The sequence below is a fragment of the Chiloscyllium plagiosum genome, unplaced genomic scaffold (assembly GCF_037043375.1).
Source record: "Chiloscyllium plagiosum isolate Xiang-an unplaced genomic scaffold, Cpla_swu_hap1 HiC_scaffold_14, whole genome shotgun sequence".
NCBI lineage: Eukaryota > Metazoa > Chordata > Chondrichthyes > Orectolobiformes > Hemiscylliidae > Chiloscyllium > Chiloscyllium plagiosum.
In genome coordinates this window covers 61,472,945-61,545,033 of record NW_028270152.1, presented here as the reverse complement: position 1 = coordinate 61,545,033, position 72,089 = coordinate 61,472,945, and the positions used below count along the sequence as shown (strand labels likewise).

Below are 72,089 nucleotides of genomic sequence, written 5' to 3'. Positions count from 1 at the left end.
GAATACAGTATTACAGCCGCACAGAAGGTGCACAAAGAGAGAGAGATCAGAATGAACATTGGGGAGGTCCATTCAAAAATCTGATAACAGCAGGGAAGAAGATGTTCTTGAATCTATTTGTACATGTATTCAAATCTTTATATCTCCTGCCCAACGAAAGAAGAAAGTATAACCAGAGTGGGAGGGGTCTTTGATTATGTTGTTTGCTTTCCCGAGGCAGCAGGAAGTATAGATTAGATTAGATTACAGTGTGGAAACAGGCCCTTCGGCCCAACAAGTCCACATCGACCTGCCGAAGCGCAACCCACCCATACCCCTACATTTATCCCTTACCTAACACTACGGGCAATTTAGCATGGCCAATTCATCTGACCTGCACATCTTTGGACTGTGGGAGGAAACCGGAGCAAACCCATGCAGACATGGTGAGAATGTGCAAACTCCACACAGTCAGTCACCTGAGTCGGGAATTGAACCCGGGTCTCTGGTGCTGTAAGGCAACAGTGCTAACCATTGTGCCACCGTGCGATGGAGACTATGGATAGAAGGCAGAATGATTAATGGACTGGGCTGTGCTCACAACTCTATGTAGTTTCTTGCTGTCTTGGGAAGAGCAGTTACCATACCACACTGTGATGCATCCATATAGGATGCTTTCAATGGTGCATTTATAAAATTTGATAAGAGTCCTTGTGGATATGCCGAACTTGCTTGGTCTTCTATGGAAGTTGAGAGGTTGGTTGTTGTGCTTGTATCACGTTGAAGTGGGTGGACCAGGACAGATTGTTGGTGATCATCACTCCCAGGACAGACTGCAGCTTCTGAAGGAATCAAAGAAAACTTACATTCTACTGATGTTCTAGCATATTACATTCCATGTCTATTCATTATAAAGCTTAATTACATTGCCCACAAGATTGGGAGCAATCTTTACTCAAATACAAACTGACAGAACATGAAAACAGTATTGACGGAGACAGAAGTAGGTAAATATTGAGAAAAAAAGCAGTAGCAGTTACATGGGGATTAGGCTATTATATGGAACTGAAAATCCAGGTCAAGATGGGCCACAATTCTTTAATAACATTATCGAGCTCAAAAGAAACCTCAAATAATGCCTCCATAGTTCAGATTACGGCTGATGAGATACTGTGATGGTATTGTCTATGTTTCAGGCAAGGCACACATAATGGCAGATGCACTTTCCAGAGCAGCGGTGGATTGAGTGGAAAAAGAACATCTTGGCATTTTTTTTTATTCATGGAATGCAGGCATCATTTCCAAGGCCAGCACTTACTGCTAATCTGTAATAGCTCAGATGACAGTAAGAGCCAGCCACATTGCTGTGAGCCTGGACTCACGTACAGGAGACCACGTAAGATCTCCTTTCTTAAAAGACATTAATGAACTAGATCTTTAAATGCCAATTGATTATGTTTTTGTGGTCATCATTATGTGAGTTTTTTTATTCCAGATTTAAGTTGAATTCAAATTTTAGCATCTGCCAAATGGGGATTTGAGCCAGTGTCTCTAGACCATTTCTTAAGATTTCTGGATTGCTGGCCCACTGTCATTACCCATGGGAGACCTGCTCCTGAGAGAAATTGCATCATATTCTATGGAATCACTCTTTTAAATCTTTTCTGTATTGTCCCTAATGCTTTGACCCCCATCCTCACAAACTGTCCACAATACTCCAGCTGATGTCAAACTTGTAGAAGATAAACATTATCTGCTTGCTCTTGTACTCTATGTTCCAATTTTTTAAGAAAAGCTTAAGATGTGTTATGTTATTGTTCTCTCCATGCAAATTGCCACTTTCAATGGCCTGTGCACAAATACTCTAAATTCTGTCTGCTTTCGAATTTTACTCCTTAAATGTCTGTACATGTTCTTCCTACCAAAATGCATCACCTCAAACCTCTCTCTGCAACAAACCTCTGTAACCTATGTGGGCAGCACAGTGGCAGTGGGTGGCATGGTGGCACAGTGATTAGCACTGCTGCCTCACAGCGCCAGAGATCTGGGTTCAATTCCTGCCTCAGGTGACTGACTGTGGAGTTTGCACATTCCCCCCCATGTCTGCATTGGTTTCCTCCCACAGTCCAAAAATGTGCTGGTTAGGTGAATTGGCCATGCTAAATTGCCTATAGTGTTAGGTGTAGGGAAATGGGTCTGGGTGGGTTGGTGTGGACTTGTTGGGCTGAAGGGCCTGTTTCCACACTGTAAGTAATCTATTTACTCACTCCACCAACTTGTACAAGGCCTTTTGAATTTATACATAATTATTCTCACTGCTTTTGACTTTATATCATCTAAAATTTCTGAATTTTCCCCGACCCACCAAGATCTAGATCATTAACATACATCAGAAAAAGCAAAGATCCCAATCCCAGGAGTACTCCGCCACAAACTTTCCTCCAGCCTGCTGTTTATTTCCTATTCAGCCAATTTAGCAACCATGTTGCTTCTGTCTCTTTTATTCATACATTAGGTGTAGATCAACAACACAACAATTACTGTGGCGGCCAGGTATTTAAAACCATAATGCATGATTATATCTTGTCACACCAAGCATCTTCCATAAACAGCTGAGTGACTGCAGAAACAATAAATTTGTTGCAATTTTGAGCTAGGTCACTGAAAGGGCTAGCAATGGATTTGTTTAATTTGAGAGGAACAACTCTAGTCCTAGTCGACTAATAGTCAATATGGATTGAAGTGGAAAGATTTCATTCAATCATAGCAGACTCAGTAAAATTATTATTTTAATACATTTTTGTCCTGAATAATTAATATCAGACAATGGATCTTAATTATTGAATGAGGATTTCAGGCAACCTTAATGCAGGAAGTTCACTTCGGGGACAGGAATTAATCATATTGAGTGTAGAGGGTGTACTGTTTCCTTTTGTAGTCCTGCTCCTTCACCGATCAATAACTTATAAATTTAATTAGGTTGGTGATATGGCTAATTAGTCTGTGTCAGTTTCAGTGTTAAGAACAAGTACACCAGGTTTCTCTAATGGCCGACAAATTGCTGGTTCATTAACAAAAATCAACTTACTCAAACAAGGGTGCAAAAATTATTGGCAGTTTGGTCTATTCAAATGTATAATTTTAAAAAAACTAACGGGCCACATAAATGCACACACATCTGAGAAGAAGCATAATAAAGTGAAAACTATGCCTTCAGTGTAATTTGGCGAAGTACAGTAAAGTCCCCCATTGTCCATCATGGAGAGGCAGAACATGGAGCCTTTTTCTCCCTGGAACATCAGAGGCGGAGAGGTGACCTTATAGAGGTTTACAAAGTCGTGAGGGGCACGGGTAGGGTGAATCGCTAAAGGTAGGGGAGTCCAAAACTAGAAATTTTAGGTTTAAAGTAAGAGGGGAAATATTTAAAAGGCAACATTTTTCACACAGAGGGTGGCACATTTATGGAATAAACTGCTAGAGAAAGTGGTGGAGATGGGTAAAATTACAACATCTGACCTTTTCAAGTTCTCCAAACTATGTGGATCCATTTGAGTTCCCTGCTCCATACGGATGCAATATTATTGCTGTTGTACCTAGTGACTTTTCGTCAGCAAAATGAGACAACATAATCTTTTCAAAAGGAATAATATGTACATTACATTTCTTCATAGCGTAAGTGACAGGTTCTCTTCTCCATCCTCAGGAGAGGCTAAAGGTGAAAGGACAGGCAAGGATGTCAAGTCACTGGCACATGGGAATCTATGCGAGTAATTTGCTCTGCACACTTACAGACACATCATAGAATGACGTGTACTCACCAGTGGAATTGTTAATTGGGAAGGAGGTTAAAAACACAACTCTAGCCAAACATAATATCTCAAAAGGACAAGAAGGTAAAACAACTGGACGAAAGCCACAGCAAAAGCTGGCAGAGGTGGTACAACTCTATACAACGGGTGAAATTCTGCAAACCTTAAAACCAGGGCAGAAAGCCTCGTTGAGGAACAGGAAGTCAGAAGCTACAGTTGTCAGAGAAAGAGAAGACCTGAAGAAATATTCAGGAGGAGCAGGAAACGTTGATCTTCTAACCCACAAGTGAAACTGAGTATGTTTACCACAGGATGTGACTCAGCCATGGCTGCACTGCATCAGATGGTGTACATTGAGTAGTCCACAATGCTATACGTTAGTCCACAAGTAGTCCACAATGCTATACATTGTGTTGACCTTAAATGAATCAATTTGGGAAATCCAGTGAGAGTTCCAAAAACTGTGAGATTCATATTTTGAGCTATTAGTGTTGGTGATAACAGTGGAAATGGTAATAATGGCCTTAATAATCAAGTTATTGACTACATCAACTACATAAGTAAGTAAAGGTGAAATACTGGAGTTGTGCAGATCACGTAGAGAAAAGCTTGGGGGTTGTTGTAGCCCTGAAACACTGTGAGCAGTGAGCCCGGTTACAATGTGTAGGCTATGAGCCTTGGAACAATACGAGCAGTGAGCCCTGGTACAGTGTGTGCACTACGAATCCTGGAACACCGCGAGCAGTGAGCCCTGTAACAGTGTGTGGGCTACGTGTCCTGGAACACTGACAGCTGTGAGCCCTGGTACAGTGCGTGGGCTACGATACCTGGAACACTGTGAGCAATGAGCCCTGGTACAGTGTGTGAGCTACGAGCCTTGGAACAACGTGAGCAGTGAGCCCTGGTATAGTGTGTGGACTACGAGCTCTGGAACACTGCAAGCAGTGAGCTCTGATACAGTGTGTGAGCTATGACCCGTGGAACACTGCGAGCAGTGAGCCATGGTACAGTGTGTGAGCTACGAGCCCTGGATCACTGAGAGCACTGAGCCCTGCTGCAGTGTGTGAGCTATGAGCCCTGGTACACTGCAAGCAATGAGACCAGGAACAGTGTGTGGGCTACGAGCCCTGGAACACTGTGAGCAGTGAGCCCTGGTACAGTGTGTGAGGCACAAGTCCTGGAACACTGAGAGCAGTGAGCCGTGGTACAGTGTGTGAGGCATAAGTCCTGGAACATCGTGAGCAGTGAGCACTGATACAGTATGTGAGCTACGAGCTCTGGAACACGGCGAACAGTGAGTCCTGGTACAGTGTGTGAGCTACGAGCCCTTGTACAGTGTGTGGGCTACAAGCCCTGGAACACCACAAGCAGTGAGCCCTGGTACAGTGTGTGAGGCACGAGCCCTGGAACACTGCAAGCAGTGAGTCCTGGTACAGTGTGTGAGGCACCAGCCCTGGAACACTGCGAGCAATGAGCCCTGTAACAGTGTGTGGACTACGAGCCCTGGAACATTGTGAGCAGTGAGCTCCAGTGCAGTGTGTGGGCTACAAGCCTTGAAACACTGTGCTGAAAATGTGTTGCTGGAAAAGCGCAGCAGGTCAGGCAGCATCCAGGGAACAGGAGAATCGACGTTGCGGGCATAAGCCCTTCTTCAGGAATGAAACACTGTGAGCAATGAGTCCTGGTACAGTGTGTGGGCTACAAGCCTTGGAACATTGCGAGCAGTGAGCCCTGGTACAGTGTGTGAGCTACGAGCCCTGGAACACTGAGAGCAGTGAGCCCTGGTACAGTTTGTGAGCTAGGAGCCCTCGAACACTGTGAGCAGTGAGCCCTGGTACAGTGTATGAGCTAGAAGTCCTGGAACACCACGAGCAGTGAGCCCTGGTACAGTATGGGAGCTATGAGCCCTGGAACACTGTGAGCAGTGAGCCCTGCTACAGTGTCTGAGCTACGAGCTTTGGAACACTGCGAACAGTGAGCCCTGGTACAGTGTGTGAGCTACGATCCCTGGAACACTGACAGCAGTGAGCCCTGGTACAGTGTGTGAGCTACAAGCCCTGGTACATTGAGAGCACTGAGCTCAGCTGCAGTGTGTGAGCTATGAGCCCTGGTACACTGCAAGCAATGAGACCTGGAACAGTGTGTGGGCTACGAGCCCTGGAACACTGTGTGGGCTACGAGCCCTGGACCACTGTGAGCAGTGAGCCCTGATACAGTGTATGAGCTACGAGCCCTGGAACACCGCGAGCAATGAGCCGTGGTACAGTGTATGGACTACGAGCTCTGGAACACTGCAAGCAGTGAGTCCTGGTACGGTGTGTGAGCTATGACCCCTGGAACACTGCAAGCAGTGAGCCATGGTACATTGTGTGAGCTACAAGCCCTGGTACACTGAGAGCACTGAGCTCTGCTGCAGTGTGCGAGCTACGAGCCCTGGTACACTGCAAGCAATGAGATCTGGAACAGTGTGTGGGCTACGAGCCCTGGAACACTGCGAGCTGTGAGCCCTCTTTCAGTGTGTGAGGCACAAGTCCTGGAACACTGAGAGCAGTGAGCCGTGGTACAGTGTGTGAGGCATAGGTCCTGGAACATCGTGAGCAGTGAGCACTGATACAGTGTGTGAGCTACGAGCCCTGGAACACTGCGAGCAGTGAGCCCTGGTACAGTGTGTGAGCTACGAGCCCTGGAACACCGCGAGCAGTGATCCCTGGTACAGTGTGTGAGCTACGAGCCCTGGAACACCGCGAGCAGTGAGCCCTGGTACACTGTGTGGACTACGAGTCCTGGATCTCTCCGAGCAGTGATCCCTGGTACACTGTGTGAGGCATATGTCCTGGAACACTGCAAACAGTGAGCCCTGGAACAGTGTGTGAGGCATAAGTCCTGGAACATCGTGAGCAGTGAGCACTGATACAGTGTGTGAGCTACGAGCCCTGGAACACCGCGAGCAGTGAGCTCTGGTAAAGTGTGTGAGGCATGAGCCCTGGAACACTGTGAGCAGTGAGCCCTGGTACAGTGTGAGAGCTACGAGCCCTGGTACACTGCGAGCAATGAGCCCTGTAACAGTGTGTGGACTACGAGCCCTGGAACACTGCCAGCGGTGAGCTCCGGTGCAGTGTGTGGGCTACAAGCCTTGGAACACTGTGAGCAATGAACCCTGGTACAGTGTGTGGGCTACAAGCCTTGGAACATTGCGAGCAGTGAGCCCTGGTACAGTGTATGAGCTACAAGCCTTGGAACATTGCGAGCAGTGAGCCCTGGTACACTGCGAGCAATGAGCCCTGTAACAGTGTGTGGACTACGAGCCCTGGAACACTGCAAGCAGTGAGCCCTGGTACAGTGTGTGAGGCACGAGCCCTGGTACACTGCGAGCAATGAGCTCTGTAACAGTGTGTGGACTACGAGCCCTGGAACACTGCAAGCAGTGAGCCCTGGTACAGTGTGTGAGGCACGAGCCCTGGAACACTGCGAGCAGTGATCCCTGGTACAGTGTGTGAGCTACGAGCCCTGGTACACTGCGAACAATGAGCCCTGTAACAGTGTGTGGACTATGAGCCCTGGAACACTGCGAGCACTGAGCTCCGGTGCAGTGTGTGGGCTACGAGCCTTGGAACACTGTGAGCAATGAGCCCTAGTACAGTGTGTGGACTACAAGCCCTGGAACACCGTGTGCAATGAGTCCTGGTACAGTGTGTGGGCTACAAGCCTTGGAACATTGCGAGCCGTGAGCCCTGGTACAGTGTGTGAGCTACGAGCCCTGGATCACTGAGAGCAGTGAGCCCTGGTACAGTGTATGAGCTAGGAGCCCTGGAACACAGGGAGCAGTGAGCCCTGGTACAGTGTATGAGCTAGAAGTCCTGGAACACCACGAGCAGTGAGACCTGGTACAGTATGTGAGCTACGAGCCCTGGAACACAGTGAGCAGTGAGCCCTGCTACAGTGTATGAGCTAGTAGCCCTGGAACACAGGGAGCAGTGAGCCCTGGTACAGTGTATGAGCTAGAAGTCCTGGAACACCACGAGCAGTGAGCCCTGCTACAGTGTGTGAGCTACGAGCTTTGGAACACCGTGAGCAGTGAGCCCTGCTACAGTGTGTGAGCTACGAGCTTTGGAACACCGTGAGCAGTGAGCCCTGCTACAGTATGTGAGCTACGGGCTTTGGAACACCGTGAGCAGTGAGCCCTGCTACAGTGTGTGAGCTACGAGCCCTGGAACACCACGAGCAGTGAGCCCTGGTACAGTGTGTGAGGCATGAGCCCTGGTACACTGCGAGCAATGGGCCCTGTAACAGTGTGTGGACTACGAGCCCTGGAACACTGTGAGCAGTGAGCTCCAGTGCAGTGTGTGGGCTACAATCCTTGAAACACTGTGCTGAAAAATGTGTTGCTGGAAAAGCGCAGCAGGTCAGGCAGCATCCAGGGAACAGGAGAATCGACATTGCGGGCATAAGCCCTTCTTCAGGAATGAAACACTGTGAGCAATGAGCCCTGGTACAGTGTGTGGACTACAAGCCCTGGAACACCGCGTGCAATGAGTCCTGGTACAGTGTGTGGGCTACAAGCCTTGGAACATTGCGAGCAGTGAGCCCTGGTACAGTGTGTGAGCTACGAGTCCTGGAACACTGAGAGCAGTGAGCCCTGGTACAGTTTGTGAGCTAGGAGCCCTCGAACACTGTGAGCAGTGAAACCTGGTACAGTGTATGAGCTGCGAGGCCTGGTACACAGGGAGCAGTGAGCCCTGGTACAGTGTATGAGCTAGAAGTCCTGGAACACCACGAGCAGTGAGCCCTGGTACAGTATGTGAGCTATGAGCCCTGGAACACCGTGAGCAGTGAGCCCTGCTACAGTGTGTGAGCTACGAGTTTTGGAACACCGCGAGCAGTGAGCCCTGGTACAGTGTGTGAGCTACGAGCCCTGGAACACTGACAGCAGTGAGATCTGGTACAGTGTGTGAGCTACAAGCCCTGGTACACTGAGAGCACTGAGCTCAGCTGCAGTGTGTGAGCTATGAGCCCTGGTACACTGCAAGCAATGAGACCTGGAACAATGTGTGGGCTACGAGCCCTGGAACACTGTGTGGGCTACGAGCCCTGGAACACTGAGCAGTGAGCCCTGGTACAGTGTATGAGCTACGAGCCCTGGAACACTGTGAGCAGTGAGCCCTGGTACAGTGTGTGAGGCACAAGTCCTGGAACACTGAGAGCAGTGAGCCGTGGTACAGTGTGTGAGGCATAAGTCCTGGAACATCGTGAGCAGTGAGCACTGATACAGTATGTGAGCTACGAGCCCTGGAACACTGCGAGCAATGAGCCGTGGTACAGTGTATGGACTACGAGCTCTGGAACACTGCAAGCAGTGAGTCCTGGTACGGTGTGTGAGCTATGACCCCTGGAACACTGCAAGCAGTGAGCCATGGTACAGTGTGTGAGCTACAAGCCCTGGTACACTGAGAGCACTGAGCTCTGCTGCAGTGTGCGAGCTACGAGCCCTGGTACACTGCAAGCAATGAGACCTGGAACAGTGTGTGGGCTACGAGCCCTGGAACACTGCGAGCTGTGAGCCCTCTTTCAGTGTGTGAGGCACAAGTCCTGGAACACTGCGAGCAGTGAGCACTGGTACAGTGTTGACGAACGAGCCCTGGAACACTGAGAGCAGTGAGCCGTGGTACAGTGTGTGAGGCATAGGTCCTGGAACATCGTGAGCAGTGAGCACTGATACAGTGTGTGAGCTACGAGCCCTGGAACACTGCGAGCATTGAGCCCTGGTACAGTGTGTGAGCTACGAGCCCTGGAACACCGCGAGCAGTGAGCCCTGGTACACTGTGTGGACTACGAGCCCTGGATCTCTCCGAGCAGTGAGCCCTGGTAAAGTGTGTGAGGCACGAGCCCTGGAACACTGCAAGCAGTGAGCCCAGGAACAGTGTGTGAGGCATATGTCCTGGAACATCGTGAGCAGTGAGCACTGATACAGTGTGTGAGCTACGAGCCCTGGAACACTGTGAGCAGTGAGCCCTGGTAAAGTGTGTGAAGCACGAGCCCTGGAACACTGTGAGCAGTGATCCCTGGTACAGTGTGTGAGGCACCAGCCCTGGAACACTGCGAGCAGTGAGCTCCGGTGCAGTGTGTGGGCTACAAGCCTTGGAACACTGTGAGCAATGAGCCCTAGTACAGTGTGTGGGCTACAAGCCTTGGAACACTGTGAGCAATGAGCCCTGGTACAGTGTGTGGGCTACAAGCCTTGGAACATTGCGAGCAGTGAGCCCTGGTACACTGCGAGCAATAAGCCCTGTAACAGTGTGTGGACTACGAGCCCTGGAACACTGCAAGCAGTGAGCCCTGGTACAGTGTGTGAGGCACGAGCCCTGGAACACTGTGAGCAGTGATCCCTGGTACAGTGTGTGAGCTACGAGCCCTGGTACACTGCGAGCAATGAGCCCTGTAACAGTGTGTGGACTACGAGCCCTGGAACACCGCGTGCAATGAGTCCTGGTACAGTGTGTGGGCTACAAGCCTTGGAAAATTGCGAGCAGTGAGCCCTGGTACAGTGTGTGAGCTACGAGCCCTGGATCACTGAGAGCAGTGGGCCCTGGTACAGTGCATGAGTTAGGAGCCCTGGAACACAGGGAGCAGTGAGCCCTGGTACAGTGTATGAGCTAGAAGTCCTGGAACACCACAAGCAGTGAACCCTGGTACAGTATGTGAGCTACGAGCCCTGGAACACCGTAAGCAGTGAGCCCTGCTACAGTGTGTGAGCTACGAGTTTTGGAACACCGTGAGCAGTGAGCCCTGCTACAGAGTGTGAGCTACGAGCTTTGGAACACCGTGAGCAGTGAGCCCTGCTATAGTGTGTGAGCTACAAGCACTGGAACACCACTAGCAGTGAGCCCTGCTACAGTGTGTGGGCTACGAGCCCTGGAACACTGTGAGCAGTGAGCCCTGATACAGTGTATGAGCTACGAGCCTTGGAACACTGCGAGCAATGAGCCCTGGTACAGTGTGTGGACTACGAGCTCTGGAACACTGCAAGCAGTGAGCCCTGGTACGGTGTGTGAGCTATGACCCCTGGAACACTGCAAGCAGTGAGCCATGTTACAGTGTGTGAGCTACAAGCCCTGTTACACTGGGAGCACTGAGCGCTGCTGCAGTGTGTGAGCTACGAGCCCTGGTACACTGCAAGCAATGAGTCCTGGAACAGTGTGTGGGCTACGAGCCCTGGAACACTGTGAGCAGTGAGCCCTGGTACAGTGTATGAGCTACGAGCCCAGGAACACTGCGAGCTGTGAGCCCTCGTACAGTGTGTGAGGCACAAGTCCTGGAACACTGCAAGCAGTGAGCACTGGTACAGTGTTGACGAACGAGCCCTGGAACATCGCGAGCAGTGAGCCCTGGTACAGTGTGTGAGCTACGAGCCCTGGAACACCGCGAGCTGTGAGCCCTGGTACACTGTGTGGGCTACGAGCCCTGGATCTCTCCGAGCGGTGAGCCCTGGTACACTGTGTGAGGCACGAGCCCTGGAACACTGCAAGCAGTGAGCCCTGGTACAGTGTGTAAGGCATTAGTCCAGGAACATCGTGAGCAGTGAGCACTGGTACAGTGTGTAAGCTACGAGCCCTGGAACACTGCGAGCAGTGAGCCCTGGTACAGTGTGTGGGCTACGAGCCCTGGAATACTGCGAGCAGTGAGCCCTGGTACACTGTGTGAGGCACGAGCCCTGGAACACTGCAAGCAGTGAGCCCTGGTACACTGTGTGAGTTACAAGCCCTGGAATACTGCGAGCAGTGAGCCCTGGTACAGTGTGTTAGCTATAAGCCCTGGAACACCACCAGCAGTGAGCTCTGGTACAGTGTGTGAGCTACAAGCCCTGGTACACTGCGAGCAGTGAGCCCTGGTACAGTATATGAGCTACGAGCCTTGGAACACCGCGAGCAGTGAGCCCTGGTAAAGTGTGTGAGCTATGAGCCCTGGAACACCACGAGCAGTGAGCCCTGGTACAGTGGGTGAGGCACAAGTCCTGGAACACCGCAAGCAGTGTGCCCTGGAACACTTTGTGGGCTATAAGCCCTGGAAAATTGCGTGAGCTACGTGCCCTGATACACTGAGAGCAGTGAGCCCTGGTACAGTGTGTGAGCTACGAGCCCTGGAACACTGAGAGCAGTGAGCCCTGGTACTGTAGGTGAGCTACGAGCCCTGGATCACCGAGAGCAGTGAGCCCTGATACAGTGAGCGAACTACCAGCCCTGGAACACCGTCAGCAGTGAGCCCTTGTACAGTGTGTGAGCTACGAACCCTGGTACACTGAGAACAGTGAGCCCTGGTACAGTATATGAGCTACGAACCCTGGTACAGTGTGTGAGCTCCAAGCTCTGGTACACTGAGAGCAGTGTGTCCTGGTACAGTGTGTGAGCTACGAGCCTTGGATCACTGAGAGCAGTGAGCCCTGGTACAGTGTGTGAGCTACGAGCCCTGGTACACTGAGAGCAGTGTGTCCTGGTACAGTGTGTGAGCTACGAGCCCTGGATCACTGAGAGCAGTGAGCCCTGGTACAGTGTGTGAGCTACGAGCCCTGGTACACTGAGAGCAGTGATCCCTGGTACGGTGTGTGAGCTACGAGCCCTGGATCACTGAGAGCAGTGTGTCCTGGTACAGTGTGTGAGCTACGAGCCCTGGATCACTGAGAGCAGTGTGTCCTGGTACAGTGTGTGAGCTACGAGCCCTGGATCACTGAGAGCAGTGAGCCCTGGTACACTGTGTGAGCTACAAGCCCTGGTACACTGAGAGCAGTGAGCCCTGGTACAGTGTGTGAGCTACGAGCCCTGGTACACTGAGAGCAGTGAGCCCTGGTACAGTGTGTGAGCTACGAGCCCTGGTACACTGAGAGCAGTGAGCCCTGGTACAGTGTGTGAGCTACAAGCCCTGGTACACTGAGAGCAGTGAACCCTGGTACACTGTGTGAGCTACGAGCCCTGGTACACTGAGAGCAGTGAGCCCTGGTACACTGTGTGAGCTACAAGCCCTGGTACACTGAGAGCAGTGAGCCCTGCTTCAGTGTATGGGCTGCGTGCCTCCAGAGCAGCTTGCTGGCAGTGAGTCCCAGGTGGAAATAGACGTAGGGGAGGCCGTTTTGGCACTTGCCTTGGCGTAGCTGAGTGCTGCTGCAGAGCGACCTGGAGTTTGGTGCAGAGTGCTGACTGGGGTCTGGCACAGCTAATCAGACCATGTTCAGAGGCCCTCCACTGAGCTGCTACACTGTACTGTCTATTTGAAATTTCCTACCTTACTGTTATGTCAACTCTTTTAATGTTGTCCTATTTTTAATTTATTTTCAAATTTTAAGGTAATACTTTTCTTTCTCTGTTGTATCCAAGAGACATGTCAACATAAGAATGCAGACATTATAAAAGCTTCTCACTGTACTCCTGCAGTGGAGTACACATGACAATAAAAAACAATATTGATTGATGTTCATTGGATATTGATGGATCTAAAATGTGTTGTGCCATGGGTGACACTCAGCATTATTGGCTTGGCAAACTTTGTGTTGATTGTTCTTTTCCCACCACAGACATGGAGCAATGATAATGACTACAACCTCTTCCCTTTGTTCCTGGCTCCTTGCTGGATTCAACAGCTCATTGAATCCCAGTTGGAACAAGTGAATGGACCGGTCTCACAAAAGCTCGTTGTCACTGCAAACCTCTCCTGTGCCAGGATTGATATTTGGGTAGATGTAGTGGTAGTCATGCAGACACCTTCTCATCAGATTTAAAAAAAAACTAACAATGTCCATCATCATACCCTGCCTTTTCCTGCCCTGCTCATTGGTCAGCATCCGAGAGGCCCTGTAACCTCTTGCTCCATTAGCCGGGAGGTAAAGGCGATCCTTATGGAAGGGATCTGTACTTGCTGCATTGTGGTGGTTGGCCTTGCTGAGCCTTTCACAGTCTGTAGTTGCAGAGTGCTGTAAAATTAATAAGAGGAGTTGAATTTCTACATAGTTAGCAAATTCTTTTTTTGTCTCCTGGCTTAATAAAATGTCAGCAGTCTTTTGTTGATTGCATATGGGAACACACTGACCTGAATGTTGTCTAGTTTGTGAATGAGCTTGGAGATGTATGGTCTTTGAAGTGGTGACAGCAGTCTATCCAGCACGTGGCTTTCTCAAAGTCTCTCTATTGGTTTTGACCCTTGGGAAGGGTGAAAACTTGCTCAATCACTCTGCATCCCTGTTATCAGCAGTCATGAAACTCTTTTAGTGATTTTTTTTTTAACTGGCGTGTTGCTGTGAGCATTTCCTGAATGTTTTCCGTCTGGCTGATTGCTTCTTTAGTTTATTGCCTTTCAACCTGTCAACCAGGAGCCGTACAAAGCAGTTTGCATACCACTGCCACCAGTTTGAAACATTAGTGTTGTATCTGGACTTCCAAAATAGAAAAGAAGTTGCAACCATATCAGTGAAATCAAATAATCTTCAAGTATTTACATCGTGTACAAGGAAGGCTTGGGCAAGACATCTCTAGATTTCAGTTCAAGAATTCTGGCATGATTTTATATCAACGATAATTCAATGTATCCAATAGCATATAACCCATTAACCCTTCACTACAAATAGCATAGACTATCTTATAATGCTCTGTTGAAGCATCACGAGATCATTCATATGTAAAAGGTGTAACATAAGTTTAAATTATTTTCATCACAAATACTATCTATTCATCTCAGGTGAAGTCAGTTATAGAAATAGTGAGAACTATCATCAGATAATTCCAGTACATGTAAAGCTGTGATGAAGTGATGAACCAAAGACAACTCAGTACAAGAGTAAATGGAGATAAATTAAACTCAAGAGAACTTCTTCTGTTTTTAATCATATTTTGATAGCAAGCTCCAGTAAAATATGAAGTTCAAACTATCAGGCCTCTGTAACTAAATCAAGACTTCAAACCGGTAAATTCAGTAATCTTTATGGGTGAGTTTATTGAAGGGTGGCTCAGTGCTCAGTGGTTAGCACTGCTGCCTCAGCGCCAGAGACCTGGTTTGATTCCAGCCTTGGGTGACTGTTTGTGTGGAGTTTGCACATTCTTCCCGTGTCTGCATGGGTTTCCTTTAGGTGCTCTGGTTTCCTCCCACAATCCAAAGATGTGCAGGTCAGGTGAATTAGTCATGCTAAATTGTCCATAGTGTTCAGGGATGTGTAGATTAGGTGCAGTAGTCAGGGGTAAATATAGGGTAGGGGAATGGGTCTGCATGGGTTTCTCTTTGGAGGGTCAGTGTGGACTTGTCAGGCCGAAGGGCCTGTTTTCACACTGTAGGGAATACTATAAACTGATAAGCATAATGTAATCTAGAAGGAAGAGAGGCTCTTTGACCAGTAGAACTTCTTTTGCTGGAAATATAACACATTCATAAACTCTACCCATCCTATTTATGATTCTGAAGGAAAGTTTGCAAAATGCTTCTGTTCCTCTCATCACAAACAAATGATAAAATTTAACATCCTAATTTATTGATCTTAACCAGTTGCTTAATTTGGTGCAGCATTTAATTAATCTCACTCACTCACACCACTCAACTATTTTCTCTTGTAATTGTAACATAATTTTTGTCAAAGGTTAATTTACCAAAGCCTATTTCACCTATCACCTTGTTTGAAACAAATGATTTCGAATCTGTGTCATGCTTGAAATCTTCCGATTTTTGTACTGAAATCCTTTAACAGTCCAATACTTCTATGTTCAAGAATCAAAACTAAATGTATTTGCACTACCATTCATCTCAGCTGGTGAAGGGATCAAATACTTTGGTCCACTTGCCCATTTAGCTGGAGGAGAAATTGAGTGCAGACAGGCTAGTCAGATTTAATCAAGATCATAGCTGAAATGCGCGCAAATAAAATTCTTCATGTGGCTTTGGAACCCAGAGCTTCTATAACTTTGTAAGTGTGTCCTTCAGTATTTAATCCAGATTTTTATACACAAGAATAAAATCAGAAAATTCAAAGTGTGCATTTAACAAATTACTCCAGTCAATCTAGAATCGATCTATAATTTATTCTGTCATGTACTCGTTACTTGTTCATTAAATTATTTAACTTACGAAACAGAGGTTCACTATTTGCCTTGTTCTGCCTTTACTGGGACTTGAAAGTTTCAACTGATTTATTTCCACCCCTGACCCCCCCCCCCCATCATTACTTTTTGTAATTTTGCAAGTTCCTCGTATTCAAGTACCTATCCAACTGCTTTATAAATAATTTAGGACTTAGCTTCCGCCTGCTTATCAGATCGACTTTCCAGAACTTGGTTGCTCTTGAGTTAGCAAATCTTTAGCCAATGGTTTCTATTACTGACTGTGTGTGTGTGTGTGTGTGTGTGTGTGTGTGTTACATTTTACTTTATAAAAACCTCTCATCATCTTGAAAACCTTTTCATTCATCCCTTATTCTTCTCTGATCCAAGGAAGACAGTGCTTAATTTTCCAAAATCTTGTCATAACTATGTCCCTCATTCTCAACAACACATTAATAAGCCTCCTTAATACCCTTTCTAAGCTGTGAACATCTTTTCTGAAATGTGTGCCCATAATTAGTACATTGAACATAGAAAAGTGCAGCACAGAACAGGCCCTTCGGCCCACAATATTGTGCCAAGGATAAATCCATGTGCATGTCCACCAGTCGCTTAATTGTCCCTAATGACTCTGCTTCCACCACCACCACTGGCAATACATTCTATGCATTCACAACTCTCTGCGTAAAGAACCTACTTCTGATGTCTCCTCTCTACCTTTCTCCTAGCACCTTAAAATTATGACCCCTCGTAGCAGTCAATCCTGCCCTGGGGAAAAATCTCTGGCTATTGACTCTATCCATGCCTCTCATCACCTTGTACACCTCGTGTCACCACTCTTCCTCCTTCTCTCAAGAGAGAAAAGTCCGAGCTTAGTCAACCTCTCTTCGTAAGACATGTCCTCCAGTCCAGGCAGCATCCTGATAAACCTTCTTTGCACTCTCCAAAGCCTCCGCATCTTTCCTATAATAGGGTGACCAGAACTGGACACAATATTCCAAATGTGGTCTCACCAGGGACTTGTAGAGCTGCAGAAAAACCTTGCGGTTCTTAAACTCGATCCCCCTATTAATGAAAACTAAAACACCATATGCTTTCTTTACAACCCTATCCACTTGGGTAGCCACTTTGAGGCATCTATGCACTTGAACACCGTGAGATCCCGCTGTTTCTCCACATTGCCAAGAATCCTATCTTTAATCCTATATTCAGATTTCAAGGTCAACCTTCCAACATGCATTACTTCGCATTTATCCAGATTGAACATCATTTGCCATTTCTCAGCCCAGCTCTGCATCCTGTCAATGTCATGCTGCAGCCTGAAATAGCCCTCGATACTATCAGCAGCAAATAGGTCCACCAATGGCATAGCAACCTTCTTTCTCGCTTCCCAGAGCAACCGAAGATAAATCTGGTCTGGCCCTGGGGACTTATCAATCTTAATGTTTGCCAAATTTTCCAGCACATCAACTTCCTCAATCTTGATCTGTTCAAGCCTGTTTCCTGGCTCCTCAAAGTTCTCATTCACAACAAGGTCCCTTTCCTTAGTGAAAACCAAAGCAAGAAACTCATTTAGAACTTCTCCTATCTGCTCAGACTTCACACTCAGGTTCGCTGCGCTATGCCTGATTGGTCTTACCTTCTTCCCTGATCATTCTCTTATGCCTCACCTATGCGTAAAATACCTTTGGGTTCTCCCTAATCCTTCCCCTCAAGCCTTTTTCATGCCTCCTCCTGGCTCTCCTCAGTCTATTTTTGAGCTCCTTTCTAGTAAGCCTATAATCCTCTCAAGCTGTGCTAGATCCTTGCTTCCTCCACTTTACGTAGGCTGCTTTCATCCTTTTGACGAGAAGCTCCTCTGTTCTCATCATCTAATGCTCCTTAATTTTACCCCTCCTTGCCTGTCTCAGAGGAACACATTTATGCATCACTCTCAACAGCTGCTCCTTAAAACAGTCTCCACATGTCTGTTGTGCCTTTTCTGTGGAACAATGCTCCCAATCTGTACTTCCCAACTCCTGTCTGATTGTGTCATAATTTCCTTTTCCCCAATTAAATATCTTGCCATGGTAACTGCTTCTTTCCCTCTACATGGCTATGGTAAATGTGAGGCAGGTGTGGTCACTGTCACCAAAATGTTCTCCCATCGCGAGATCTGACATCTGTCCTGGCTCATCGCTGAGTACCAAATCCAACATGGCCTCTCTCCTCATTGGCCTATCCACATACTGATGAAGGAAATTATCCTGAACACACTTGACAAAAACAGCTCCATCCAAACCATTTGCGCTAAGGAGGTTCCAGTCAATATTGGGAAAGTTGAAGTCACCCATAACAACAACCCTGCTGCATCTGCTTTTTTTCCAAAATCTGCCGGCCTATGAGTTCTTCAATCTCCCTATTGTTATTAGCGGGTCTGTAGAAAACCCCTAATGAGGTGGCTGCTCCCTTGCTGCTCCTAATTTCCACCCATACTGACTCCATAGACAAATCTTCATTTCTGTAGCTGTGACACATTCTCTGATTAGCAATGCTGCACCCCCTCCTCTTTTCCCTGCCTCCCTATTCTTTTCAAATGTTCTAAACCCTGGAACATCTAATCTAGCAACCATTCCTGCCCCTGTGAAACCCACATCTCCATTATGGCCACAACATCATAGTCCCAAGTACTGATCCATGCACTAAGTTCATCACTCTTATTTCTGACACTCCTTATGTTAAAGCAGACACACTTTCACCGATCCCTTTGTTTCATCACACGAAAAGCCTTCCAATTGTCCACAAAGCTCCAACTGAGGTCAAACCAGGGAGTTTATCCCGGATGACCTCTTTACTTTTATGTTATATTCTTCTAGTTGTAAACCCAAGTAACTCAAATCTCTTCTTTGTTAACCATCTCATCAATTTGTATACCATTTTTTATCTCTTATTGATGAAGGTGGTTGCCTGATCTCTGCCCCACAGAGCCCTAATTGAGATAAGGAATTCCTTCAGTGCAAAATGTAAGGAAGAAATAACTTGTTGTCCATTATTAATTGGTGCAAACTACACATTACTGCATCAATCTTGCTATCAATTAGTAAGATATTATTTCCTAAATATTAAATGTTGTGAAACTCACTTTTCATAGCAGGAATATAGTTTAATATTTTTGAACTAAATGGTATTCGTTCCTTTCATGCACCCTGACTGAACCTGAATTGGAGTTACTTTTCTATGTATACTCAAAAATTGGATCTGCTAAAGTCTTTTAGTATCGAAACAATGAAGCTGACTTGGCATCTTCTCCAGCAGCACTGAAGCTTCCATCAGATTCTGCTAAAACATATTTCCCATTGGGTCCTCTTATGATCATTTGGTCTGAAGTGATTAATTCAATAGTAAAATTAACAGGCTCATCTCCTGTGGCAGTGATGGCATCTTCTTTGTTTAACTCCCAGTACTTGTCAAGTGACGCTACTTTGAACTGATAGAAGCCATCAGCAGTTGAAGTTATTTTGCTTGCTTCAAACATCGGCCTGTTGCAAACCAAACTCTGCTTCCCCGGCAAAATGCCAACAAAACCAAATTCACTCTGGAGTATTAGCTGAGATCGGTTTGTAAGTTTTAAGACAAATTCTTCCTGTCTCCCACTTGAAATTGGCCCCACTAAGAGCTGGCCACCTGCATTCACAGTCACATATCTTCCATCTGATGCCTTTAAAGCTGCCTTTTCACAGTTATATATGATTTGAAACCAACAGTGAAAGTCTAGTTGCTTAGAGACTTCAATGAAGCCTTTAGCACCTACTGCAAGGTAGTGTTTTGAAATATTTTGGAAGCAGACTTTCTTTGTTGTGGAATCCATCATAATTTGGAAGTTTCCAGCATCCTTTATGTCACTAACATTCGAGTAGACGGCTGGGCCAGGTTTACAGGAGATGTACCTCTCATTAGCCAAGGACATAATACTGATCTGCCCAGGGGAAGGGTCTATGGTAAAAAGTTCATCCGTACTAGGATTCGAAGTTTTAATTGTTTTTACATTGTAGTCCTTCGCAGATAAGAATTTACCATGCATATCCTTTAGACTGATCATCCCATTCTGGATCTCTAGGCGATATAATGTCTTATTTGTTATTTCAGGCTCAGTCTTCCCATTGCAAGCAATATAGCTACCAGTTGCTGTCCTTATTGCGTACTTTTTCTCTTTGATGTCAAAATAAAGTGTCATTACACAGTCAGCACCCCAGGGCTGGTTCTTGTCACAGAACATTTTTCCATTTTGCTCATTCAGTCGAAGGTAACGTTTTCTGCCAGGGTTGAACATGTTGACGCTAGGGTGGATGACCAGGTGGGGCACCCACTTCTCACTGTCTGAAATAGCCTGGGCAAAGCAAGTGATGTTGTCCTGGTTTCCTCCTAAATACCGTTTGGAGCGCTCTGATTGGAAGGAGACTCTTCCGTCCGGATGAAGCATCATGAGGAAGTCACAATTTGGAGTGGGAACCTCCTGATCGCAGGTGATCCTGCCATCTTTGTCTGCAGCAATGTACCTGTTAAAAAAACTCTTGATATGGACCAGGGGAGAGTCTTGCTTGGCAAACTCGATGGTCCATATTTGGCTCTTCGTCAGTGAGGAACCTGTTGCATTCACTTTGTAGTTGAACATCTCTCCAGTCAGGTATTTTTGGGCTGAGTTAATTAGACCAAAAAGAAGCACTTTATTTGCCATTTCCCACTGCTTATCTTGATTTTGAATATGCACTGCATTTGCTCAGTAACTTGTTTTTATATGTGCACTGACATCATTGTCCAATCCCTAGCAATGCTTATGACATAGCACTGAAAGGTTCAGTGACAGTTACCATGTTAAGAGGCTGTCTTAAATATTTTCACTCTTAGCCCAATATAACAACAAAATTCATGAATTACTTCTCTACTTTCAAAAGTTTTACATACTACAGACAGTGCAAAAGAAAAATGTAATTAAAATAAATCCATTTTTACAAGGATTCGTTTGATGTCTGTGTAATTTTAATTCCACAAATGCGGTCAATGCTTCTTATTGTAGTGGTTCTGTTCGCCGACCTGGGAATTTGTGTTGCAGATGTTTCGTCCCCTGTCTAGGTGACATCCTCAGTGCTTGGGAGCCTCCTGTGAAGCGCTTCTGTGATGATTCCTCTGGCATTTATAGTGATTTGTATCTGCTGCTTCCGATTGTCAGTTCCAGCTGTCCGCTGCAGTGGCCGGTATATTGGGTCCAGGTCAATGTGCTTGTTGATTGAATCAGTAGATGAATGCCATGCCTCTAGGAATTCCCTGGCTGTTCTCTGTTTGGCTTGTCCGATAATATATGATAATGCTTCTTATCAAGAGAAAAATTTTACCACTGGAAGTAAAGATTTCTATAAGCCAGAGCTTCTAGGAAATTCAAAATATGTTCTTCAATCTTCATATGGAAGTGACTGGATTAGACCTCCATACCACAGTATGTACAGACACTGAAGACAGTCTACAGTTGGAAGCCATTTGGATTTTGCAGTTCAAGCAAAATAACATTAGACTAAAATCTTATGTAAATCAGTATGATCAAAACATTATAAAGAACCATTAGAACCTCAAGTGTCACTTGACTGTGGTATATTGTTATGATTACATCTTCATGTGACTATGGTGCTTCAGTAGTTTAGTACTGCTGCCCCACAGTACCAGGTACTGTCTGTGTGGAGTTTGCACAATGTCTGCGTGGGTTTCCTCCGGGTGCTCTGGTTTCCTCTCATAGTCCAAAGGTGTGCAGATGAGGTAGATTGGCCATGTTAAATAGCGCACAGTGCTTAGCTATGTGGGTTAGCCATCGGAAATGCAGGGTCACAGGAATAAGGTGGAGGTTGGGAGTGGTGGGATGTTTGTCAGAGGGGCAGTGTGGACTCGATGGGCTAAATGGCTTGCTTCCATACTGTAGGAATTCTGTGATGACCACAACCTTTCCTTGGTAGCTTAATCCTACTAAGAGTTTCTACCTACCTGGCATTATCACACTAATGAAAAAAAATTGAGGACTGCAGATGCTGGGGATCAGAATCGAGAGTGCGGTGCTGGTCAGGCAGCAGGAGAATCAATGTTTCGAGCATAAGCCTTTTATCAGGAATCACACTAACCCAACATAGCTTTTGGAGGTCATCGCAATGAGAATACAGATATTTAAGGGATACAGGCAGTGGATTAGAAATGCACTGAGAGCTGGAACTGGCATATCAATTATTGAGCCTTATGTAGAAGAAGTTGACAAACTGTAAATCTGCTGGGTGTAGCATGGGAGCTCATCAGAAAAGAGAACTATCATTTCTCAGTGCCTTTTGAGTGAGTCCTGGAAGAGATGCAGAGTGGTTAAATGGCTAAGAGGAGACCATAAAGGATTGTGAAGCTTCAGAGAGCAAAGATTGACAGAAGTAATTGAATGGGAGGGAAAGGTGTTGTGGGGACCGTCAAATGTGTTTGGTGGTGCAGTGCTGTAGTATTGTGCTAGAGCTGAATGCAGAGGAGTGCACAATAGCACTTCAACATTTAGTGACATTTCCTTTAATGGCTGCTGATTAGGTCACAAAATTACTCTATTGCTGACAGTATTCTGGGCATCCCACATTTACAATTGAAACGTGAAATAGAGACCTCTTGCTGATTTATTCAAATATCGGCACTTCATCTGCCTTCACTGATATGGTGGTGTCATCTATCCTGTCAAAAAGGACTGTTGGCACCTAACTGTCCTCAATAAATATTTAGATGCCTATTTTGCACCTTAGAAATAAATGTGTTCCATCAATTGCTTAGATCAGCTTATTGCTGCAGGACTTCAACCAGAAACTTAAAGAACTGGGCTTCAGCAAAACATCTTTTGATGCAAAGCAGAACGTTTATACCTTAGAGGTATATGCAGGCCCTCATTTCATGGATGCAGAGATTTTGGATGTGCTCTTACAGGGAGGAGATGCTGTTTCACACTAGTAGCCCAAAGAGAGCATCTGCAAAGAAACTGAAAGTGTCAAGAGCAGTAAATGCTATTTCCATTATCCAGTGCATGGTTAATCAATGTTGAAAAGTTAAACCACTTTAAGGGAGCCATGAATATGCTACTCTAAGCATGTGTATTCTTGCTGCCTATTGTCTTAAAATACTTTAAAAATTTAAGATCATTTTCGTAATCTATAGTGTCCTTTAATGATATCCGGTCATACAATTACTATCTGAAAAACTTCATGTGGAATGTAACTTCTTGTTGCATTCATCTGCCAGGGCTCCTATTACAGTTTTCTTGAGAGGCCTGGATTATATAGCATTTTTTGATTACAGGATGCTTCTTGTGTCTATATTTTTATATCAACGTGTTCAGCAATGGTATTTGACACCTGTGGAGCAAGTGGAAATTGAATCCAGGCCCAAAGGTAGGAATGCCCACTGCTCTACAAGGGCATTTCTATCTAGATCAAGACTATCCATACTTGTTGCAATAGATTGGTGACAAGTATCATATCCCAAAGATCTACTCTCTTGCAACCTTCCACATAGTAACCCCCTATTAAAAACTTTAGAGATGCAAGGAAGAAAGCGGGGAAGACATGTTTGTCAAATATCCTAATTTCTTTCTTCTAATATATTAGTATCTGTCAAGAAACTATGCCATTAAAAAAACTCATGCTTTTCAGACTTAAGAAGAGTTCTTCTCCCTCTCAACCCGATCAGTGGAGGATCTAGAATCCTGTATCTCCATTTTGACCTGCTAATCCTTCATGATCAATCACTTTTTCCTCATTCAGGCACTTGCACAGTGACAACATCCAGGCATCACCAGAGAGACAGGGTGCCAGATGAGCACATAAGGTTAGGAGCAGCTAGGAAATGCAACATTACAAAATGTCCTTACATTGTTGAAGAATTGAGAGATACTGTTTTTAAGATAAGAATGCATTCAGAACATCAAACTTATATGCAGGCAATTGAGGGTGTGGGTAGGTGATAATGGTGGTGGGGATCCCTGAGGTATATATAATTGAATTTGAGAATTTCAAACCCCACATTGTCAATGCTTCAGTTCCAAACTGAAGTATTCTCTTCGTTTCGTACAACATTGATACGTTATGAGTTTGACATTCATGCCTCTGGCAAGGCAAACATTGCTTATCCCTAATTATGCTTCAAAAATCAAGGAGACTGATCCCTTAGTGCTGTTAGGTCGGGAATTTCAGAACTGTGAGCCAGTGAAAACCAAGGAGTTGTGATATATTACTTGGAAGCCTGATGCTCCATAGCACCTACAACTGCTGTCCTTCAATGTGGGAAAGGTCATGAATTTTATCCACAGCTTCCCTGTGAGATGCTGTCATGGTTTACATGGCTGGCTCCACTCACCTATTGTACTCTATGCTACTTTCTCCCCACCCCCAACCTCCTCTAGCTTATCTCTCCACGCTTCAGGCTCTCTGCCTTTATTCCTGATGAAGGACTTTTGCCCAAAACGTTGATTTACTGTTCCTGGGATGCTGCCTGAACTGCTGTGGTCTTCCAGCACCACTAATCCAGAATCTGGTTTCCAGCGTCTGCAGTCATTGTTTTTACCTAGTTGATTTTAAACCTACTGCGAATCCTCTTGCAAGGATGCCTGCCTTGAAGAAGTTTTCCTCCTCTCTCTACAAGAATCTCAGGGAGTCCCTCTCCCACTGCAACTCCCAGGTCATTTCCTCTGCCCTGAAGCTCTTCAACCATGTCCTGAAACAAACTCGCTACCACAGCCACATTTGCTTCCTCAGTGCCTGCCTCTGTAACCAATTCATCCCATACGGACTCCGGACTGCCTTTAAACCAGCAGAGTTCGGACCCGAACAGGACAAACAGTACAGACTACAGATTCAAAAACACCAGCAACAGTTCTCCTGCAAGATCCTCCGCTCCACGCTTGCAGCAATGCGCCAGCACCTAACCTCTCTACAGTCAGCCCTGCCTCAGCTGAGGGCCACACTCTCTCAGAATTGCAAAGGACCCACTCTGTACTACATCCTCAGGAGAATTCATACTCCAACAAACAGTATTTCAACTCCATCTCAAACATCAAAAACTGTAATTACAACAAACTTTTATCTACCCACCTCCATAACCAGTGCTCCTCAAACATTCCAGAAGATTCCCCCGGCCTCTGGAACTTCTCAGACGCCATTAGCCATGCGGCAGGTGCAGCTGCCACCCCCACGCTGATTGGTGATGTCACTTCTGCCCCCATCATGGCCACACCCACAACCACTTCCACCCCTCACAATTCCTCATGCATCACACGTGACATCACTTCCGCCCCCACATCATCGTTGATGTCACACACTCAGTGACTTCCGCCACCCCTACTGCCGTGTCTGTCACCACTTCCGCCCCCACCAACGCCACTCACTTGCAGTCTGCTGACATGCCCCCCACAGATCCCACTGTCACCATTCCCGGCCCCCAGAACCCTGAGGGGAACACCACCCCTGCTCATGACTCCACCCCCATTCCCCCCACCATCACACACACTCCAGTTACTGGCTCCACCCCCACTTCCAGCTCCAAACCCACACCAGATCCCAGCTCCCAGCCCTGCCGAGTTTTCAGCATCCCTCCAGACCTTCCCCTCACTGAGGACGAATGATGAGGCCTCAGCAAAGGACTCACCTTCATCCCCACCTGTCCACGCATCAATAAATTTAATACACGCTGTGACGTCGAACACTTCTTCCGCCGCCTCCGCCTCCGAGCTTACTTTCACAATTAGGACTCCCGCCCACCTTCCAAGGACCCCTTCACCCACCTCCAACACACTGCACCCACCTGGACACCCCGCGCTGGCCTATTAACTGCTCTTGACCTCTTCATTTCCAACTGCCGTCGGGACATTAACCGTCTCAACCTGTCTACCCCCCTCCCCCACTCCAACCTCTCACCCTCACAACACGCAGCCCTCCAATCCCTCTGTTCCAATCCTAACCTCACCATCAAGCCAGCAGATAAAGGGGGTGCAGTGGTAGTCTGGTGCACTAAACCTCTACACCGCTGAAGCCAAATGCCAACTCGAGGACACCTCTTCCTACTGCCCCCTCGACCATGACCCCACCCTCCATCACCAAACCATCATCTCCCAGACCATACAGAACCTCAACACCTCAGGAGATCTCCCACCCAAAGCTTCCAACCTCATAGTCCGGGAACCCCACACTGCCCGGTTCTACCTCCTTCCCAAGATCCACAAGCCTGACCACCCTGGCCGACCCATTGTCTCAGCATGCTCCTGCCCCACTGAACTCATCTCTACCTACCTCGACACTGTCCTATCCCCCCAGTCCAGGAACTCCCCACATACGTTCGAGACACCACCCACGCCCTCCACCTCCTCCAAGACTTCCGTTTCCCCGGCCCCCAATGCCTCATCTTCACCATGGATATCCAGTCCCTCTTCACTTCCATCCGCCATGACCAAGGCCTCCAAGCCCTCCGTTTTTTCCTCTCCTGATGTCCCTAACAGTACCCTTCCACCGACACTCTCATTTGTTTGTACTAGTTAAACACTGAACAATGAAATCATATTTATCTCCAAAAGAAAGTAAAACTCTAAGTAGCTTTCAAATTAAAAATGTAAATAGACACAGTTAAATATAATGGCAATGGTAAAAGATATTGTACCTCAAAGCAGATTTAAAAGCACAAAGTATTCAGACAGTGAATAAAACTGGAGTTCATGAAAGAGGCAATTAATGTGATAAGAGTCGAGCCACGATCACAGAACAAAGAACAAAGAAAGTTTACAGCCCAGTAACAGGCCCTTCGGCCCTTCAAGCCTGAGCCAATCCAAATCTACTATCTAAATCTGCCGCCCAATTCCTAAGCATCTGTATCCCTCTGCTCCCCTCCTTCTCATGCATTAGTCCAGACGCATCTTAAATGAGTAAATCTTTTGTTTTCTACAGTACGGAAACAGGCCCTTTGGCCCAACAAGTCCACACTGACCCTCTGAAGAGTAACCCACCCCCCTAACTAATGCACCTAATGTGGGCAGTTTAGCATGGCCAATTCACCTGACCTGCACATCGTTTGGATTGTTGGAGGAAACCGGAGCAAACCCACGCAGATACGGGGAGAATGTGCAAACTCCACACAGACAGTCGCCCAAGGCTGGAATTGAACCTTGGTCCCTGGCGCTGTGTGGCAGCAGTGCTAACCACTGAGCCACCGTGTCACCCTTTAAGCTCAGAGGTGACCAAGTGATCACATTTCTTTATTTTATAGGACTGATGGCCAATCATGTTTTAAAATGATAGCATGTTAGAAAAGAAACCCATTTCATAATATTGTTAGAGCATTTGACATTTATTGAACATCAAGTACTCTTCATTTAAGATTGAGTAAAATGTAATAGAAGAATACAGTTTCCAGGAGAATCAGCCAATAAATTTATCAATGCCCTTTGCATATTGTCAGAATTTTGTGATTATGGCAATTTATACCAGAGCTAATTTGATACACAATTATCATTTAAAAATCTGATACATTTCTCGCAGGTATGTTATAATCAGAAGAGGTTCTCACACATTAGAAAGAGCTATGCAGATAACCGTAGAAGCTAAAACCCAATCACAGCTCTATGGAAATTAAACGCCAAACTACCGTATGAAGATCACCAAAATTTGTCAATTTTTTAAAGATACAAAACATCAAAACACCATATTATACACCAACATTAAACATCTTGAAGTTCTTTGATGCTTGATCTCATTCTCTGCTATGGAAATCTCTGCTGGTAATTCAATTATTTTGATTTTAATACTGGAGTTCGTGTTGCCATATTATTGGAAAAGAAAACTCCCCTTGGTTTAAAAGAATGTAAGTACAAGTTTTGGGCAAACTGCACACTCAAAATCAAAGGAGTGCTGAGGGTCGTCTTAAAATACAGAGACTAACACTATGAGGAACTCGGTTAAATCATCGTAAACCAACAAACTCATTTATAGGCAGAAAAAGCTCACATTGCTATTAACATTCTGTGGAATCTTGAAGGAAGGTGACCAGACCAAGAAGCCAAATAACAGTGATCAATGTATCTGAACACAACAAGAGGAAGAATGTTCACTGAACCGAAGAGAAAAAATATACTACTCAAGATCAGTTTAGTTGTTGTCAACTCTTCATGACTGCGATATCAGATGATACAACTGATTGCACATGTCAGGAGGGTTAATTAATCATGTTCTACATGCAGATGAATCTTCAAAATCTGATCACCTAATATCCTTGAGACCACAATAGCCAGGAGCTAATAGTGGACTTTATACATGCAATCAGTTATTTACAACAAGCAGTGCCAGATCATCACAGTCAACTTTACTTTGATTGAAGCTGTAAAATGATGATGGCATTCAAAAGCATACATCTGAAATGGAAGGATCACATTTGAATCTGCTTCATTATACCACCAAGCGAGAATCATTGCTTCTTTCAGAAGAATAACTTCCTTCTCTGATACAATTTGAGGAAACTAAAGAAATAGAGACAAATATTCAACACCAGCATCAATACTAAAGAAAGACATCTGCACAGAGCCTTCTGGAAATCAAAGATCCACCAAGGTGCCAGGAAAGCAACAAACTGAATCTGAATATTTCATCCTCAAGCAGTTGACTTTCAATCCAACCACGGTGGCTCAGTGGTTAGCACTGCTGCCTCTTAGCGCCAGGGACCCGGGTTTGATTCCAGCTTCGGCCAACTGTCTGTGTGGAGTTTGCACATTCTCCCTGTGTCTGCGTGGGATTCCTCCGGGTGCTCCGGTTTCCTCCCACAGTCCAAAGATGTGCAGGTCAGGTGAATTGGTCATGTGAAATTGCCCAGAGTTAGATGTATTGGTCTGGGTGGGTTACTCTTCAGAGGGTTGGTGTGAACTAGTTGGGCCAAAGGGCCTGTTTCCACACTGTAGGGAATCTAATCTAATGTTACCCTTAAATTGGCTGTTCTGGAGAAATTGGTAGTTCTGGAGAACAAGATCATGCACCACGAAAGCAGTTTCCTGTTTCAGTGAGATAATGGAGGAGTCTGACAGAGAGCAAAGGGAAGATATTTCAGAAAGAGGTTATCTCTGTGATTTGAATGGCAAGCAAAATTATACCAATGACCCAATAAGCTGTAAATTAAATGGCTCTGGTTGGCAAAGAGATACCTCATGGTACTAGGCTACATTGTAGTGAAAAGTACTTACCTAGGCTTCATACTAGACTTACCTCTGTACTCTTCAGCTTGAAACATTTTTTTGCCCATTAAGTTGCTGGAAGTGAGACCTGATAACTGCCGAGCGAAGGAATCAATGCATCAGAGAGAACAGGACAAAGTATCTCGCTAACAATAACATGAAAGGATTTGGAAAGAAACAACAGAAAATTTGAGAAGGGAAAACAAAACGTGCCTGAGAAACTCAGCAGGTCTGACTGCATCAAATGACTCATCTTCCTGTTTTTATTTCAGGAATTCCTCAGCATCTGCAGTACTTTAATTAGATGAATTGGGAAAGTAAGTGAATCGAATTCAGTTTCAAATTAAGTCATACGATCATAGAATGATTAGACCATAGAACAAGACTGTTCATCCTGTCATCAGTGTACCAGTGCTTTTCAAGAGCAACTTACTTAAGCTCCATTCTCCACCTATTTCCAATTGTCCTGCAATTTTATGCAATTCTCTTTTGAAAGCCTTGATTGACTCTGTCTCCACCACACTCTCTGAGGCAGTGTGGTCCAGATCCGAAGCACTCACTATATTTCCTCGTATGCTGTTTTCTGATTCTCTATCCTTTGCCAGTGGGAACAATTCCTCTATATCTACTCTGTGCAGAACCCTCATGATTTTGGGCACCTCTGTCGAGTCTCCAAAGTGAATGGTCTCAGTTTACAAACCTCATAAATGAAATAAGCACAGAAGTAGGGTCATAGCTGGTCTGATTACTCCACATTCCTACTTACCTACCCCAATAATCTTTCATCCATTTTCAAGAAGCTGTTTTAGACTTAACGTCTTTAAGCTATACTGTATATGTAACACAAGTTCCTAATCCCTGGAGCCATCCTTGTGAATCTTTTCTGCACCTTCTCTAACATTTACATTCATTCCTAAAGTGTGGTGCCAAGAAATGAGAAAAATACTCAAATTCAGGCCGAATCAAAGTTTTCTATTGATTTGTCATAACTTCCTTGGTTTTGTATTCTCCAGGACTATTGAAAGAGCCAGGATCCCATATGTTTCACTGTACTCTTCTCCAACCTGCCCTGTCACCTTCAATGATTGGTGCATGTGTACCTAAGGCGCCTCTGCTTTTGCACCTTTAGATTTGGACCATTTATTCTAGATTGCCTCTACTTGGTTCTTTCTGTCAAAATGAGTCATTTCACACCTTTGGGTTCACTTTCGCCTACCACATGTCCATCCATTCCATCAATCTGACTTTTTGAATGTTATCACTAAGTCCACATCATTATTGGAAGAGATGGAAAGGAAGTTTGGATGAAAAGATAGGAAAACATGAAATAAAAAGGAAAAGTAACAAATGCAGTTGCAACATTGAAAATGTGGCAACTTAAATCCCCTACAGGAATTCATATTTTGCAAAAGATGATACGTCAGATTTTTAATTGTTATCTGTTGGTGTATAGTGATTGATTAGCAGCCACTGACACTTATCACAATGTTCTGTAAATTCAATTTGGAATTACTAACTATAAATATCTGTGGTTGTTTTTTATCCAAAATACTGCACGGAATTTTCAGTTGAAATGTGATACTGAGCAATCTTTATGGTTTCCAGTCTACCATGGCCCAAATCTTTCCATGTCATCTCCTACTTTTCACTTCAAGTTATGCCAAGATATTGAGTGCATTTCTTTGAGAAAGTGAGGCACATGAGCTTGCCACTGCTGGGACCATTGGGCTTACATACCACATTCGTGGCAGTCCTGCAGCCACGCATACCAATTGGTGGTGTGGGCACATTGGCTACTAATTCCAGTAGTCGCTGCTGTGCAACGAACCTTTGGAGGTCTGTACAATGACTGGAAAAATGAGACGAAACATAGCTTAAGTGCCTCAGGTACTATATTTAAAACCAAGCTGCACGCAACTACAGATGCTATAATCCCTCACATTATGGTGTGCTGCGGTAAAAATATCGCAAATGGAAAGGCAAGCTCTCCGTTTTCAGGCAGTGATGGGCTTGTGGAGAGAAGGGTTGTTCTTTCTCCTGATAACCAAAAGGTATGCCAACAGACCCTTCAACCTGGATGGAAATTGTGGCACAGATCAGTGCTGTGTCCTGCATCAACAGACATGATTAATGATGCTACAAATAGGACAATTACCTTCTACACTCTATAGTACCACCATCTTCTGTCTGCCACTTCTCCTTCAATGGTCCAAATTCATTATATCGCACTGCACCAGGTCTGATAGACTACAACTCTCATTATTGCTTGTATCATGTCCACTCAAGGGCTCGCACCCACCTCATCCTCCCAAACTAATACATTTTCATGCTGTCTGAACTTCCCTCTCACTCATGAGAACACTTCATCACCTCTCTTGCTCCTGCATGACCACTAACTGGTCTTACATCCAGCTCCATCATACTCAATCTCTTCCTTTGTCTCATTATCGGAGAATCTCATGGACTAATGTCTTGACAGCATCTGACTGACCTGTAACTCCTCAACTGCTTGCATTTGAACCTGCAGCAGGACTGAACATGGCCAATACCATGTCATGCATTCAAACGAGTCCTTTGACTGACTGTGACAGGAGCTGTACTTGACTGACTGTAGTCCTCCTTCGCCCCAATAAGGACTATTCCCCTTTCACTTTTAAACATTTGTTTGAAGCGCATTCAGTGGGTTTGCTGCGTAAGCTGCCAACAGATGCTGCAGTTCTGACGTTAATGTATTACAGCACCATACAGTGACATGTCCACCCCCTGTCTGACTAATAGATTGGCTGTTTAGTGCTCTCCATGATCACAAGCTGTTTAACTCTCCTTCTGCTCTGAAAAGCAAGCCAACCCACAGAGGATGCAGCCGGTAAATCATTGCTACAGTTAGCGAGGGCCTCAAAAGCAAGCTAAGAATCATGAAACATGTGTATGTCCATGTCAGTATAAAGATATCCTGTGTGGATGCATGAGATGTGGGGCTGGCTCTGTTTGCAAAGTGATCTGGCAGAAGCAAAGTGATCTGGCAGACTTGCGTTAGACAACTCCAAATTGTGTGTGTGTGAATTCAATAACAAATCTAGGCTTTAAGACTCTAATGAGGACTATGAATTGATTGTCAGGAAAAAAACCTATCTGGTTCACTAATGTTCTTTAGGGCAGGAAACTGCCATCCTTACCTGGTCTGGCCTCCGTGTGGCTCCAGACCTACAGTGATGTGGTTGACTCTCAAATTGCCCACTGGATAATTAGGGATAGGCAGTAAATTCTGGCCTTGAGAGACACCCTCATCCCATGATGAATAAAACAAAAGATGTCAGTACAGATATTGGGCAAGCTGGTAGTTGCCAAATACCCACTCTGTCAGGAGGAACTTATGTTATCCAGTTTTTTGGTTGGGGGAGAGGACAATTAGAAGTGAGATCTCAATAGGGTGATTTGGAGCTTTAGTGAGTTGAAAATTCTGAAAAGAAGGTAGTTGCCATTTAAGCATAGAGATAAGGATTGATAAGTCTCCTGGCCGTGATGGAATGCATCCCAGGGTAATAAAAGAGATGGCGAGAGAAATAGCAGGTGCACTGGCAGTAATTTTCCAAACTTTGCTCTACCCTGGGGCAGTCCCAGTAGATTGGCAAATAACAAACGTGATACCACTGTTTAAGAAGGGAAGTAGACAAAAGATGGGGTTAGCTTAACGTCTGTAGCGGGGGGAAGATGCTTGAGTCTATTATCAAGGAAAAATAGCAAGGCATCTCAATAGAAATTGTCCCATTGGACAGAAGCAGCATGGTTTCATGAAGGGCAGGTTATGCTTGACTAATCGTTTGGAATTCTATGAAGACATTACGAGCAAGGTGGACAATGGGGACCCAGTGGATGTGGTGCACCTAGGCCTTCAACTAGGTGCTGCACAAGACGCTGCTGCATAAGATAAGGATGCATGACGTTAAGGGTAAAGTATTAGCATGGATAGAGGATTGGTTGACTAACAGGAAGCAAAGAGTGAGGATAAATGAATGCTATTCTGGCTGGCAATCAGTAACCAGTGATGTGCCTCAGGGATCGGTGTTGGGACTGCAATTATTTACAATTTCTATAGATGATTTGGAGTTGGTGACCACGTGCTGGGTGTCAAAGCTTGCAGATGACACTAAGATGAGTGGCAGAGCAAAGTATGCAAAGGACTGTAAAACATTGCAGAGGAACATAGATATATTGAGTGAGTGGACAAAGGTCTGGCAGATGAAATATAATGTAAATAAATGTGAAGCCATTCATTTTGGTAGGAATAACAGTAAAAAGGATTATTACTTGAAAGGTAAAAATTTGCAGCACCTTGCTGTGCAGAGGGACATGGGTTCCTTGTGCATGAATCACAGAAAGTTGGTCTGCATGTATACAACAGGTAATTAGGAAGGCAAATGGAATTTTGTCCTTCATTGCTAGAGGGTTTAAAAGCAGAGAGGTTAAATTGTAGCTGTACAAGATGCTGGTGAGCCCACAACTGGAGTACAGCATACAGTTTTGGTCTCTTCATTTGAGAAAGGATGTACTGGCACTGGAGGGGGTACAGAGAGGTTTCACGAGTTTGATTCCAGAGTTGAGGAGGTTGGCTTATAAGGAGAAATTGAGTAAACTGGGACTATATTCATTGGAATTCAGAAGATTGAGGGAGGATCTTATGGAAAGATACAAAATTATGAAGGGAATAGTTATGGTAGAAGTAGAGAGAATGTTTCACTGGCAGCTGAAGCAAGGACAAGAGGGCATAGCCTCGATTATAGGGAGCAAATTTAGGACTGATTTGAGAAGGAACTTCTTCATCCACAGGGTTGTTAATCTATGGAATTCCTTGCCTAGTGAAGTAGTTGATGCTACTTCAATAAATATTTTTAAACGTAAGATAGTTTTTTTTGAACAATAAAGGAATTAAGGGATATGGCGAGAGTGCGGGTAAGTGGATCTGAATTCATGAAAAGATCAACCATGATCTTCTTGAATGGCAGACCGGGCTCGAAGAGCGAGACGGCCTACTCCTGCTCCTAGTTCTTATGTAGGTTCTAAAATTGGGCATTCTTTTTTCAAAGTCAAATAGTGATTTTTCCATTCTCACTTTTTGTTTATCACGATACCTGACATTAATCTCGCCACAGCAAGGGGGGGAAAATTCTGCTCAACAAATTCACGATACTCACAGTATATCACTGTTGAGAAACACAGTGAGATGCAATTTTTGCAAAGGAACAAAGTCAGCCTTTGCTTTGTTGAATATTTGCACTTAATTGTGCAGCTGCCCATCTCTGAAGTGCTTATATCTCTTGTGCATTTTTGATGGAAGCTGTTCATAGTTTCAGATCACAGCAAATTCTGACCTCATAAAGACTATTTTTCCAAAATATTGCCAGTATGATCATGTTCCTATGTTTGGAAAAAAGCATGCCATTCAGAATAAAGCCACCTTTGTATGTGGAAAAGGGAGGAAGTTGAAAACGCAAAATGACCCAGAGGGCAAGTTGTTGGAGGGAATCCTGAGGGATAGGATATACATGCATTTGGAAAGGCAAGGACTGATTAGGGATTGTCAATATGGCTTTGTGCTTGGGAAATCATGTCTCACAAGCTTGATTGAGTTTATTGAAGAAGTAACAAAGAGGATTGATGAGAGCCAAATGGTGGACATGATCTATATGGACTTCAGTAAGGCATTCGACAAGGTTCCCCATGGGAGACTGGTTAGCAAGGTTAGATTTCATGGAATACAGGGAGAACTAGCCATTTGGATACAGAACTGGCTCAAAGGTAGAAGACAGAGGGTAGTGTGGAGGGTTGTTTTTCAGACTGGAGGTCTGTGACCAGGAGAATGTCACAAGGATTGGTGTTTTGTCCACTACTTTTCATCATTTATATAAATGATTTGGATGTGAGCATAAGAGGTTCAGTTAGTAAGTTTGCAGATGACACCAAAATTGGAGGTATAGTGGACAGTGAAGAAGGTTATCTCAGATTACAATAGGATCTTGGTCAGATTACTTACAGTGTGGAAACAGGCCCTTTGGCAAAACAAGTCCACACCGACCCGTCGAAGTGCAACCAACCCATACATTTACCCCTTTAACCTAACACTACGGATAGTTTAGCATGGCCAATTCACCTGACCTGCACGTCTTTGGACTGTGGGAGGAAACCGGAGCACCCGGAGGAAACCCACGCAGACACAGGGAGAATGTGCAAACACCACACAGTCAGTCGCCTGAGTCGCGAATTGAACCCGGGTCTCTGGCGCTGTGAGGCAGCAGTGCTAACCACTGTGCCACCGTGCTGCCCACCTTTTATTTTCTAAGAAAGTTTAAATTACAAACAAAAAAATGGGCCAATGGGCTGAGAAGTGGCAGATGGAGTTTAATTTAGATAAATATGAGGTGCTGCATTTTGGGAAAGCAAATCTTAGCAAGACTTATACACTTAATGGTAAGGTCCTCGGGAGTGTTGCTGAACAGAGACCTTGGATTGCAGGTTCATTGCTCCTTGAAAGTGGAATACAGGAGTTGGGAGGTCATGTTGCGGCTGTACAGGACATTGGTTAGGCCACTATTGGAATATTATGTGCTCTCAGGAGTGGTTGAATAGGTTAGGGTTGTTTTACCTGGAGTGTCGGAGGCTGAGGGGTGACCTTATAGAGGTGTACAAAATCATGAGGGGCATGGATAGGAAAAATAGACAAAGTCTTTTCCCTGGGGTGGGTGAGTCCAGAACTAGAGAGCATAGGTTTAGGATGAGAGGAAAAAGATATGAAAGAGACTTAAGGGGCAATTTTTCACACAGAGGGTGGTACGTTTACAGAATGAGCTGCTAGACGAAGTGGTGGGCGTTGGTACAATTGCAACATTTAAAAGGCATCTGGATGGGTACATGAAATAGGTACATGAATAGGTAGGGTCTGAAGGGATATGGGCCAGGTGCTGGCAGGTGGGACCAGATTGGGTTGGGCTATCTGGTCGGCATGGACGGGTTGGATTGAAGGGTCTGTTTCCATGCTGTACATCTCTAAGACTCTCTCTATTTCCTAGCGGAAACATGATCTTGGGCAAGAATGTGGTAGGGCAATAATTCTAGCTGTCCAGTCATAAAAACTGTCCTGACATTTTCAGGGTCAGTTTAATTATGATATTATGGCAAAGCATCTCATTGGCAGATTCTCTGAGGCAGAGGGAAAGGCACCATTGTTTGGCACAATGTTGAGATCTGTTCAGCGTTAGTTGAAGATGTAATGGCCAATTACATGCATTCAATTTCAGGTGACATCCAGTAAGCCCTTCTACAATTACACTAAGTATGTCTGATGTTTGAAGCATCTATACTCTCACAGTGTTACAGTAAACCATCAAAGCTCAGACAATAATGGGTGTACTTTCTACTATTAGCCTTTAGCTGTTAGCATTCTGTACATATTCGCCAACAACCTGAATGGCCTGCACTTCATTTAAAAGCTGTACATGACATGTTAATTTTTGATTCATAAGCTATAATCATTTTTTATTATGATCTGCTTTAACCACATTTCACAGCAAGCATACTGTGTCTTTTCTCAAGGTGCAGACTACTGTGGCAACAATGAAAGAATGTTAGCTGCAGGTGGTCCACTCTGTCACTCTTATGGCAAATTAAAGATGGACACCCAGGAAGGTAAATTGCAATAAAGGAAAAGTGTGAGCTGAGATTCACTATGGTATTTTGCTTCTCTTACTACTTCATTTGTGACCTTCCTTAATGTGGTCACGTAGATGGATTATCAATCTGTAAATCCTTCTGATACAGGTATAGCAAGCAGTCAGAGCAGGAGTTTCCTGATCAGCTAGAACCATGTCATAGCTACAATTTAACAGCCTCCCCATATCAGCCACAACAGCCTTTGTGGTTTCAGTTGCTTGAAAGTACATCAGATCACAGAATCATCATAGCATGCCCATTAAAAGGAATAGATGACCGCTACTTCCCAGAAATTCTTCCTAAGCCTTCTTTGTTTTGTCCTTCTCCAAGTGTTGCGATAAAAAGAAGCAGGGCTGGCTACTCTGCTACTTCAACTGTCAGGCACCAATCACTGGCCCCTTCCCAAGTACTGGGTACAGTTTTCCGATTGGCATGGGGGTGGAGGAGGGAGGGGGTAAACATGGGTGTGAGTATTAAGGAGCAAACCAAAGATGAGTACACAAGGTGAAATATGAATCAAGATTTGGGGAGAGGAACTCCAAACCAGAATATAAGAAGTAAGGTGATCCGAACTTGAAAGTCGAGAAATGCTGAGGACATTGTTCGGAAGATTTGTTTCTATAAAAGTAGAGTTACACTGTAGAGCATGAGCTATAATGTACAGGAACTGTTGATGATCTCCAATACCATATAATAAATGAACTGAATGGGGAGCCTGCTCCCCATGGGCTACCCAAAGAGGAGGAATTGTCCCTAACTAGTTTGGTTTCCCATCAGAACAATGTATTCCCATCAACATGTATTTGACAGCTGTTGATTCTAGTTCTCCAGGGATAAGAATTGAATTGGTCATGCCATGGAGAGTCCATTTTATGGGCATATGAGTGAGCATGAAGATCAATCTGCCCATTTCAAATGATAGTGAAGAGGTCTAATCTTCACTGTGAGTGGCAAATAAAGGCACCAGCTGTTGGTTAGGTTTGCTCTTACCCATAAATTTTTGGAGGGGATTTTCTATGATAAATTGCTAGAAGGACCACTCAAATGATGTGGCATCCTTTCAGGCTAGCTGTAACCCCTGTTAACAGGCTAAGCAGCTGCTTTTGCTCACACATCTCTTGTCCCACCAGAGGTCCGAAAGCTCTTTGACCATTGCTCTACAGCCATCAGAGGTACCTATCGTTCCATCCCATATTTTGGGCAATCAGATCACAACACTGCGCTGCTCCTCCTGACTCACATATTGAAGTGCGAGGCCCCACTCCAGAAAGTTGTGCAGTGTTGGTCTGAGATAACGGAACAGCTTCTCCAGGACTGCTTAGGTTCGGTAGACTGGGCCATATTCAAGAACTCAGTGGGCAACCTAACCGAGTATGCCACTGCCATACAGACTGCATCGGTAAGTATGTAGATGACTGCGTGCTAAAGGAGTTAATCTAAATGTTCCCCAACTGGAAAGCATGGATGAACCGGGAGATCCAATCCCTACTGAAGTCCAGGTCTGAGGCGTACAAGTTGGGCAACCCTGACCAATACAGGAAATCCAGATACAACCTTCGTAAGGCCATCAGAGATACCAAGAGGCGATACCAAACTAAGTTTGAGACCCAGACCAACCACTTGGACTTTTGCGGCAAGACTTACACAATGTAACGGGCTACAAAGCGAAGTCAAACAAAATCGTGGGCTCAATACATTCTGCACTCACTTAGAACAGAGAGTTAGTGAAATGATGTCAGTTATTCTAATAGCCACAGGTGTACCTATACTCACAGTCACCACTACAGACGTTAGGTCAGTCTTCTTGAGAGTGAACCCACAGAAAGTGACTAGCCCAGAAGGTGTCCCCAGCCGTACACTCAGAGCCTGTGCAGCCTACCTGGCAAGAGTATTCACAGACATCTTTAACCTTTCCTTACTACCATCTGAAGTCCCCAACTGCTTTAAAAAGACCACCATCATCCAAGTAACAAAGAAAAATAATGCAGTGTGCCTCAATGATTACCACCCGGTGGCTCTGACCTCCATAATTATGAAGTGCTTTGAGAGGTTAGTCATGGCTCACGTCAACTCCGGTCTACCAAACTGCCTGATCCTTTGCAATTTGCCAACCAGCGCAACAGGTCCACAGCAGTCGCCAGCTTCCTGGCCCTACACTCACCCCTGAAACATCTCGATAACAAGGATACATATGTCAGGCTCCTGTGTACTGACTACAGCTCTGTCTTCAACACCATAATTCCAAATAAACTCATTTAAGTGTTGGCTCCCCCCCTCTGTTACAGATTCTTGATCTCCTGACTTATAGAGTGCAATCAGTAAGAATAGGCGACAACATCTCCTCCACCATAATACTCAACTCTGATACCCCATTGGCTGTATACTCAGCCCCCTACTGAAACACTCATGACTGTGTGGCCAAATTCTGCCCCAACTCCATTTCCAAGTTTGCTGGTGACACAGCTATTGTAGGTCAGATCTCAAACAACGACTAGACAGAATACAGGAAAGAGACTGAGTGCTTCGCGTCATGGTATAAAGACAGCAATTTGTCCATCAACATCCGAAAAATGAAGGTGCTGATCACTGACCTCAGGAAGTGGAGTGAAAGGCATGCCCGTGTCTGCATCAATGGTGCTGAGGTGGAAATGATTGAGAGCATCAAGTTTCTGAGAGTGATGATCACTATCAATTTGTCCTGATCCATCCACATTGATGTGAAAGTCAAGAAACACACCAATGCCTCTACTTACTCATGAGGCTCAGGAAATTTGACATGTTCATAAAGACTCTGGCCAATTTTTATTGATGTACCATCAAAAGCATCCTTTCTGGATGATTTTAGCATGGTATGGCAACTGTTGTTCCCCAGAAAAGTTGTGAACACAGCCCAGACCATCATGCAAACCAGGCTTCTTTCTATTGACTCCATTTATACTTCCCACTGCCTCAGGAAAGCAACCAACATAATCAAAGACCCCTCCCACTGCAGTAATGCCCTCTTCAAACCTTCCCGTTGGGCAGATCTAAAAGCTTGAATACATGTATAAACAGATTCATGAACAGCTTCTTTCTAGTTCTGAGGAACGAGCACCAGACCCGAAATGTTTACTTTGGTTTCTCTTTACGATGCTGCCAGACCTGCTGAGCTTTTCTAGCAACTTCTGGTTTTGTTACAGCTTCTTCCCTGCTGTTATCTGACTTTTATGTGACTCTGTATCTTCTGTGGGGCTGTAACACTGTATTCTGCACTCTGTTCCGCTACTCTGATACACTTTGTATGGTATGATTTGCCTGCAGGGCATGCAAATCAACACTTTTCACTATATTTCAGTACATGTAACAACAATAAATCAAACTGAAGCTCAAACTTAATCACAGCACAGATTCTGAATTTGGAAGTGCCAGAATATTAATTTGATGATAGTTGAATTGTACAAAAAGTTGAATTTTACAGAAAACCACTTAATGAGAGGGGGAAAAATGGACTATCTGAGATAAAGAAGCAAGTTAAAAAGTTAAAATTCGCACTAAAAGAAAATCCAACAATAATTGAAAGCTAAATGAGATACTAAATTTTTCCAATAGGAGCATTATTTTAGATTAATCTTTAGTGTTATTTGAAATTAATTACTCTGTAACTCTGTTTAAACTGCAATTCGCATTCCACATCTACAACATTCGTACAGGAAATTTGTCTCAGCAGTGTATATATTTTTATTGTTCCTCTGTTAACTGATGGAACTTGAAAATTGCATTAAGTTAAGCTTGCTAAAGTAGTTTCAGTTGTTTATGTAAACTTACAACTTTAACAATCAACGAACACATCAAAGCAGTCAACTAAAAGATTATTCTAAAGCATTTGCTATGTTATTAACAGTATACAAACCATTATACAATGCAACATACTGCTCTTGTCAATAGTCAAAATTAGAGCCCTGATGAAGGGCTTTTGCCCGAAATGTCGATTTTCCTGCTCCTCGGATGCTGCCTGACCAGCTGTGCTTTTCCAGCATCACTCTAATCTTGACTCTGGTCTCCAGCATCTGCAGTCCTCACTTTCGCCTGCTCTTCCTGATAATCTAAAATAAAGTGCTCAGTCAGGAAGCAGGCCTTATACAGATACAAAGAGCATTAAAAGTTTCAGGTCAATAACCATTCATCTATGCAGGGATTCCGATGAATAGAATCCCTATGGCCCAACAAGTCCACACCGGTCATCTGAAGAGTAACCCACCCAGACACATTCCCCCGACCCTATATTTACCCCTGACTAATGCATCTAACCTACACATCCCTGAACACTTTTGGCAATTTAGCATAGCCAATTCATCTGATTTGTACATCTTTGGATTGCAGGAGGAAACCGGAGCACTCAGACGAAGCTCATGCAGACATGGGGAGAACATGTAAACTCCACACAGACTGTTGCCTGAGGCTGGAATTGAACCTGGGTCCCTGCCAGCGTGCCGCCATTTTAAAAATATATTTATATACTCAACAATGACTACAGCCAATGCACAATTAAAATCAGTAATTTGTTTTGAAAAATAAATTTACCATCTTATACATGCAGCACCAATTCCTAAGTCTACTGGATTGGAATAAAGGTGCCTCAAATCCACTTGAATAGTTTTTTAGATTAGATTACTTTACAGTGTGGAAACAGGCCCTTCGGCCCAACAAGTCCACACCGACCCGCCGAAGCGTAACCCACCCATACCCCTACATTTACCCCTTACCCAACACTACGGGCAATTTAGCATGGCCAATTCACCTGACCTGCACATCTTTGGACTGTGGGAGGAAACCGGAGCACCCGGAGGAAACCCACGCAGACACGGGGAGAACGTGCAAACTCCACACAGTCAGTCGCCTGAGGCGGGAATTGAACCCGGATCTCTGGCGCTGCGAGGCAGCAGTGCTAACCACTGTGCCACCGTGCCGCCCACAGTTGTAGGTGCTGTGAAAGGATAGTGAACAAATGTCACCAACTCCAGGAGGCACTAACCATAAATCAGATCGTAGACACCCCGATTCCCTACCTCACCCACTTGAAAAATATAGAAAATATAGTGCATATATTACAACGTTTAATTAGCTACATCTAAGGAAGGATCATAATAGCCAGTTAACTCAGTACCCACCATGGTTACCTGAAAAAAAAAGTTTGAAGTTATGAGGAAGACCAGCATTTGTTGCCCATCTCTTGATAAGTGACAAGGTTAAATTGTTGCAGTCCATTTAATGCAAGGATACCCACAATGCTATTCGGGATGGAGTACCATGATTTTCATCCAGTGATGCTGAAGGAATGGTGATATATTTCAAAGTCAGGATGACATGGTGGGAAACTTGCAGGTGATGAAGTTCCCATATATCTGCTGTCTTTGTGGTAGAGGTTGTAGGTATGAAAGGTGCTGCCAAAGGAGGTTAGCAAATTGCCACTTTACATCTTCAAATACATTTTCAAAACTCTGAATATTTTCTTGCATCTAAGAAGGACTGTCCTTAGGCCTCAAGAGAAAACAATGTTGCTGCTACTATGCATCATTGGTGTAGTGGGTTTGGATGATAAAGGTGAAGGATGGGCTGCTGATAAAATGGGCTGCTTTGTCCTGGATGGTGTTAAGCGTCTTGAATGTTGTTGGAGCTGCTCTAATCCAGTCAAGTGGGGAGTATTCCATCACACCTGTGGACTTGTGCCTTGACGACGGCAGACAGATTCTGGAGAGTCAGTGGTTGAGATACTTAGAAGTGATTTGATTTATATGTTTCAGAGCAATTGCTAATTTATACTTGGTCGCTTTCACAAGACAGTGAGAGTACTTTGACTGGTTTGTTTTGATTTTGGTGCTTCATGCAGAATAAACTTTTTTACTTGTCTCTATTCTGAGCAAATCAGTTTGGCTACTACTATATGATGGACACATTTTATGTATAAGTGCTTTGCAAGTGTGTCATTTATATTTTCAAGCATGGTACCCTCTTTGCATGTGAAAAATATTCAAGTATAATGAAGTTCTTCTCTTCATACAATGAAACTGAACTCTATATTTTTTGTTTAATCTTATAGATGAGTATTGTGATAAGTTACTGAAGATCTATTTCCTAATCTCATGCCTATGTATTATTGTTATAATCTCTGATGACAGAATCTCCTTCAAGTGCTTTATTGCTCTTTTAATCCAGAAGCAAAGTGCCGGATGCTGGACTTTTGGAAAGTTGGATACTGGGAATCTGAAATAAAACCAATAATGCTCAGTGAACTCAGCAGCCCTTGCAATATCTGTGGAGAGAGTAACAAGAGTTAATAGAATGGCACATACAGTCTCTCAGCAGCAGATTTGCAAATGGTGTGGAATACTGTGCCCACCCTGTAACCACCAGTACAAGTTTACCAGTGTCAGCAGAGGCTTCAGAAAGCCCTGGCTCTCAGGGGTCAATTGAACCATGTTCAGCTCTCGCTGCACAGGAGAGGCTTTTCTTTAATATGCCTTTCAAAGTTCTCCTGGCTCATTCCCTTCCTTCCCAGCCTGTTTGCACCAGCCCACTATCAGACATTCCTGCCTGCTCTAGGTAATAACTTACCTTAAACCAATCAATTCCAATCTGAGGGACAAATGCCTTCAGGGTGAGCCACAAAATGACATGTGAGAAGATCCAGGTGACTCTGCAAGCAAATTAGAAATGAGAACTGAAATTGCTGGAGATACCTAGTCTGTCAATACCAATGGAGAGGGAAAAGATTAAGTATTTTATGTATTTGTTTTGATGAGGGAATCTTACAGACCCATTAAAACCAGCCTAGTGTCTCAAGTCTGTGTTCTGACGAAAGGTCAGATACATGAAACACTTAATCTTCTTCTCTCTCCATTGGTATTGACAGACTAGGTATCTCCAGCAATTTCAGTTCTCATTTCTAATTTGCTTGCACTGTCACTTGGAACTTCTTACATGGCATCTGGGTCTTTGTTATTAAGTCATCATTTTTGGCTAATCCCAGTGCATTTTCTGTTTGCATCTGTAACACTTATGCCACAGAGTTATCTTGACTCGGTATAAAGTGAGGAACCAGATTCCACATGATTGACACCTCAGTTGTCATCCTGTCCGCTTGCAGCAAACGTAAGAGTTATAGTAATAAAATTTTGATTTACATTCTCTTGCATTTTCTTTCCTCATTTCCATAGATTTTTGAATAACTATTTATATGGTGAGTGCCAATGAGTGATGACATCTTTGGATGACTGGCAACTGGCTCGGAGGAGTTCCTGCAGCCAACAAAATGATGAAACGGACATCTATAGGTGCATTCGTCGACTTGAAGGTGCTTCAGTACCTACTCACATCAATCACATGCAAGTTAAGTCAACTCCCATGCATAGCACGAATGAGAGGGCGAAATTTTCTCAGACCCCATGACACCAGCAAGGCTTTGTGTGAAGTGGGAGACTTTTGCAAAATCATAGGTGCACTGATGGTTGCAAAAAGTAAGTGAACCTGAGATTTTCCAAGAAGCCACCTGCATCAAGTCAGTGCTATCTCTTCCCATGTTATGGGTCCTCAGAAAATTTCTCCCAGTAACCTTTCCAACTCATTATTATTTAGTGTTTATCTAAAGATATGCAGCACAACATTAGAATTTATTTCTGATTTATTATGGTGCAATTTTCACCAAGGATTTCTCGAAGTGATTACTTACATGGAATATAGACTTTAAAATAAATTAAATTTAAACAGAATTATACTTGCCCTACTTAACAATAAACACATTATTTTCCTCTGTCTAATTTATGAAGCTACTTCTATGCCTGTTTTTCTGTTAAAATTTGTATTTATGTCTTTATAAGTTAGAAAGACACATTGTTTGGAGTACTACCCCATCAATCTCTTATTGAATCCTAAATAGGGGACAATGCATCTACCTCAAACACAAAGAAGGTAGTCCTCACTTAAAGTTTGAAAACAACTTTCAGTGAATAATCAAATCCCATAGGAATCAATGTTACACTTGGAGTTAGGCTACTTTGAACATTTTCTTGCCTGAAACAAGACAAAATACATGTTGAAATACTGAAATATATCTCTGAATATAACAGAACTAATGCATAAACTGACATCTATAAATTGGTGTATATATATATATATATATATATTAGCTTTTTTAAAAGTAAATTTCTGGGGTAGATGAATATTTCAGGTTTCTGAAATATTATGGAAACTTTTTGGCTTGTCTCATTTTGTGGCTTGCAGTACCAAAAGGTTGACATTGATGGATTTAATATTATTTAAACAGAACTAGGTGGTGGCTATGGCATGGTGCTTATGTCTTTTGGTAGAGTTCAACCGTGCCTTAATCCCTATTTTTTAAAAAATTATTGTTTGGCTCTTTTTCACAGTTTTATTTCTACCTGCTGCACGACAGCTCAGTGAAAATGCTGCAGCCCCATTACAGCTTCTTATTCACATCCATTGTGTGGCTTACGCTTTCACTTTGTTTGACCAATGAGTGTCCTTTGCCCTCTCTATCTCACTGTAATTCCTCACCTTTTTTTTTATTAAAAAGTCATGTCTCCTGCTAGAATACATTAGTTTTGCTTTTTTTCCTGTGTTTTGAAAAATGCCTTTTGCTGATCCAGTATACCTAAAGGCCAAAAATCAAATAATGACACCAGGTTATAGTCCAACAAGTTTATTTGAAATTACAAGCTTTCAGAGCTCTGCTCCATCCTTAACTCCAGCATCTCCACAATATCGTAAAGAGTGAGCTGCCAAACTGCTCTGGGCTGCCCCCAGTACTGGGAAGAAAGCACTCACTGCACTGATGTAACTAGAATTTTCTCACTGTTGAAGTCAGTTTTAAAGGTGGGTGAAGAAATGGCATTCATGTCCTTTTAAAGGGATGCAATTTCTCTTTTTCTTGTGGCACAGAAGGCTAATTTATCTAGTTGTTAATGAGAAAGGCATAAAGAATCAACATTCTCTTGGCACCATGTGCCTGACACGGGATGATGTGATGACATGTCAGGCTTGAAATTAAACCAGAACTAAGAATGTACATTAAAAAAAGGCCCTTGAAAGAAAACAGTGTTCTAGAAAAATAACATTAAATGGACTGACATTATGTGAAGGTCAGTCTGTATTAAGTTAATGGGCTTCATCTCCTTACAAAACAGTATGTTAAACTTTGACCTTTATACCTGGTGCACAAGCAGTGTCAGCTCCACCTGCAGTATATGGAGGTAGATGACCACTGTAACTGTAAACAAGTACAAAATAATCCTCACCAAAAACACAGCAAATTTCAAACTCGTCATTAAGGGGAATGTTAAGCTATCTGAAATTCCGAATGACATTGCCAACTCCTCAAGAGTGCCATATTTGCAGATGACATTCATATCAGTTCAGAACAGCAGAAATAATTTCAAAGTTAGCAAATATCGAAGAATAGGGACAATTAAGGGGAAGTAGTACAGAGTGGTAATGTCACTGAATTTGTACTTCAGATGCCAAATTCTGCATTGGGGACATTAGTTCAAATATCACCATGGCTATTGGTGGAATGTAAATTTGATCAATAAAATCTGGAATTGAAAACTAGTCTCAATAATAATGACTACCATTGATGTACAAAACCACCTGATTTACTAAAATCCTTAATAGAAGGAAATTTCCATCCTGGCCAGACCCATAGCATATAGTTGACCCTTAGATGTCTGATCCACTCAGTTCAAGGGGCAAATAGGAATGGAGAAAAAGAATTCTGGCCTTGCCAGTGACTTTAACATTGTATAAAATGATTAAAAAAATTTGAAATCTGGTGAGCTCACAGACTTACTGACTCAACTTCATTAACCCTTGGGATGAACAGACTCCATTTTAAATTCCTTTTACATAAGCTATACTAAGAAATAATGCAGATTAATTAGATGTATAATCAATGCATGAAGAAATGCTTACTGTAATAGTACATAGCTATGGGGAAATCAATTTAGAGTGTAAAAACCCCTGACTGAGCAATTTTATTTCAAATAGATTTTCAAAGTTCTGAATTCTTTCCTGATCCCGGAAAGAACAGTTTGCAGGCCTCAAGAGAAAACAATGTTGATGCGTGTTCACTGCATTTGGTCAAAGTTCTGCATGGGGTTCATGTACCCCTCTATCTACCTCCTGAGCTTGTTTGCTGTAGCTCCCTTTTGGTAAATATGCATGTGTGTTTCTTTCAGTGACAATAGTCTATGTTTGTCAGACATCTAAATAATTCTGCCAACATGCTGTAGCTCACATAATGAGAGAAATTTAAATCTTTGTTTAAAGTTGCTAACAGTGCAATAGATGGAAAACCATGTAAATATGCACCTCTTTATTGTGGGCACTGTCAGTCCCATAGAGATGTCGTCAATCAGATTTTGTGTGAACAGCCTGGATCCCCAGTACTAGACTTCTGGGTTGGCATTGAGCAGGACATTAATGTCTAATAATAATAATATATGATAAATACATAAGGTTAATTAAATATACATTTTTCCAGTATGCATTATGCAAATTTTATGATTGCATGACCCCAGATCAACAACTTGGTCACTTAAAATACCTAACAGAGAAAACATGCAGAAGTTTCTTTCACAATATACTGTCCAGTAATTAACATGGAAAGAGATTGCAAACCATGAGGCTGGATTTTGATTATAAATTTGGTAATCAAGAGTTGACCATGCAAGTTAATCTGATGAACTCATCAGAAAGCAGTCAATTAGACAAAGCTCTCAGCTCCCGTCAAAACTGTGAATACAATCCTTGCTGAACCAAACCACTTAGTGCGGGTAGGAATGTAGCCAACTATTCATAATGAGATTCCATTCCACAACTATACAAACCAATCTTCCAGACCTAAACACAAAGTACATCTGAAGTTTACTGAACAATTGACTAGCTATCTGCTCACATTTCAAAGCTCAAGAGATGAACTTTCAGTCACAGAAGTCATGTATCTATTCAGCAATTTCAGGAGCTTAACAGATATCTGAACTTTAAATCAATGAATAAACCAAAGTGTCAGTGTCCAAGTGCTACATGCAAAGAAGGTTTGCTGGAGAGAGTACTCAAATGCATCTGAAAGCTTACACAATGATGGTCAATTTACTGATCACCTATGTTTTGACAACAAAGCTCTATGATCAATCATTGCATTGGGAACATAACTAACTTATCAAACAGTATCTAATTATGACATTTTAAGTTGATAAGACCTTTTATTAGTACCTGTGAAAACATACCTGATCCTATATGACGCTCTCACAATGTTCACAAACTGACAGACTTGTTATGTTTCACACAGGCTTTGAAACCTATTCACCTTGCTGAAGGTTCAAACTCAAAGAAATTAAAATTGAGGCAACATTAAAAAGCCTGAACCAAATGTCACTTCGAGTGTGCATACTGGAATCATGCATGCCTCGTCAACTGCCATGTTTTCTACACCAGTCAATATTATGACCAACAGCTGTAAAATTTGAATGTATAGCTCCCCAACTTCATTTTCAGCAACATAGTAAAGATTTGTCCAGTATTAGGATGACAAAATGTGACCCATGTTCTCTGATACTGAAGGTTCCTTTCCTGAAAACTGCATGAAAATAGGATGAAGGCCTCTTTTGTCTGCTGACTATTAAATGCCTTCATTTTAATCAACAGTGTGGTCCATGTTAATCTAGTTCCCAGTGAGCCCAACTTCATCGCACAAAAAAACGGTATAATTGAACAGCTTTTGGCAGTCTTTGGTTCTCCCAGAAGTAGCCACTCCATTGGTGCACGTTATAGTGAAACCACACTGCTGTGTTTCAGTGCTTATCCCTGTGTGCAGTACAGAGGAGTCTTGATCCGAAACAAATTTTTCATAGACCTGACACAAAGCTAACAGCATTAGATCCAACTGCAGGATTAGGCGTAGGCTATTCAGCTCCTTAAACTTGCCCCACCTTTCAAAAGAGCATGGCTGATTTGCCCCAGGCCTCAACTCCTCTTTTCTGCCAGCTCTTCATCGTCCTCCATTTGATTTCTTTTTCAAAATTCCACCTCCTCTTTCAATTATCTAAGTTTTATATTTAATCAGAAAAGATATTTGACATTGAAAAATGCAAAATTACCTCGATCTTTGTTAAATAATATAAAATAAGTTATAGATAGACACTTTGTTTATCAGATTATAGTTAATTAAAGCTCCATGCTACTAGATGAACACATTGCTGGGAATGTTTCTATATTCAATTCTAGAACACACATAAGATGAAAGAAGAACCAATTATTTATTACTCATGACAGCCATTTTAAGCCATTTGTATTGTATGGTGCTGTCAGATATAATGGACAGACTCATTATGGCACAGTATTAATGGGTTAGTCATTTGACAAATCAAGCATAGCATTGACATTATTGGCTATCCCTCAATTTGAAGGTGACATCAGGATTGCGAGCTCTTGCCTTGGGTCTTCATGTGACGGAGCAGAGTGATTTTCGACGCAGTGGTTTTTGGGCATGTCAGGTGGGAAGTCACATGAGGCAGTGGGATCCAAGATTTACTTCATTTTCTTTCCTTTGCTGCCATCACTCTGCCTCATTATTAAGATGTTGTGAATTACTGCCTGATGTAGCACAATGACACAGTACATTTCAGCATGCTAATTCATGCAAAACATGTGAGATGCATTATGTCATAGGACAGGAGGGTGTAGCAGACAGTAATCTAATCTCATTTGTTGAGACCCTGAATGATGAGAGTTAACATGTCCACCTTAGATAACCTTTAAGGCCCTTCAAATACAATTTTATGGTTAGCCGGACAATCTAGCAGATCAATTGCGTCTAATGTAAAATATGCTGCTTCTATTGCCTGTTTGATTTCACAAGGTATTTTGAGGCGATTTTCCTAGTTAGAACATTTGCTTATCATTTGGGAGTAGTGCTCATTGAATAAAATAGATCTTATCTTCTAGGATGCCTGGGAATTTAAGTGCAGCCTTTCGTTAGTCAGCTCTGGCTATAGATTGCAACAAATCATGCAAAAATAGCAGTTCTGTAAGAAGCAGTCAAATGCCTCACTAAGTTTTGCACTCCTTCGCAAGAATCTGTATTACAGGACCAGTTGGTATTTGCAGCCAGTTGAAGCAATTGGCACAGGAAATAACACAAGTTCAGACCCTGGCCTGTGTCTACAAAAGTTGAAACTAAGATCAGGAAATTAGGCTATGGGTGACTATCATGGGAAACCTTCCAAAAATTTCACTGTGGAGTAAACAGCATTACCAGTGAGAACCAAACTCTTCTCATCTCTAGAAATTTAGGCCAATGCAGTAAAATGCTCAATGATTTGACCAGAGTAGACAAAGAAGCACATTAGCTGCTGTATTAGCCCTCTGTAATTAGCAATTGTACAACTAATTCTTATTGTGGCTCCGGCTGCGGGAAAGAGGAGGGTGAGTTACATAACTCTGAATCTCACACCATGGCTTCCCTTTTCTCCTCATGGCAGTCATTTGCATGTCAGACATTAATCTCCTTTTCTCTATTTTAACAACCTCCTTACATGCCTTACGTTAGGTCCTCCATGACACACTCACTAACAGTCAGCCTTCTTGTAATTGAATCAATCATGTTGTAAGAGAAATTTGTGCAGAACACTTACAAAGAGCAGAACACTGGATGGGGTATCTCCAACCATGAGCACTTCACACTGAATAGCAAATTGATCATTTCAGGAGAGGCAAAATAATTCAACTGCTGGAGGCAACTTGCCTGGTGGTTGTATCATTGAGGTCTGCACTGTGTGCCTGGACTCCTTTTGTTTTTTTCATTACTGCTTCACAGGATGTGGGCACTGCAGACTTGACCTACCTACATTCACTGCCCACCCCTAATTCCATTTAGAAGATGGGGATGGGCCTTCCTTTTCACAACACCATGCCAGTGGAACTGGAATGAAATGTCAGAATGCCTAGAAATGAATATTAATCTTGTCAGGAACCATTTGCCATGGGAGGGGGATGCTTTCAGTTCCAGAAACCTTCCGTAGAGCATGAGCAGCCAATTACCTATCACAATTCTCATCCTCAGGTTGCATCTAGGAGAACCACTAGAATAATTGAATGAAATTCACTTGCAGCAATCAAGGGGAAGCACGGTGTTAGTAAGTTGGCATCCATTCAAGTTGCACATAATTGTAATAAAATGGAAACAACACTGGTTGTCCTTATTTGGTGCTGACATGTTCAGTCAGGTTATGATTATTGGTATGGTCATATTACAACTCTGTGTTTTTTAAGATGAGTGTTCCTCACAACATATTTGTACTTTTATATCAAGGAAATCTGCATTCTGAAATAGGTTTTTCCATACATTATCATCAACAGATTTTTAATTTCACCAGAGTGGCAAATGAGTTTTCAACAACATTAAGCACTAATGGCTGGTGTATACTAATATTCAAAAAACACCCCTAACTCATCAGCATTCACATTTTGTTTAAGCTTTCTTACACAGCCATCTTTAAAGTTTCCCTTCGTGATCTCATATCAGATTGTTAGTAAATGTGATGTTGGATTATTTGAATCTGGACGTGAGACTTCTCAAAATCATTTCATGTAGGTAGATGTATAGTCAGCATATGAGTTTTGGCTGAAAGATTATGAGGTCACACTTTTGTGCTCTTTATCAGGCATATAGTGGTACTATTTGTTTTAAATGGAAAGATTTGTGCAGTAACTCTGTGACTATTTGTCCTGTAAGAATGTAAAGTAACTGAGAGCAGACACGCAGTTTAGCAGTTACTTCTCAGGTTAAAGTAGCTAGATTGGAGATGGTGCAATAAGTTTTAATTTCAAGACCAAGACTTATTCTTAACTTAGGAGCAACAAGCAAATGAAGGTCAGAGGCAGAGTGCCCATGGCAGTGTAGAAAAAGAATAATTAAAATCAAGAAATCATGTAGAGGTCATTGATTGGGAGGATTGATTGTCAGACAACAAATATCTATTATTTTTATTCAAGAGCATGGAAGTGAAATAATAAACAAGCCTACTCAAACATCAGTGGAGTTTATAAGTCTTGCATGAGCTGATCTTTGGAGAGAAAAGTATTCAACATATATCCTTCGTAAATCATTATACAGTATTTAGAGGTATGAATAACACATTTACATTGTAGGTTTATAGTTTTTTAGATAATTTCATCAAGCATTCACAACAGGAATTTGGTTTTCTTCTGTTTCAGGAGAGTGACTATACAGGTACCATGACTGATCAATTTCGTGTTGGAGGTGATCAACATTTCCAAGGTCAAGAATTGTATGAAGAAGCCGAGTCAAAATTGACAGCATGTGCGACACCAAACAATAGTCTCAGTGCCATTGATAAAAGTACCCTGCCTTCTCACAAACTGGAGAGCTCCATCCAACTAAAAGGCAGCTCCAGTTCCATAAAATCCTTTGACATCTCCACGAGGCCTAAAGGGGAGCCAATGACTGCAGTGGAGGCAAAAAAACACTATATACACAAACTTACACCGTATGAGGAACAGGAAATAGCTAGCTATTCAGAAATCTATTTTGTTGGACCAAATTCTAAAAAGAGACCAGGAATTATTGGAGCACCAAATAATAATAGCTACGATGATGATCAGGGCTCTTATCTCTATGTGCCACATGATCATATAGCATATCGATATGAAGTCATCAAGGTAATTGGAAAAGGCAGCTTTGGGCAGGTGGTGAAAGCTTATGACCACAAACTCCACCAATACATCGCCTTGAAAATGGTGAGGAACGAAAAGAGATTTCACAGGCAGGCAGCAGAGGAAATCAAGATACTAGACCATTTGAGGAAGCAAGACAAGGACAACAACATGAATGTTATCCATATCTATGAGAGTTTTTCCTTCCGTAACCACATATGTATGACCTTTGAACTACTAAGTATGAATCTCTATGAACTCATCAAGAAGAATAAGTTTCAAGGATTCAGTCTGCCCCTGGTCCGTAAATTTGCACACTCCATCCTGCAGTGCCTTGATGCTTTACATAAAAGCCATATCATCCATTGCGACTTGAAACCTGAGAACATCCTATTGAAGCAACAGGGCCGTAGTGGAGTTAAAGTGATCGACTTTGGATCCAGCTGTTATGACCATCAAAAAATTTACACATACATTCAGTCACGTTTTTACCGAGCTCCTGAGGTGATTCTAGGAGCACAATATGGGATGGCTATTGATATGTGGAGTTTGGGATGCATTCTTGCTGAATTGCTGACTGGTCACCCGCTGTTGCCAGGGGAAGACGAGGGGGATCAACTTGCTTGCATGATGGAATTATTAGGAATGCCATCAAAAGTACTTCTGGAATGTTCCAAAAGAGCCAAAATGTTCATCAGTTCTAAGGGTTACCCTAGATATTCTTCTATTGTAACTCTTCCTGATGGGACTGTGCATTTGAATGGTGGACGATCTCGAAGAGGAAAAACTCGAGGTCCCCCTGGTCAACGGGACTGGGTCAGTGCCCTAAAGGGTTGTGATGATCAATCTTTCATTGACTTCCTGAAACACTGCCTGGAGTGGGATCCTGCCTTACGCATGACACCAGCACAGGCCTTAAGGCACCCTTGGCTTCGGAGACGTCTGCCAAAGCCACCAACAAATGACAAAGCAACATTTGTCAAACGCATGTCAGCAAGCCCTACTAGCCTCATGGATGCAGTGGTTAAACTACCTCCTACTTCTGCCAGCATTGCCAATAAATTGAAATCCAATCAGAGTAATGATTCCAATCCCAACATGACTCAGAGGACAGTGCTGCCAAAGCTGGTCAGTTGACTGGTAACTTGAAGAAAATAACAGTTGTTGATACTCAGTCAGAATATGAATTCCTGTGGCATGCGGTATACAGGGAACATAATTTCTTCCTTTCTACATTCCAACTTGACTTGAGCCAACAGGTCTTTAATTATTACAAGGCTGCAAGTCTGCACTGAGCATGCTCCAGGACTGCTGGGCAGCTCCTGCCAGGCCACACTGTACACATTGGTTTACACTGTACAATGACACAAACTACCCACCAACATTCACAGTAAAGCAGTTGGGCTAGATGCACAATGAAAAGGTGTTCTTTGATTGGATAATTATTTATTTTACATCAGCAGTATCCTACTCAGATGACATAGTGTGCTAATCCTTTGCTCCCTGCATATTTGAAGGCCAAAAGTGCCCTTTAATTTACTCACTGATGAAACTGCTGTGAATGAAAATGGTCTCAAATCATTCACTTTCTAATAACCAAGAAAGATTTCATACATTTACAAACTTTGATGTAATAATGGATTTGGCCTACTAGCTATCCTAATTTATCTTTCTTGGGATCTGTATTTCCATTGGACACTGAACAGTGGCTTGCAGTCTCGGGTGGACATCTGTATGCATTGGAGGAGAGATGGTAGCATCCAGACACCTAGATGTGTCAATCCATTCTTTAAAGGGCATAAGGGTTGCTGATTCCTTTAGTTTGGCCAAGGTACTGTGTAAGTATATATGCAGGGATAACCCTCCTTAGGTGCAAATTAACTGCAACATCATGATATGGTGGAGATTTTCCTTAGTGACAAAGCTGGTAATGTTAAAAATCATAGGTAGCTCTCCTTCATTTTTGGCAACTGAGAGATGAGTTACCATTTATATCTGAGTTTGTGTTCATGAAATATCATTGCATTAGTTCTTGTTTTTATGAAACAATATATTAAAGGAGTTGACCAAAAGGAACTATCATCTGTGCAACTACATCAGAGAAAGACAAGCCTGTTTTTTTTTAAATTTGTACTGTATTTCACGCCTCTTTTCTATCTTTTAGTCCCTCATACCAGGTAATTTTTCAAACTAATAGGACAGGCGGGTAACCTAGCCTAGCAATAGCACCATGCGAACAGTTAACTGAGAATTTTGAAAGTTTTCCTCAGTGATCTGCCCTCTGATTTCCCAGTCATCCTTCTGCGAGTCGTGTCTCCACAGGTAAAACCTTCAATGTATAATGTGCGAATCAAACAAACAGATTAATTCACACCTATTTGAAGATGAAGACATCAGCTGTGAAAGGGTACCGTCAACTAAGTAGTGTCAAAAATTATAAGCTCCACACGTAATTCAGATTTTCTGTCAATATACAATAACAGAAATTCACTAGATAAAGAAGTCTTTTCGAGGTAAAGAACCTCAATTGATTGTGCACTATTTTATCTTGAATGTCCATTTAGCAAATTTAAAGAGTTGAAAATTTGGAGAGGGGTCTGTAGTATTGGGAAGATCGCTCCAGAGGGTGGATTCAAAATGTCAATTTCACAAGCCTTCCACTTTCTAGTGATTGATAACAAGAAAATCAGGGGCATTGTAAATCAGATTCACTAATCTCTGCTGCTGATTGTTGGATCTATTGATTGGTAAGGCACCATGCCAGCAATGTTGTCTTGAAAAGTTCACCCTCCATAAATCATTTTCACTTATTGTTCATTTGAGTATTATAGCTATCACCCAAACACATAACACTTGATAAACATTGATTGCACTTCCTTAAGAAAACAAGACTAGCCCTTGCTGCTTACCTGCAGAATGTATTAATGGGCAATTCCAGTGAGACAGGGAGCTTTGCCTTTTGGGAGCACATTGAGAAATTAAATTCCACAAACAGGAAAAAGAAAGACTTGCATTTTTGAAATGCACCTTTCATGACTACAAAATGCTTTACAGCCAATGACATCCTATTTGAAGTTAGTCAGTGTTATATTGTAGGAATTGCAGCAGCTACTTTGCATGCAGAAAACTCCCATAAGCAGCAATATGATAATAACTGAATAACCTGTTTCAGTGGTGCTGGTTGAGGAATTAGTGATTGTTGGGACACGAGGGAGAACTGTTTAGTGCTTCTCCAATGTATTGCCCATTTGGATCTTTCATCCCCATGGAGGAAAATAGATGAGGCCTTGGTTTGTGTCTCATCTGAAACACAGTATTTTTGACAGTGGTGCCTGATGAAGACATTATTAGAAACCAATCTGGAATTTTATTTGAAGAGCAAGTGAGCAGTGGTCCACCCCAGCTTTGATAAAACACAGCTGAGAACTAATTGTGAGCTGGAAGAGATACAAGGTATTTTAGGGTTAGTTGTGGATCAGAATGAGCTTCTTCTGATTTCTAAGAAGCCTTCGGCCTCCATTACCTCAATTTTCCCCTCTCCCCAATCACTTATAGATCCCATCCCCCCCCACCTTGAATAGCAATGCTTATATCTATTAATTTGGTATGGACTCAACCACAACAATTTTCTGCATCATCAGCAAACTTACGTATCATTTTCCTCACGCCTGTGCCTGAATCATTAATATTATTAGAAAACTACCAAGGTCCCAGGAAGATTTCCTTGTGGTCCACCGTCTCATCAGTATAGCCATTCCTGCCTCAGGTGCATTAGATCAGAAAGTTTTGCATGGTCAGGAAAGAGAGATCACGTCCAGGGTGAGACACAGCCCGAGTAAGTATGTAGTTTGGGGAATGTGGGAATGTGGTGCCAAAGGAACGAGGTGCTTTTTGCTTGCTTTTTTGCTTCATAGCTTGTAAAGTTGTGTTTTTAACAGGATAAATTGAAGCCCAGGATCAAGGTCCCAGTACAAAAGAGAGCACAGATAAACCGTAAGTGCATTGGTTGCTAAAAGCTGCTAATTTGACTATCTATTATAGGATACTTTCAGATTGAAGATAAGTATGAGAAATACTTACAGATTACAAGCTAAAGGACCAGTAGAAAACTTTTAGAAAAGCAAATGAAGAACTAAGTAAAGACAATTCAGATGCTGGGCCAGGCAATGTGTTGTACCTGCACGATATAGTTGCTGATGCACCCCATTGTGGTTTGTAGTGACCACATCTGTACCAAGTGTTGGTTGCTTGAAGAACTCTGGTTCAGAGCTTTGACCTGGAATCTGAACTTCGAAAATTGTGAGGGGAGAGGGAGAGTTACCTGGACGCTCTAGTCTAGGAGGTATTTACACTTCTTAGCTTAACTTCCTTGAATTTGGTCAGTGGTCAGAAACAGGAGGGTGTGACTACAAGAAAGATAGGTAAAGGGATCCAGGAAGTAGTGCTGAAGGAACCTCAGCCCTTGAGCTTCTCTAACAGGTTTGAGATTTTTGCTCTCTGTGTGGATGAGAGTAATAATGTAGAACATAGAACAGTACAGAATAGGATGGGCTCACGAAGTTGTGCTGAACATGACACCAAAATAACTAATCTCTTCTGTCTGCCCTTAGTCCATGTCTCTCTGGTCCTTGTATATTCATGTGGTTATCTAAAAGCCACTTAAAGGCTCTTATCGTATCTGGCTCTACCACCACCATCCCTGGCAGCATGTTCTAGACTCTTAGAATGAGAGCTATGGGGAGGATGAAAATATTGATCATAGCGCCATGGTACAGGGAGTCATTCAAGAGAGGAAAGAAAAGAGAAATGTGGTTATAATCAGGGAAAGTATAGTCAGGAGAACAGACACTGTTCCCTCTGGCCAGGGTCCTGAATGCTCTGTTGCCTGCCTGGTGCTTGGGTTCAGGATATCTAGACTGCAGAGGAACTTGGAGTGATAGGGGAAAGATCCAGTTGTTGTGGTGCAAGTAGGTACCAACAATATCTGTAGAAAGAAGTAAGAGGCTCTGCTGAGGGATTACAAGCAGCCAGCAGCTAAATTAAAAAAACAGGACCAAAAAAGTAATAATCTCTGATTACTAATTGAGTCACAAGCAAATTGGCACAGGGTCAACAAGTTGAACGAGGTAAACGCATGGCTCAAAGATTGATGTGGAAAAATGGATTCAAATTCATAGGGCATTGGCACCAGTATTGGAGAAGAAAGGGGCTGTTCCAATGGGATGGGCTCCACCTGAATCATGCTGGGACCACAGCGTCCTGGCAAATCCCATAACTAAAGCTATGGTTAAGACTTTAGACAAAATGGGAATGGAGAGGAGGGAAGTTGTTCAGTTGCATGGGAAATTATGGATATGGTTAAAGTGGGGAGGGCTCAGGAGAAGTTATTAATGTTTCTAGAACAAGTAATAGGATAGAAAGTACGGAAAGGGTCAGGGATCTAACTTCAGGCACAGCAGATAGGGGACAACTATGAGAAAGGGGGCAGTCAATGCATGACTGAGTGTTGCACTTAAATATACACGGTATAAGAAACGAGGTGAATGATTTTTTCATGCAGATTGTATTGACAGATACATTGTTGTGGGAATCACAGCTACAAGGGATCAGGCCTGGGAACTAAATATCCAAGGATAAGCATCCTAATGAAAGGACAAGCAGATGGACAGAGGTACAATTAGAATGTTTAAAAGGAATTTGGATACGTACATGAATAGGAAAGGTTTGGAGGGATATAGGCCAGGAGCAGGCAGGTGGGACTAGTTTAGTTTGGGATTATGTTCGGCATGGACTGGTTGGACCAAAGGGTCTATTTCTGTTCTCTATAACTCTATGACTCTAAAAGTACTTAAGAAAGGCACTATTACAATAATCATGGGGGACTTCAATATGTAGGTGGTCTGGGAAAATCAGGTTGGTAGCATATCCCAAGGAAAGAAATTTGTTGAAAGACCACAACATTTCTTTTGGAACAGCTTGTTTTAAGCTCACTAGGAAACAGGAATTCTAGATTTAGTGATGTGTATGAGGCTGACTTGATTAGGGAGCTTCAGGTGAATAAACCGCTCGGGGCAGTGACCATAATATGATAGAATTCACCCTGCAGTTTAAGCGGGAGAAGCTTGTAATCAGAGTAAAGCTAACTACACAGACATGAGGGAGGAGCTGGCCAGAATTGATTGGAAGAGGAGCCAAGCAGAGAAGATGGTGGAGCAGCAATGGCAGGAGTTTCTGAGATAATTTGGGAGGCACAGCAGAAATTCATCCCAAGGAGAAAGAGACATACTTAGGGGGAGGACGATGCAGCTATTGCTCACAAGAGAAGCCAGGGAAAGAATAAAACCGAAAGAAAAGGCACACCACATGGTGAAGATTAGTGGGAAGCCAGAGAATAGGGAAGCCTTTAAAAACCACTGAGGACAACTGAAAAAGCAATAAATGAGGGGAAGAAGAAATATGAAGGCAAGCTAACTCGTCATAGAAAAGAAGATTGTAAGTGTTTTTTTAGATATATAACAGGTAAGGGTAGACATTGGTCCATTGGAAAATGAGGCTGGAGAAGTAGTAATTGGGAACAAGGCAATGTCAGAGGAACTGCATCAGCCTCAAGACACCAGCAGCTTACCACAACTTCAAGAAAGCTGGAAGCAGGGTTGAGTGTAGTGTACACCACTAACAAGTAGTGGCTGGGGAAGCTGAAAGGTCTGAACTTGGATAAATCCAGATGGAGTACACGCAAGGATTTAAAGGAGATAACTGAGGAGATGTTTGAAGCATTAGTGGTGAGCTTTCAGGAATCACTGGAGACAGGGAGGTTGCCAGCAGCCTGGAAAATGGCTCATGTCACACCCCTGTTTAAGAACAAACTGATGTAGAAGACGAGACATTATAGGCTGGTCAGCCTGACATCGATCGTTGGCAAGATTTATTATTAAGGATGAGGTTGTGGAGTATTTGCAAGTGCATGGTAAAATGGGGCTGAGTCAGCATGGCATCGTCAAGGGGAGGTCAGGCCTGACAGATCTGTTAGACTTCTCTGAGAAAGTAACAAGCAGGCAAGACAAAGGAGAGCCAGTGGATGTGATCCATTTGAATTTCCACAAGGCCTTTGACAAATGCTGCACAGCCTATGGTGTTAAAAGCAATGTACTGGCATAGGTAGAGGATTGGCACGCTGGCAGAAGGCAGAGAGAGGGGATAAAGGGGTTTTCTTCAGGATGGAAGCTGGTGACTAGTCAAATTCTGCAGGGACAAGTGTTAAGGCCACAACTATTCACATTATATATTGGCGATCTGGTCAACAGAACTGAGGGTGTTGTTGCTAAGTTTGCAGATAACACAAAGTTAGGTGAAGGGATAGGTTATATTGAGCAGGAGAGGGACTTGCAGAAGGACTTGGATGACTAGGAGAGTGGGTAATGAAGTGGCAAATGGAATGCAATATGGAAATGTGTGAAGTTATGCATTTTGGTGGGATGAATAGAGGCATAGATTATTTTCTAAATTGGGAAAGGCTTCGGAAATCTGAAGTACAAAGGGACTTTCCTGATGAAGGGCTTATGCCTGAAATGTCGATTCTCCTGCTCTTCGGATGCTGCCTGACCTGCTGTGCTTTTCCAACACCACACTCTCGACTCTGATCTCCAGCATCTGTAGTCCTCACTTTCTCCAAAGGGACTTAGGCGTCTTAGTTTAGAATTCTCTTAATGTTAATTGCAGATTCTTTGGCAGATCAGAAGGCAAATGCAATTTCAAGGTGGTAGAATACAAGAGCAGGATGTTTTGCTGAGGCTGCACATGGCTCTGACCAGACTGCATTTGAAATATTGTGAGTAGATTTGGGCCCTTTATCTAAGGAAGGATATGCTGGTTTTGGAGGGTGTCCAGAGGAGGTTTGTAAGAATGATTGATGAAGGGCTTGTCATAACAGAAGTGGTTGAGGACTCTGGGTCTGTATTTGATGGATTTTCAAAGGATACTGGGGGATCTCATTGAAATTTACAGAATACTGAGAGAGCTGGATAGACTGAACGCACAGAAGATGTTTCCACTAGTAAGAGAGACTAGGACGTGAAGGTACAGCCTCAGAGTGAAGGGACAATCCTTTAGAACTGAGATGCGGGGGAATGTTTTCAGCCAGAGGCTGGTGAATCTGTGGAACTCATTGCTGTGTAAGGCTGCAGAGGCCAAGCCATTGAATGTCTTTAAAATGGAGATAGATAGATTCTTTATTGCTAAGGGGATAAAAGGTTATAGGGAGAATAGAATAGAATAGAATAGAATAGACTTTATTGCCACATGCACTTGAAAAGTGCCGTGAAAAGTTTGTAGTATTGCCTCTTGGCACCATCTTAGGTATAAGGTACCTAGTGACAGATACTTTAAGTGTTGTTACAGAATGTAGTTTTAAAAAAGACTAATATGGGAATACAGAAATTGAAAGTCCAGAATGAGAATTAAAAAGTATCTTTAAAGTACTCAAGTTATAGTCCTTTTTATCACTGAGTCCATGATCGCCGGGCTTCAGAACAAGAGGGCATGCTGCCTCCACATGTTGGCCTCCATCCAAGACTCACCTCCAGGCACCCTCATGGCCAGCTTGGGTTCTCTCTGTTCCTGCTCTGGGCTCCAGCCGCCGGTCAGCTCCCAGCTCGGCCTATGTTCGCTCTCGGACAGCAGCTCACTTCCAGGACTTGGCCCACGCTCACTCTGCTCCCTCTCCGGCCTCCGCTTGCTCTGCTCCCACTCCGACTGCAGCTCACTTCCAGGACTCAGCCCACGCTCACTCTGCTCCCTCTCCGGCCTGCACTTGCTATGCTCCGACTCTGACTGCAGCTCACTTCCAGAACTTAGCCCATACTCACTCTGCTCCCGCTCCAGTCCATGCTCACTCTGCTCCTGCTTGGACCGCAGCTCACTTCCAGGACTTGGCCCGTGCTCATTCTGCTCCCACTCCGCCCTCTGCTTGCTCTGCTACCACTCCAACTGTAGCTCACTTCTGGGACTCAGCCTGCACCCACTCTGCCCCCATTCTGGCTGTCGATTGCTTCTGGCACTTGGCCCTTCCGTTTGCAACTTCTCTCCTGTGCTGGGCTGGCCTCGGACTCCGTTCTCTATTCCCTCCAGGTAGGGTACTTTAGTTGGAGGGGGGAGGGAGGAAGAGAGATTGCAGCAAGAGGGAAGGAAAGAAAGATAGGGGAAAAGGAATTCTGGCTGGATTGTCTCACTCTGCTGCCATCTTTACCGAAAGAAGGCACGGGAATGGGGTTGAGAAATGTATCAGCAATGATCATATAGTGGAACAGACTCGATAGGTTAATTGGCATAATTCTGTTCCTATATCTTATGGTCTTATAGTCTTATTCTGAACAGAGGTCCTGCATGATAGGTCTTTCATTCTATATCTACCTACAATGTTAGATGCCTTGCAAAACAGGAATTTGCATTTGCCCAATGAAAGTTGGTGTCCTGGTATCTGGGAAGCAGCGTACCAATTTGAAAGTCCATTCCTGCTTGCAGGAGATTAGATTGACCCCCCCCTCATAGTGGGATCCCCTACGACTACTGTTTGTCCTTGAACCTTGTATCATCTCCGTGCTAGGCCAGCAGCCATTTGCTGCAATCTGCCTTTTTCAGTTACCATCCCACGTAATTCCATATTTGTTCAGGTCCCATTCTGAAAAGCTTTGGTAACTTTCCTTTGCTCTTGTTAATACTTTGTACATACCTGGGGGTCATCACCAGCCTTTTTGATGTATCATCTCCCTGTATCTACCAGGGTGAGAGGAGGGGTGCTTGGGGTACTTGGGGTGGTGGCTGGGAAGTCGACATTATAGAAAGTCTCTTAATTACACCTTCCCATCTTGTAAATTGAATATCTATCTAATTGCTATGTCAGTCCAGGAATTCAAAAATATAAGGATTTACTTCATTGCAAATATGCTCTCTTTGAATAAACTTAGAAATCACACAACACCAGGCTATAGTCCAACAGTTTTATTTGAAATCACAAGCTTTCAGAGCGCTGCTCCTTTGTCGGGTGAAGTGAATAATTTAAGGACTCAGGGCGGCACGGTGGCACAGTGGTTAGCACTGCTGCCTCACAGCGCCACAGACCCGGGTTCAATTCCCGACTTAGGCGACTGACTGTGTGGAGTTTGCACGTTCTCCCCGTGCCTGCGTGGGTTTCCTCTGGGTGCTCCGGTTTCCTCCCACAGTCCAAAGATGTGCAGTCAGGTGAATTGGCCATGCTAAATTGCCCGTAGTGTTAGGTAAGGGGTAAATGTAGGGGTATGGGTGGGTTTCGCTTCGGCGGGTCGGTGTGGACTTGTTGGGCCGAAGGGCCTGTTTCCACACTGTAATGTAATCTAATCTAATCTAAAAAAATATCACATGTTATAGGGCTAGCACAAACAACACCATTTTATTCTAAGGATATGGGGCAGATTACTTGGTTTGTATTTTTCTGTAATATTGTGTATACCCATTTTAATAGTTCTAGGTTCCTTAAATAAGAAAATATATCTCTCACTCTGCTACAAGTTATCTTTCCTTAACTGCGACTTTTCTAGAATTGTACAGATTTTAGCGTACAAGCGCGGGCCATTCAGATCCTTGCCATGTTTATGTTCCATGCTGCAAGGGTGCATCTTCCCATCTTAATAACCGAAAGAACTATGGATGCTGTAGATCAAAACAAACTCAGAAGTTGCAGGAAAAGCTCAGCAGGTCAGGCAGCATCTGGGAGGAGAAGTAAAAGTTAGTGTTCCAGGTCCGGTGACCCTTCCTCAAAACTCTAGGTTCTGAGGAAGGATCACTGGACCCGAAATGTTAACTCTGGTTCCTCTTCACTTTAGTAAGGCGTTCTACAAGGTTCCCCAAGGGAAACTGGTTAGCAAGGTTAGATCTCATGGAACACAGGGAGTACTAGCCATTTGGATACAGAACTGGCTCAAAGGTAGAAGACAGAGGGTGGTGGTGGAGGATTGAGGCCTGTGACCAGTGGAGTGCCACAAGGATCGTTGCTAGGTCCAATACTTTTCGTCATTTATATAAATGATTTGGATGTGAGCATAAGAAGTATAGTTAGTAGGTTTGCAGATGACACCAAAATTGGAGGTATAGTGGACAGCGAAGAAGGTTACCTCAGATTACAACAGGATCTTGATCAGATGAGCCAATGGGCTGAGAAGTGGCAGATGGAGTTTAATTAAGATAAATGCGAGGTGCTGTATTTTGGGAAAGCAAATCTTAGCAGGACTTATACACTTAATGGTAAGGTCTTAGGGAATGTTGCTGAACAAAGAGACCTTGGAGTGCAGGTTCATAGCTCCTTGAAAATGGAGTTGCACGTAGATAGGATAGTGAAGAAGGCGTTTGGTATGCTTTCCTTTATTGGAGAGAGTATTGAGTGCAGGAGTTGAGAGGTCATGTTATGGCTGTACAGGACATTGGTCAGGCCACTGTTGGAATATTGCATGCAATTCTAGTCTCCTTCCTATCAGAAAGAAGTTGTGAAACTTGACAGGGTTCAGAAAAGATTTACAAGGATGTTGGCAGGGTTGGAGGATTTGAGCTGTACAGAGAGGCTGAACAGGCTGGGGCAGTTTTCCCTGGAGCGTCGGAGGCTGAGGGGTGACCTTATAGAGGTTTACCAAATTATGAGTGGCATGGATAGGATAAATGGACAAGGTTTTTTTCCCTGGGGTAGGGGAGTCTAGAACTACAGAGCATAGGTTTAGGGTGAGAGGGGAAAAATATAAAAGAGACCTAAGGGGCAACTTTTTCATGCAGAGCGTGGTACGTGTATGGAATGAGCTGCCAGAGGAAGTGGTGGAGGTTGATACAATTGCAATATTTAAAAGTTATTTGGATGGGTATATGAATAGGAAGGGTTTGGAGAGAGATGGGCCGGGTGCTGGCAGGTAGGACTAGATTGGGTTGGGATATCTGTTCGGCATGGACAGGTTGGACCGAAGGGTCTGTTTCCGTGTTGTACACCTCTATGACTCTATGAATGTATAAATGCTGCCAGAACTGCTGAGCATTTCCGGCAACTTCTGGACTCATCTCACCCGAACAACATACCTCTATTCCTTTCTCATTGTGTACTGATCTAACTTCTGCTTAAAATAATTGAGTGAGTTGGTTCAGCATTTCAAAATGAAACCAAGCTGTATATTATCATCACTCTCTGGCTAATGTCATTAATTTCCTGAAATTCTGTTGAATTTATTGGTGACTAATTTAAAATTATGGTCCCCAAGTTTTGGTCACTCACAAGTGGCCATAAGCTCTTTACATTTATCCTAAAAAGAACCTTGATCATTTTGTTTTCTATTAAAAGGAAAGCAAATCAACGTTATTTCCCAGATGGGCATCGCACATTCGCAATGATATCACTTCTCCTCTAAACTGCATTGGTTTCGCTCAAAGAGAAAACTCCTGCCAAAGTCATAACAAAAGGGTGGTTAGTTGAGATACTGGATAGCTTCAAATTGACAGACAAGGAGCTAGAAAGGCTCTATTTGAAGTAGATTGCATCTGAAATTGCTGAAAATAGTAAGGATGTTAAAAATTGCTAACATAAGTTGAAGTTGTTCACATTGGACTGAACAAGACAAGCACTCAAAAATTTGATTCAGAATTGGTTGGCTGACAGAAGGCAGAGAGTGGTTGTAGATGGAAAGTATTCTGCCTGGAGGTCAATATTGAGTGGGATCCCGCAGGGATCTGTTCTTGGGCCTCTGCTCTTTGTAGTTTTTATAAATGACTTGGACGAGGAGGTTGAAGGGTGGGTTAGTAAATTTGCAGATGACACAAAGGTTGGAGATGCTGTCGTTAGTATCGAAGGCTATTGCAGGCTACAGCACGACATAGACAGGATGCAGAGCTGGGCTGAGAAATGGCAGTTGGAGTTCAACATGGATAAATGCGAAGTGATGCATTTTGGAAGGTCGAACTCGAATGCTGAATATAGGATTAAAGACAGGATTCTTGAAAGTGTGGAGGAATAGAGGGATCTGGGTGTGCAAAGTACATAGATCCCTCAAAGTTGCCAACAAGTGGATTGGGTTGTTAAGAAAGCATATGGTGTTTTGGCTTTCATTAACAGGGAGATCGAGTTTAAGAGCCGCAAAGTTTTGCTACAGCTCTACAAGTCCCTGGTGAGACCACACTTGGAATATTGTGTCCAGTTCTGGTCGCCCTACTATAGGAAAGATACAGAGGCTTTGGAGAGGGTGCAAAGAAGGTTTACCAGGATGCTGCCTGGACTGGAGGGCTTGCCTTATGAAGAAAGTTTGAAAAAGCTTGGACTTTTCTCTCTGGAGAGAAAGAGGAAAAGGGGAGAACTGATCGAGGTGTACAAGATAATGAGAGGAATAGATAGAGTCAATAGCCAGAGACTTTTCCCCAGGGCAGGATTGACAAGTACGAGGGGTCATAGTTTTAAGATATTAGGGGAACGGTATAGAGGAGACGTCAGAGGTAGGTTCTTTACGCAGTGAGTTGTGAATGCATGGAATGCATTGCCAGCTGTGGTGGTGGAAACAGAGTCATTAGGGACATTTAAGCGACTGCTGGACAGGCACATGGAGAGCAGTGAGTTGAGGGGAGTGTAGGTTAAGTTATTATATTTTACATTAGGATTAAAGCTCGGCACAACATTGTGGGCCGAAGGACCTGTTCTGTGCTGTACTTTTCTATGTTGTATGAAACAGATTTGAAAATGGGACATCAATTTAAACAGAATGAGAAGAGGTTACTGATCAATTGAGCTATTATTGGCATGGAGACGCAGCAGAAACACTGAACTATCCAGAGCTAGCATGTCCCTGTACATGTATTTGAATATATGTAGCTCCTCCTTCTGATTGGTCAGGGTGTTGCTATGAAAACGGAGCAGTAAGGATGGAAATTGTCAAGGTGCTGACCAGAACCTTCCCATCCACTTTAGGTACAGATTTGATACAGTATTATAAATGTCACACCTTTATTTAAATAAAGGATATAAGGATAGATTCAGAAACTTCAAGCCAGTCATTTTCATTTTGATGGCAGAGAGGCTTTTAGAAACAAAAATTGAGGAAAAATTAACAGTTGTTAGGTTTGGATAGATTAATTAATGGAAATGAAGATGGATTTGTTAAACTGCAATTGCATTTAACTCACTTCATGATGTTTTTTTTGTTGCTCTACAGACAATTCACGAGGACAAGGCAATTATTGTGGCCTGTATGGAGTTCCAATGGTTTTTAATAAAGAGATAGAAGATAGGCTTGTTAGAAAAGTTGATGCAGATGGAATATCGAACAAGCAGTGGATATAAATTTAGCTAAAAGACAGGAAACCAAATTTTGGTAAACATTTAATTTTTGAATTGGAGAAAGAAATATTGATTTTATGATTATCATGATATGTTATTAAGGGAAAATTGGGAATATGGAATGCCGTTTCAAAATCTACAGTTGACACAGAACTTGAAATGCAATAAACAGTACAAAGGTTAGTGATAGACTTTGTAGGATGTAAATGGGCTGTAAACAGTAAATATGGTGGAAGAATTTATCACGGAGGAGTTCAAATTGATACATTTTAGTAGGAAGGGCAAAGAATGGCAATATAAACTGAAGGGTACAATTCTAAAGTAGGTGTAGAAACAAAGGGGGCTATTGTATATGAGGCATATGTGCACAAATTACTTGAAGATAGCAAGGCAAGATGAGAAAACTATTTTGTTTTACAAAATATGGTATTCTAGATTTTATAAATAGAGGCATAGAATACAAAAGCAAAGAAGTTACAGTATGATAAGCATTAATTGGACTCAAATGTGTCTAATTCTGATCGTTGCATTTTAGAAAGAATGGGTTCAGAAATATAAGAAATTCTGTAGAATAGTTCCAGAGGTATGGAAGTTCCGATATAGTCACCTAGTGGTACAAAGCTTCATTATTGCTGAGAAAAGAGACATGTTGTCAAAGTTTTGTTTTAATTTTGCACTATTGGGACAGTTATAAGAATGCCCAACTTTAAAAGGGAGCAACTATTTACAATATATGTCAAACGTGTGCTGATTGGTTGACATTAATTACACTAACAACCAATTTAAAGTCATTGGTTTGGATTGCATTATAGTTCTTTTATATTTGCTAGAAGCTACATATATTCAAATGAAGAAATTTGCCCACTGCAGGAAAACAGAGCATGCCCAAGCATTGCTGTTTTTTTGGAAATAAACAAAAGCATGGGGGTCAAAAAGTGACCTGTTGATTCTGCAGGTCACACCTCAACAAATCGGAGTTGACTTGCCAATTAATCATCTTTTGTTATGCAGGATAAATTATCGTTCCCTTTGACATTTTCATTCTTGCATCTGTCCCGATGACTGTGAGATGAAAAACTTTGAGATCATTTTTCTTCTCAGCAATATTCATCCACAGGTGCATGGATTAGAGAAGCTGAGATTGTTCTCCTCAGACTGATGGAGGTATTCAAAATCACAGGGGACTGGGACAGAGAAGATTTTAATGGTGGAGCTTAATGCTGTCCATTGAGGTTGGAAACATGGCAGCTGGGCCCACATAATTGCAGGAGTGACTGCCAGTGGCAGGAATATCTCCCATGATTAGTTGGAGTTGGAAAAGGAACAAAGTTGGTAATCTGCCCTTTCTGGGTGAAATGTTAATTCAGTTCGTTAATGAGCCAATTGACACCAATAATTCCTGAACCCACTGGAACTTAGAGACGACTTGAGGATTAGATGCAAATGGAGTGCTTTTTCTGTGTTTCTTGAAGGCTTGCATCTAAAGATGCAAAATTGTCTACTGCTCAATGGAGAAACCCAGCAGTGGGAATGAAAGCAAGATGAAAGCCCTCTCTTACATCCAATCACCTCCTGCCCCTGCAATCACTTCCTGTGACCTTCAACCCCACGGCCCCCTATTCCACTGTCATTAAATTCAGCCAAGTATCCACTGGCAATCTCTGGTGATGTCTTTGCAGCAATAGTAGCAGCACCCATCATACCTGATAACACTGCCATCAACAGGGATCTGCCAGTCTCTGATTGGCCACCCAATCTGAGGGGGTTAGATTTTACATTTTTGACTCCCACCTTCCTGCCCTCATCCCAGCCCTCTGCCGCACCCCAATCCTGGCCAATCCAGGCCCATTGGACTCTGCATGTGTCAATCATTTTGTTTTTGAATCATTGGGTTCAGTGAAATTGAAGATGTGGCATAAATATGTTCGGAAAATGTCCATTTGATTTGACTGGTCTGATGGTATTCTCTTTCTGTTAGTATTGCTGGTAGGAGTTTTTTTTTGCGGTGATGATATTGCTGTAGATCATTTATCAGAAAAAAAAAAGAGGTGAGGTTATGCAGGGCTGAAGAGCCCATGTAACCCCCATTGTCTCTCTGAGAATAGATTCTGCTGTGAGCTGTACAGTTGAAGATAACGTTTACCCAATTCTGGTCAATATTAATGATTGAGCAGGCTTTTTTGGATGGTTCATCTCCAGATAATGAAACTAAGTGTGTGGAAATAGTTCAAATGAGTAACATTGGATGTCCCATTCTTCCTTATATGACTTCATTATACTAAAATAAATGTAAAGATATGTATACTGGAATTAAGTGATCAGGACCTTAATTTTATACTTGAGACTACCTACGAGAGAAGGTGCAAAACTTGACCTATTCTTGGGAAATAAGGCAGGGCAGATGACTGAGGTTTCAGTGGGGCAGCACTTTGGGGCCAGCAAGCACAATTCTATTAGTTTTAAAATAGTGATGGACAAGGATAGACCACATCTAAAAATTGAAGTTCTGAACTGGAGGAAGGCTAATTTTGACAGTATTAGGCAAGAACTTTCAAAAGCTGATTGGGGGCAGATGTTTGCTGGAAAATGGGGAGCCTTCAGAAATAAGATAACGAGAGTCCAGAGACAGTATTTTCCTGTTAGGGTGAAAGGAAAGGCTGGTAGGTATAGGGAATGCTAGATGACTAAAGAAATTGAGGGTTTGGTTAAGAAAAAAAAGGAAGCATATGTCAGCTATAGACAGGATCGATCGAGTGAATCCTTAAAAGCGTACAAAGGCAGTAGGAGTATACTTAAGTGGGAGATCAGGAGGGCAAAAAGGGGAAATGAGACAGTTTTGGCAAATAGTCTTAAGGTGAATCAAAAGGATTTTTGCAAATACATTCAGGCCAAAAGAGGAACTAAGGAGAGAATAGGGTCCCTCAAAGATCAACAAGGTGGCCTTTGTATGAAGCAGCAGGGGAGATACTAAACGAGTATTTTGCATTAGTGTTTACTGTGGAAAAGGACATGGAAGATATAGAAGGTAGAGAAATAGATGGTGACATCTTGAAAAATGTCCATATTACAGAGGAGGAAGTGCTGGATGTCTTGAAACGCATAAAGTTGGATAAATCCTAAGGACCTGATCAGGGGTACCCTAGAACTCTGTGGGAAGCGAGGGAAGTGATTGCTGGGCCTCTTGCTGAGATATTTGTATCATCGATAGTCACAGGTGAGGTGCCAGAAGACTGGAGGTTGGCTGACGTGGTGCCACTATTTAAGAAAGATGGTAAGGTCAAGCCAGGGCTTTATAGACTGGTGAGCCTGATGTTGGTGGTGGGCAAGTTGTTGGAGGGAATCCTGAGGGACAGGATGTACATGTATTTGGAAAGGCAAGGACTGACTAGGGATTGTCAACATGGCTTTGTGTGTGGGAAATCATGTCTCACAAACTTGATTGAGTTTTTTGAAGAAGTAACAAAGAAGATTGATGAGGGCAGAGTGGTAGACATGATCTATATGGACTTCAGTAAGGCGTTTGACAAAGATCCCCATGGGAGACTGATTAGCAAGGTTAGATCTCATGGAATACAGGGAGAACTAGTCATTTGAATGCAGAACAGACTCAAAGGTAGAAGACGAAGAGTGGTGATGGAGGGTTGTTTATCAGACTGGAGGCCTGTGACCAGTGGAACGCCACAAGGATCATTGCTGGGCCCATTACTTTTTGTCATTTATATAAATGATTTGGAATGTGATCATAAAAGGTATAGTTAGTAAGTTTGCAGATGACACCAAATTGGAGGTGTAGTGGACAGCGAAGAGGGTTACCTGAGATTACAACGGGATCTTGATCAGATGGGCTGAGAAGTGGCAGATGGAGGTTAATTCAGATAAATGCGAGGTACTGCATTTTGGGAAAGCAAATCTTAGCAGGACTTCTACACTTAATGGTAAGGTTCTAGGGAGTGTTGCTGAACAAAGTGACCTTGGAGTGCAGGTTCATAGCTTCTTGAAAGTAGAGTCACAGGTAGATAGCATAGTGAAGGGGGCATTTGATATGCTTTCCTTTATTGGTCAGAGTATTGAGTACAGGAGTTGGGAGGTCATGTTGTGGCTGTACAGGACATTCACATTTCACAACATCCTTTCGATAGGAAGGAGACCAGAATTGCACGCAGTGTTCCAAAAGTGGCCAAACCAATGTCCTGTACAGCCGCAACATGACCTCCCAGTTCCTGGGAAAACAGCCTCAGCCTATTCAATCTCTTCCTATAGCTCAAATCCTCCAACTCTGGCAAAATCCTAGTAAATCTTTTCTGAACCTTTTCAAGTTTTGCAACATTCTTCCGATAGGAAGGAGACCAGATTGCACGCAATATTCCAAAAGTGGCTTAACCAAAGGGTTCAGAAAGGGTTCAAAGGATATTGCCAGGTTTGGAGGATTTGAGCTATTGGAAGAGGTTGAATAGGCTGGGGCTGTTTTTCCTGGACCATCAGAAGCTGAGGGGTGACCTTATCGAGGTTTATAAAATCATGAGGGGCATGGATAGGATAAATAGGCAAAGTCTTTTTCTTGGGGTGGGGGAGTCCAGAACTAGAGGGCATAGGTTTCGGGTGAGAGGGAAAAGATATAAAAGAGACTTATGGGGCAATGTTTTCACGCAGAGGGTGGTACATGTACAGAATGAGCTGCCAGAGGAAGTGGTGGAGGCTGGTACAATTGCAACATTTAAAAGGTATCTGAATGAGTATATGAATAGGAAGAGTTTAGAGGGATATGGGCTGGGTACTAGCAGGTGGGACTAAATTGGGTTGGCATATCTGGTTGGCATGGACGGGTTGGACCGAAGGGTCTGTTTCCGTGCAGTACCTCCCTATGACTAAGTATCTATTATGGTTCTAATGCTGTCTCATGTCTTCCATAGCATAATAGCCTGCTGACATTCATTGTCTCGGTGTGCATGTGAAGAATAATCAGATTAATGAGGTAATGAAGAGCTGCCCATATGAATGGAATTATTGCCCTGTAAATTCAGCCTCCAAACCTTCTCAGAAAATTAGGCAAGTGTAAAATAGGCTCAGAAACAGAGAAAGATTTAGAGCACTGCCAAAGAGCTGAGAAAAGAGCAATCAAGTTTAATCACACCTTCTATCTTTTGATCTGTACTTCTGGATGTGATGATACTTAAATTGCCTACCAATTTTATTTTAATGTAATAAAGGTTTCTGCCTCCACCAGCCTTTCAGGCAATGAGATTTAGATA

General features: G+C 43.2%; 2 pseudogenes across 1 annotated transcript; one reads left to right on the top strand and one right to left on the bottom strand.

Moving 5' to 3' along the window:
• Window positions 1–19,100: 19,100 nt before the first annotated feature.
• LOC122559227 (fascin pseudogene) lies at window positions 19,101–20,564 on the bottom strand (annotated as a pseudogene).
• Window positions 20,565–51,981: 31,417 nt separating this feature from the next.
• On the top strand, window positions 51,982–71,089 carry LOC122559101 (dual specificity tyrosine-phosphorylation-regulated kinase 2 pseudogene; annotated as a pseudogene). The gene is made up of 3 exons (XR_015759423.1): window positions 51,982–54,352; window positions 56,453–56,507; window positions 66,716–71,089. The product of XR_015759423.1 is annotated as a dual specificity tyrosine-phosphorylation-regulated kinase 2 pseudogene (transcript).
• Window positions 71,090–72,089: the final 1,000 nt, after the last annotated feature.